This window comes from Dipteris shenzhenensis, chromosome 24 (assembly GCF_047967505.1).
Source record: "Dipteris shenzhenensis isolate YYH24624 ecotype China chromosome 24, Dip_SZ_1.0, whole genome shotgun sequence".
Taxonomy (NCBI): Eukaryota; Viridiplantae; Streptophyta; class Polypodiopsida; order Gleicheniales; family Dipteridaceae; genus Dipteris; species Dipteris shenzhenensis.
Window position 1 is genome coordinate 15,981,152 of NC_141619.1, and position 72,089 is coordinate 16,053,240.

General features: G+C 41.3%; 2 protein-coding genes across 3 annotated transcripts; both read right to left on the reverse strand.

Moving 5' to 3' along the window:
* Positions 1-5,710: 5,710 nt before the first annotated feature.
* On the reverse strand, positions 5,711-32,213 carry LOC147886278 (pyrimidine d). Of its 2 annotated transcripts, none has more exons than XM_087395589.1 (11): positions 31,757-32,213; positions 31,465-31,547; positions 30,836-31,159; positions 18,119-18,377; positions 17,906-17,986; positions 17,706-17,813; positions 17,547-17,576; positions 9,282-9,419; positions 9,130-9,167; positions 8,916-8,966; positions 5,711-6,262 (listed from the first exon to the last, which is right to left on the reverse strand). In XM_087395589.1, exons 1-10 carry the CDS (start codon positions 31,907-31,909, stop codon positions 8,930-8,932), a joined length of 1,251 nt encoding a protein of 416 aa, XP_087251715.1. In that variant the 5' UTR covers positions 31,910-32,213; the 3' UTR covers positions 5,711-6,262; positions 8,916-8,929. The 2 variants fall into 2 exon arrangements, with proteins under 2 accessions (XP_087251715.1, XP_087251714.1); XM_087395588.1 differs by having other exon boundaries at positions 8,916-9,015.
* A 34,509-nt stretch (positions 32,214-66,722) lies between these two features.
* Positions 66,723-68,678, reverse strand: LOC147886279 (pentatricopeptide repeat-containing protein At3g02330, mitochondrial-like). The gene has a single exon (XM_087395079.1). The coding sequence runs from the start codon at positions 68,676-68,678 to the stop codon at positions 66,723-66,725; it is 1,956 nt and encodes a 651-aa protein (XP_087251205.1).
* Positions 68,679-72,089: the final 3,411 nt, after the last annotated feature.

Genomic DNA, 72,089 nt, shown 5'->3' on the forward strand with positions numbered 1-72,089 from the left:
ATCTTGATATGGAAGAAGGAGATACGGTACATAGCCATTTGATGAAGGTCAAGGTGGTGAGGGATCAGCTGGTAGCGGTTGGTCAGAAGACAGACTCATGCCATTTGGCCTTGATGGTATTGAGGAGACTGCCTCGGAGTTTCAAAAGCTTTGTTACAACTGTGACAGCAGGACAGAGGACCAAACCTCTGACATTTGAGGAGTTGGGTCCGTTACTCCTACAGGAGGAAGCTCGGGAGAAGCTCTACAACAAGGACAAAGGCGACAAGGCGATGCTGGCGAAGGATTCCGCTGGCAAAGGAAAGGGCAAGCCTAATGGTGGCAAGTCCAAGAAAGACGACTCTGACGACGAGGGGACTTCGAAGAGGAATCATAAGAAGAAGTGCTTCTACTGTGATACGCTAGGACATTTTGCAAAGGACTGCAAAAAGAAAAAGGCGGATCTGAAAAACAAAAAGGAGTCTGACTCAGATTCAGAGGGAGAGGCCAAAGCAAATGTGGTAATCAAGGAGTTGTTCCTGGTGACATCACCGAGTGTTACCGAGGTCAAATATGTTGATTCAGAAATCACAGTGAGGATGTCTAACATAGAGATGTGGGTCGACGAGGAGTCAGATGCCTTGGTGAAGGTGAAGGACAGCATGGAGCGCTTGGTACCTTCTAGGTGTGTGGCTGTCGACACTGACACGAGGGTAAATTCCATGGAAGGCCCTGGGGTCTCATGGTCCGATGGATGCTGGAGTAGTTCAGAAGGGGAGAGTACAGGATTACACAAGCGCTTGGTGGGTGCCTCAATGAGAGTTTGCTTTCATAGCAAACATTCAAGCAGTACAACAGTCTGGTATGTATTTGATATTCTGCATTTTAGCCTTTATAGCATGTTGTGGAGAGACTCTGCTCTTCATTTGTCTCAAGTGATAAGAGATTGGAAGGAATTGGCCTTCTTCGAAGGCAGAAGGGGAAGTATTGGTGCTTTTTCAAATCTCGGACGCAGATTGCTAGAAGGTGATGGACAAAGAGTACTGAAGCCAGAAGAGTACCTGCTTGAGAACTCAGTGAGAGTTCATGGTCCAGGTTATCTGGAAATATTCATTGGTTGCAGACCTTGCCACAGGAAGGACGGGTTGAAACAGACCCTCAGAGCATGGTGCCTAGAAGACTCCAGGTTGTTCACTCATTATGAGGAGGACCACTGGAAGATCGTGACGGCTGCATTGCTCGAGTTCAGAGGCGGGAATGTGACTGAAGGAGGTGGTACCAGGAGGTGCTACCAAAGATGGACCTGCATATCAGGATGGTGTGCGGAAGCGAAACCAGACCTGGTGGAGCAGGAACCACTGGATGAAAAGCCAGGAAAAGATTTCGACACCAAAAAGTTCCAGAGGACTACGACTAGGGAGTTACTGGAGCATCGTCATCGACGCGTTGGCATTGGGCCGAGATGTGTTAGTGAGAGGGGGTGTTGGAAAGGTCACCTCCCCATCTGTAAGCCCCCATATGAGGAGAGCATGGGGGGGTGAACCTGTTGGGATATCTCAAGGTGTATGCCTCAGGCACACCTTGGTTTCTATGTGTGAGTGCTAGAAGCACAGTTAGGTGCCCATAAGCACAGTTAGGTGGTGGAAAGCCACATAGGATGATTGAGAGAATCTAGGAGCAGATTGAGGAGATGATTGTGGAGCTCTGAAGTCATCAGTGATGTCAGTGAGCATGTCAGAGGTGCCTACATAAGGACCTCACTCTTCTTCATTCCATAATGCAAGTATTCTGAATTTGTGTCCACTCTACTCTTTCCTTTCAGTTTACCAACATGGTATCAGAGCCATTTGATCCCCCTTGATCCATTTCTACCACATCATCATCTTCTTCTCCATCTTCTTCTTCACCATCTCTTCCTCTTCTTCCCAAAATTTGCTTAAGCCTGTTCTCCTCAGTTTCTCTACCATTCTCCATGCCCTTCTTGCTGGAGATCCACCTCGAAGGGGCGAACCCCTGGCTGAAAGGAATTGAAGAATCACGGGCTCGTTTCGTTGCCATTTCACGCAGTTCGTCGACCTTTCTTCTTGGGTTTTCTCTCAGCATGCTCCATGCTTCTCTAATTCCTTTCAGAGGGAGCTTGTCCATACCTAGAGCTATCCTGTGCTGAAATCTGAGCAGCAATGGCTGCATATTCAAGCTGAAAACAGAGAAAAACCAGTCAAAAATGGAGAGAGAAGGTATGGCGCCCTGACGTGATTTTGCGCCCTTTCTCCTCAGTGGACCTTCTGTGGTATATAAGCTCTCTTTTACCTCAGAAACCCCCTTTTTCTTTGCTCTGAAGAGTGAGATACAAGCCCTCCAAGTTCAGTCTTTTGATTTTTACAGTTTTGACAAGTTTTTGAAGATGATGCTACATAAAATGCTACTCTAGCATTGCTGAGTTTTTGAAGTTTTCAATAACATCAGTACAACTATGGCTTCAGCTTTGCTTTGAGTTGCTATACCTGTTTTTGATAGGAAAGCTTTCATTTTTAGCCACCTCTGTGAAGCATATAAGTGAAAGCATCATTGATTGAAACTTGGACACAAGACTTTGCTACATTAAATGCTTATATTCCGAAGCTTTTCAGTTGTTATTCTAGCCTTGTAAGAGAGAAGACACTGCCCAATACCTGGGTTAGACCCTCTCATGGCTTGCTTATGCAAAATATGTGAAAAGCCAAAACATAAAGCAATGTCTTGTTATGCTACAAAGGAAGAAAATGCCAACATGGCTTCCTTGTTGAAGATTGCCAAGATAATGGTTGCCAAAAAGGAAGCAACTTCAAAGACAGAAAATGCCAATCTACTTTCAGTTGATGTGCCTCCACAAGATGAGGCATCCTTTGAAGATTATGCATTTTAAAACATCTCTATGTATGCTCCAGATCTCTCTTTATGTTGAGTCAAGGTACTCAGCCTGGATAGTCCTCCAAAATGAATGAAATAAACTATTGTGTTTTGTGTGTTTTGTAAACACCTCTGGTCACCTTATGATGTAGGCCATGTGTATGTGTTTTGCTCCATGGTACCTCCTGCAGACATTGTGTGCATGTACATGCAGGGAGATAACCATAGGAAGGTCTTTTTGTATCCCTTTTGTTTACCTTACACCCATGGGAACCCTTGCTAGCTTGAGATCCTAGCCATTGATAGATCCATGACCACCATGAGATGGCATGAGACACCTTGTGCTAGCTGTATCCTTGAAATAGCCTGAGGCATTCCCTTGAGGGGGGGTTTGTTGGGATATCTCAAGGTGTATGCCTCAGGTACACTTTGGTTTCTATGTGTGAGTGCTAGAAGCACAGTTAGGTGGTGGAAAGCCACATAGGATGATTGAGAGAATCTAGGAGCAGATTGAGGAGATGATTGTGGAGCTCTGAAGTCATCAGTGATGTCAGGGAGCATGTTAGAGGTGCCTACATAAGGACCTCACTCTTCTTCATTCCATAATGCAAGTATTCTGAATTTGTGTCCACTCTACTCTTTCCTTTCAGTTTACCAACAGAACCTAGGGTTTGAGGGTCTGATTGGATGTCATGTGGACAAGAGCCAGAAGGGATTGAGTGATAAGATGGGGCTGCCACATGGACAGCATCTTGGCTGTCATGTGCGCAGCACATCTAGAGCTATTGTGGGCAAGAATCAAAGAGATGGAGGGTACCTGGAGCTAGGATGGATCTGCAGCAGCAAAAGGCGAAGCAGTAGCCAGCACAAGGAACCCGGAATAAAAAGCGAACACATGGCGCCAACATCTACACGGTGTACGGCTCTGTACGGAACTGGGAGAGGGCCTGGCAGAGGCGCAAGATGTGCAGGCGCAGAGGTGGAGCAACAAATGTGGCTGTCAATGGGCAGAAGGCATGCCTTATATAGGCTGGACCCTGCCTTGAATGGAGGGCCAAAGGCCCTAGAAGTTTGGGCCAAAAGCCCTGGGTTGTGAGCCCTTATAGGGCTGGACCAGCCACAGACTGGTCGGCCAGTCTGCTGCAGGTTGGTCGGTATTTTTACCAGCCCTTGGGGCCCTATAAAAGGAGGTCCTTGAGGCCTCACTTCTTATCACTTGGAGCAGCAGATCAGCCACTTGTGGGTCTCTATCCAAAAGGAGACGAGAGCTGTAGAGCTGCAGACCTAGCTCAAAGTGCTGCCCACCTAGGCTGGTGCAAAGACAGCAAGGTGGAAGGGATCTGGACGGAAAGTCTACAGAAGCTCGAGGTGGAGCACGCGGGCTCGAGTCTAGAGATAGCCAGCAGATAGGAGGAGGACCTTGTGGTAAAGATAAGAGGACCACATCATTGGTGGGACTCTGGATCTGTCTATTTTGTATTGTGTCCATAGTTGTGGACGGAAATATATATTTTGGTGGTTTCTCTATCTGGTTGGTTCATTGTCTATTGATGAGTCTGCACACCTATTGTATGCACATAAGTAAAGAAGTTTGTGATTCCACACCCACACCACACTGTGTGAGCTCCTGGGCATTACTATAAGTCTTCCGCTGCGTGTACCCTCTGTTGGGTTTTTTCTAACACCACGCACGCACCCCCCTCTGCCCCAAAACACACGCATTAAAATAGATATTGACAATTGCAATTGACTAGAATACTTGGTTTCAATTAAACAAAATAGATAAACATTTGAGAGAGCACTTTATATAATTGAGATGTTTTTGTTTTTGATGTCTCAAACTTGATAACGTCATTAAGATTTCAGGGGAAAAGTTTGGAATGGGTTTTAATTTATACACCAGCTCCAAATGTTGAGAAGACTGAACTTACATTTTAAGTGCCATATAAATTTCTGTCACAAAGAATCGTGCCTCATAAAAGGTGATTGGCACATGTCACGTCAATTATTACAAGGCTATAATAAGATAGCCTAAGGCTTTATTGCATCTTTCATTGCAGAGGTGATGTGAAAATCTTCATCAAGATCCTTCTTGTAATGTGTAGGCATGATGGATAACTTAGACTCGCACTCGCAATCTTTCACATGCTTTTAAGTAACTTCACATTAAAAAAAAGGCACATGCACATTTAATTTGGTAGAGCGATTAGTACCGTTACAAGATCCGTGACTCACGCGCGTCTCTTAGTCAAACCTGTCCACAACCATCCAAATGACAACAATCAAAACATCTAGGAAGACAGCCCAAGGTCTGAGAAGTACAGAGGTTAGGATGTGGATTTACATGTACCTACAGCTCTGCAGTAAATGCATTGACAAAATTACTGTAATTTGATCAGGTCTTTAAAAACAAAAGAATGGAACTCAATCAGCTAATCGGTAAAACGTTAAGGATATGCCTAGCCTATGCTTCCACCAAAAAGACATTAACTCTGTTCGGACTATTCTACACTTCCACTAAAAGAAATAAGTATTCCCCATGCGAAACTCATAATAGGATTTGCTCATTTAAATTTCTCACCATCATTCACTGTGCCACTCCTAAACAAAAAGCCGTTACAAGACTCCCGTACAGGTTTACATTTCAACGACAAATATATGTGCCATGTGGTATCATGATTAATTTATTTGACGAGCCATGATTTCTTTTTTATGGCAGAGGCAGCTTAGCTGTCCCAATAGCAAAAGGAAATGCTTTTTTACAGAACATTCACTCCATACATTGAACAACTAAATTATTGACAAGCAGAGTACAACCTCAAATAAAAATGATGCACTCTTATTCAACGCTAAAATAGTCACGTATAATAGTAAAATGTATCCAAGAAATTGACAAAATCTTTTCTATATGGGCTCATGCCATCTCCAACCGTACAAGACGCAAAAGCATCCAACAATGACACATTTTTTATAAACTCCCTCATATAGAATGGGAAAGAATGTTCGAAGTTCTCCACGACTTTTTACATGCCAAAGGGCACCATCCATATCATTGCAATGCTTGGACCTAAAGCCTTCCTAATACCCTACAAAACTGTCTTATACTTCTGCCCAAAACTTTCCGCCAAGTATAAAGAAGTTGAATAATTCAAAAGTGATCAGACTCTCGATTTTCAACAAGTAACATCGATACAGTCAGAGATATTAGACTCCAAGGCTCACCAACAGCACCAACCACACACATACCAGAGAGCCTTGCAGCCACCTTGTTAAAGCTCTTTTCATATAAAATGACAACTTCTGTCATTGAAATCAAAGCTCAACGACAGTCAGCACCAACAGCATCATGGAGAGATTTGAATCCATCTCGTTCCAAGCAGGCAGCTAACTCATCCTGCACAAAACCATGAGACATACAATTCTTCAACTTGTAATCATAACCAAAGTCAAAAAATTTGCCATTCGCTACTACTGAACATCTATTGTAAAGGCACAACACAGCAGTGGCATCACAGCAATTCTTATGTTGCAATCGTAGGGGAGTATTGAATGTCCACCCCCCATTGCATTAGCTGATGCAGGCACGCCTTAAGACTATCTAAGTTACATTGCACCACACACAGCAGAGAAGCACGAGGAGGGAGTGGGGGCTTTTGCGTGATACCCCTAAATTTGTTTTTGATGTCCAAAAGCCCTCTCTTCTTTACACACGGCATTGGTGCTCTAAATGCCCTATAAACAATGTGAGAGAGAAAAGAAAGAAGAAATATTTATTAACATCTTAGAAAACAGCCAAGGGCAGAGCCTAAGTGGTTATCACTAAAAACTACGAAGTACAAAGTACAGATTTAGAGTTGATGTGTGGTGCCAGTTTATGAGGTTTATCACTAAAAACTACGAAGTACAAAGTACAGATTTAGAGTTGATGTGTAAAGCCAATTTTTTGGGGTTTCTGTTATGGTGGGGATCGATACAACCAGCTTTTCTGCCTCCAGATGCATCCTTTCAATGATAAGAGAATGTAGAGGTGGGTTGGGGGGGAGGCTTGATGCGTTGAAAGTCACAGCTTGAAACGGGTACTCGAGGCATGGGTTAGCTAGGCCCAAGCTTTAATCCAGGTTCTACTTTGACACCAAGACCTGCAAAACAACCACGGATTAGGAAGACCATACAAGGGGAGCTGGCAAGCTCACCTTCCAGCCATTGATCCAATATAGAGGATCACCCTCCGAGCATGAGGTTAGCCAAGCACCCTGCCGCATCCATGACCGTAACCCCAATGAATCCACAAATCCAGATGTTCAGCCAGATTGCGCATAGGCCTGCTCAAGGTCCCGGTATCCCAAGGAGTCCATCCCAAGGGATCCTCTACTTGAGAACACACCTCTTATATACAGACTTACCCAGGGATTTCCTTATCTTAAGGGCACCAATATACCAAGTATAATAATTGATCCCTTTAAAGGCTCCAACACTTGGACCTAGCCCCATCATTAATGCCAGATCATGCTATGACCTTGGGGTCATACATTTCTCCTACCACAAAACAACCTATAACAGGGCTAGGAAATCAAGAAATTGCTGCTGCAGAAATGCGACAGTCCCCCACGCGTTGTCATCCCTATGTCTCTCCTTCAATCTAATAAGAAGCTCAGGGACCCCACCCTATTTCTCAGAGGTCTTTCTCTGTAACCGAGAGCTGCTTCTAATTCACGAGGGATATAAACCAACAGATCTTGTAATCAGACAAGCTCCTCGGCTGAAACTAAGTTATCAGCCTCACCTATTTTTCCTTTTAGGTGACTTACATGGAAAACCGGATGTGCCTTTACCTCATGTGGTAATTCTAAGTCATCGTCGATTACGCGGATGACATTGAAAGATGCACAATAACGAGCTGGCAGCTTATAAACTTAACCCGTTTGTAATGCTCCAGAATCTTTTGGGATTTCGAGCTAAACAAACTGGCCCTCTAAAGAAACTCGAGGCAAGTGCTTCTGGTTTGCATAAAACTGGTCTCTATCTTGAGCTGTGCGACGGTTTTCCTTCGCAAACTGAAACATACCCTACTACAATTGCAGAAAAGCAGGAGTTTCTCATACCTTTATGCTTTGCGGACCAACAGTCCACAGAGCCTTAGGCTGATAGTCATACATGAAAACAAATTGACTTAGCTTAGTGGCTGTATGTTTACTCAATCACACTACTAACGTCGTCATCACGAACAATGTGTTTTGTGGGTGGGGACTGCCTCATTTCGTTCATATGCTCAATTTAGAAGAGGTCGATCAGCAGCCCAACCAGCCATTAAAAATTAACCAGTCAAATTACATGCAAGTCCAAACTCAACAACCACCTTCTTGTGGAGCCCTTTTAACTCCTTCACTTGAATATCTTTTTCGTCCTTGAAGCCAATCCCTCCCTTGCTTCACCTGGGGAGGCAAAAGCCTTTCTATGGTCAATAAAGATTGGACTAACGAAAGATGCAAGCAATCTCTAGAATTTTGCCTGTGACAATTTTTAATTATTTGACATTTTCTCTTAAATTCAACAGTTTGAAACATTCTACTTACGAATTGCTTAAATATTTCTCTGGGTATGTATTGAGGAAATGGCTAGAAAAAACCTAGTGAGTATGCATGTTTTGGCATTGGGATTCCTAGGGAGTAACTCCTCCAAGGTGTGTTAGCTGCTTCTAAGGTCTTGCTTCTGCTACTTCTTGTCTCTTAGACCTGACTATCCTCACAAAAAAAGGCTTCTCACAACTTTTGTGCCTAGTTTTGTCCTAAGAGAGTTTTATGATGGGCAACTCCAACTGATAATAGAGATTCTTAAAATCGTTATGATGAGTATTTTTCCTCTAAGAAGGTTTCAGTTTTTCTGGTTCTACAAAGACATGGATAATAAAGTTGTATTTAACCACAAATCGCATATTTCCAAAAGAAGAAGGTATGGGATGATGGAAACATATATTAGATTTTCAAAAGACAAGATTTCGTTCCTAGGCTTGGCCCGCAAACCTCGTGGAGGAGGAGTTCGTGTTTTACCTTCAATCGAGGAACTACAGCTGGACCTTCATACGCAAAGCCTGTATACAACTGCACGAGAGATGCACCCGCTCTTATTTTCAAATAGGCATCTTCACCACTGTCGCAGGATATATACCACATAAAAAGAGCAAAGAAGAGACTTCAGCTCAAAACAATACTTTCTATAACATTAACAAACAGGCCAGATAATCAAATCATTCAAATTCATTACCTGCTTATGCCTCCACAGCCAACAAGAGGAATCTTTCCCTAATGAGGACATCAAACAATCAGCTTTACAATATCAACATCTCTGAGGTAATCCGAAAGCAATGCGAATATAGCAAATGTAGGCGCCATCAATAAGCATTTCCTAGTACATACCCGTGTAAGACGGTACATATCCCGCAAAACCTCTGTTGACAACTTAAAAAGAGGTTTACCACTTAGACCACCCATTTCCTCGGCATGTGGAACACCTAACACAGAGTCTGGTCTTGACGTAGTCGTGTTGGATATAACCTACAATACCAATCAACAAAGGATTGAAACATTCATCAAGCCAAACTCACCCCCATGCCCATTAAAGAAAATATTATGGAGCCATCGTTAAGAGGAATTAGAATATGCCTTGGACAATCGCACCAAGACTATTGCTATGATTTTTCATCTAACATTGAAGAAGTACTCAAACTTTAAAGCCCTACATTGGGACAAATAGGGATTCATGCCTCATTTGGTGAAAGTGTTTGCCAAGTTGGTGAGTAAAGTTTCTCATGTCATAGAAGCAAAATCCGATTTTTCTTACCTTTCCACTTCACCAAATAACTATACCTGTCTTTGACATCAAGAGTTCTTTCTGACTCATGTGGAAGCACTGGATATTCAATTAGATCTATGAGAAGTTCTTCACCTTCATGCAATCGCGTCTATAAATGACTAACATGTAATACTAGACACACTCTACATCCGTCGAGTAAGGCTAACTTATAAGCAAGCTCACCAATCCTTTGAAGTATTGTGCAGGACCACGGACCACAATACCTTGGAGACAGACCTTGGATTCTCTCTCTATGAGGATTCGCATAACTTTTAGCTCTATCTTGAGCTTTCCTAATACTTCCTTGGGCAACACCTGACGCATGTATCTAGATGAATCCAAGAACATGCCCAAACTCATCCTCTAAAAACACAACTAGAGCAATCTCAATCTCATAATAGTCACTCATAATATTGAAACCATAAACTCCATCACGCATAGCAAGGACTAGCTACTATGACATCACCACTGACGTCATCAACGCCCAACAGTGGGTGTAGACCATAGTATAAACATATGCTCTCGCACATACAAATCCACACACCCACACATACTTGAGGATCTATCGATACAAAGGTCTTCGTATTGCATTTTTATCGGCACTCCAGAGGTGAATGGAAAACTCAGCCATGACAAGGTCATTTACCCTCATCAAAAGGATTTTTATTTCCCTGTAGTTGATTTAGGTCTATTTACTGCTATGTGATCTTCAACATTTGAAACACAGTTGATCGTTCAATACTTCAAGAGGTAACACATAAACCTCTTATCGATAGAGGCTTTTTGTATTATGTTAAGACTTGAAGGCCTGAACTTGTCTATTGTTGCATTTCTACGAACTTCTACTTCGTGGTCATCTTTAAGACCAGGAGTGACACCGTAATCCTATGAAACTCAATGAGGTGTTCTAACTCAAAAATGGCCTCAAAATACCTAGTAACATATTGATTCAATAAGACCTTCCATGCCTCCAAGGATTTTTCTCGATCATTTTTTGGAACAAACTCCTAGAAGAAATTTTTCGAATTCCAACTGAAACCAGCCTCAACAACGCAAAGGGTGGTAGGATCCGCTTAATTACAGCATACACAGGAAATCGACAAAATATTATGCACCACAGATTAAATCACAAGGGAGCTAGAGCGCTCCAACACATGTACAAGGACACTTATTGGCCCCAAACATTGGCGCCCCTTGCGGTATTTATTTAACATTCATTTGAAGCCAAGCAGCGGATTACAAAGGTCTCTAGGAAGCTGCGCCACAGGCAAACCAACACCCGCAGACTCCCCATCCAGCCCACCCTGTAATTTCCTACTTAACTCCAAATGGTGAAATGGCATCCAATTACTAGACAACCCTGTGTCCTCAGCCAACCAAAGCATGCAACAGAGACACCAAAAGCATCCATTGTCTGTGCCACACCTGCAATTGCACAACCAAGTGCCCAACCAACCAAACACGGCTGAACAACTGCAAGACAAGCCCTCAACAACCAAACTCTAGTGCAATCAATCAACAAAGCACTTCCAAACAAGTTGCCTCAATCTATAGCCTCTCTGGCCACTGCCTAGTAGCATAAATCGACCTTTCTTCGCGAGGAAAGAAACCCAAACGCAATAACTAGCAAGCAATCAATCAGGAAACGGCAAAAGTAGGCAAAAAGCAAGCCTTCTTCTTCCCAGTATCCATAGAAGATAGGTCACCGGGGCTGGAAAACCCTAGATCTTGCATAGAAAAGCTGATTCTGCTCTAGCACAGTCCCAAAAGAAGCCTAGAAGAGAACACCCACACCTAGAATCAGCAGCAACACCCACAAGCTCCCCAGAATCGAATCGCAAGTTCCCTGCAGAGCCTGGACAGCCTGGAAAGCAAATCGCAATCTCCAACGGTAGTCTGGACAAGTCGCAATCACCTGGAAGCACCCTAGCACAGGTCGCAACCACCTGGAACAGCCCAGGAGACCTTTAGATCAAATCGCAATCTGAAGAAGACACCCTTGCAGAAATCATAATCTGCAACAAGCTCCTGGATCAGGTGCGATTTCTTCTTGCAGGCTCAGATGCACTGGAACTGGCCCTGACTGATGGCAATTCCCCCTGGCAGGCTCTGGATGCACCTCGCAGATGGCGATTTGGCTTTGGCAGCACCTAGCAAGCTTTGGCAGCTCGCAATTGATGATCCAGCCCCCCTGGGACTGATTTTGGCCTTCTGCCCCCAAAAACAGAGCGCTCTGCTCTTTTTGGAGTCCTGTGCTAAAATTAGCAATTTTTAATTACACCACTCTTTTGACCCCCTGTTGCACACTTTGGCCCTAGGAATTAATTGCCTAGTAACTGGGCGCACATTCACAATTCCCAACGGCCCACTAGGGAATTTTAATTCCCCATGGCCGAACCCTCGCACCCCAAAGGCTCAAGACAGTCACACACAAATTACGAGAGTCGCATAATTTCACCTCCTCGTGACACCAACCATGTACTAGGGGCTTGCTTGCTATAATGCACAAGTTTATCCACCACCTGTAAGCTTTGTTGCCCAAAGACAAACATCTTTAATTACTTGGAAGCTCATGAGAGATAGATTTCAATTTATGAAATCCTCCCACTTGTAGAGAACGAATAAAAGTATCCTTATCTTTCTCCTCTCCATTAAAAATTAATGGTTTCATTGACTCTTTAAGGCACTACTCCAACTAGTCAAGATGACAGGCATACTACTAGGTTACAAACGATGCAAGAGTCAATCTTAACAAGCTTGAGCTTCAAAAAACTTATTCAATAACAAAATTATAGTAAGTCAACTAAGTAAGTAATTTTCTTGTCCAAAGACTTAAATTTTAAGCTCAAGCTGGCAGAATTTACATAGAGCATACCATAGAAGCCTTAGGAGGCACAAGACAATCGGTGAAATTGCCCAACAAAAAATAGTTAGACACATAAAAACCTTTTAATAGAATCATACATCGGTGGAACAATCATATAATGGATGATTGGCGAAGATTGACTCCTAAACATGATGCGGAAGGGAACTAGTGGGCACATGAACAAAAATTAGACATCAAGGCATGAATACATTCTCAACTGACAATCTTCAACCCCAAAGATGCTTGGTAGTGCACACGTAGATATCTATCAGCACACAAATAGTTCATCTTTCAGATAGTTGCAACCATAGAAATGCCCATTAGTGCCCGCACAAATATGGGTTGGCACAAAGACAAGTCATTTGTCAACAAATAAACTATTGAAGATGCCCGTTGATGCACGTACAAAAAATTTCCGTCATGTATGCTAATAATAGTGTTGTGTAGCATTGCCTCTAGGGGGGTAGTAGGGTTAAAGTGACTCTAAGGCCTAGTAATACGGTAATACCTACAATTAAACATGGCATTCACATGCTATCTTGTAGGCTGGTTGCCAAGCAACAGATTGTCATCTTAGATGCTTGCCTAGGCACTATTGGTAGAGCTTCATGATAGGTTGCAAGAGCGTCTCACAACAAAAGTGTGAATACTAATACTAGGCTGAGTGTAGGCAGACCTTACAAATCTAGAGTGAAATCGATATCTTAGTTTCAAGGTCTTACAGATAATATCTTTATATCTTTTTGTGTTTGTGTGGGCTTGTGAAATCAAAACATATCCAGATTATGAATTGCATGTATACGAATTCCTTTTTGGATATACATATTTGCCTTCCAATTCCCTTACTACACACCTTTTCATGAATTTTCTAACTTATACCCTTACACAAAGCAATCCCCTTGTCTTTACAAGTACCCCCAAACATATTACAAGTACCCCCAAACATATTACACGCATTGATACCTTGACCTTTCGTTCTAAATTTGGAGTATTCAATCCAAGACTCATAAAACAAATATCCAAGTCACTTATCGACTAAGCATGGGAATTAAAATAGCTTACATAAACTTATTGGGAAAATATTTCATTGCAAATTTGCAATTGAACAATCGAATATACTTTGCTGTAAAGTAGATCATATACAATTTTTAGCTATTTCGTCAGCTGACTCTTTCTCTAGCCTTAAGGTCTTTGTAGATTTGCCCGCTTGTGTTAATTAATACATCTGAACCAGTATCAGTCAGTTTCATGACTTAACCTGTTCCAGACCTAGATAACATTAAGCCTGGATCAATCGTTTAAAGCCATGACATTATGTTCGAAATTCTGACCTCAAAAAAAAAAAAAGGTGAATGCATTTAACAACAGAAAAAATCAACACAAGAAGGGTCATTCCTATCCTTCAAGCGCATGAGATCCACATTCCATAAGATACACCTCAGAGAGAAGATTAATGCTGAGAATCACATCCTTTGACAGTTCTGTTCAGTATTCCACATATTCTCATCACTGGTGCATCCGTTTGGCCATCATAGATATCACTCATGGTCAGCAGGATGATATCACAAATCAAGACAACAAAAAATCTTGAAAATACTAGTATGTGTTTTATAAAGCACAGTCTGATCCACTAACCAGTGGACATTGATGATAGCAAAGGAGTAGAATGAGGTAAACCAGCACAGATCAAATGACTACAAAGACGAAGAGCAGTTCATCAGCAAGGTGTCAGCAGAAAGTAGTTAGTATATGATAATCCATTACGGATAGTACCACACATAGTCTAAAAGTCATAAGACATTGAAACATCCAGTCTTGTCAAATACATTCCTACTCCTACAACTGAGATTCAAAATAAGGGCATACGCTGAGCGGAAAATTTATCTTCTTATGGCTTGGCTTCTCACTACTGTAGGACTGGTAAAATCTATGGATGCACCTCAAAGAGAAGTTCATTGCTAAGAAGCACATCCTTGTTGTTAGTGTGCAATCAGGTTTTGCATACATTATCGTCACTCATCAGACCATAGTCATGAGACGTCGCCCAAAGTGTGCAGTCGTGTGAAAAATCAAAGGCGGCAAAAAAAAACGTTCAAGCCGAGGCAATTGTAACATGACAGTGGCACTTGCTGGCAAGGCCATAGCTGGGAGACCACAACAGACCACACATACCGACAGCTATCAGCACTCCAACACAGGTTTATGCCACCACAGCAGCCTCACTTTGCCCACCCCCACTTAGGCTTGTCATCTCTACAGGCTCACAGATGATCACCACAATGCCACCAGCACCCATCCTCTTCATGAGCTCAAATAGTTCTCTCTTTGTATCGAGTCGCTATGATTATGGGATTTTTTTGTATCCGTCTTAGGTGTTGATGCCCACTTAGAGGCTCCACTACTCAGCCTATTGTGTCAAGTTCTTATAGTCTCATAGACCCTTTTGATCTTCCGAATACCTTTAATAAACTCTCTCTGCCTCCCTGCCGCTCTCCCTCCCTCCATAGCCCATCGGATATAAAGGTCGAGTAGACCACGCCCTCCGCCATAGCGAGAGGTGGCTCGACGGATGCAAATTTGCAAATTGCAGCCCCTCAGAGAGCCGCCACAGCACGAGGTTTTTTATTTTGAGTTTCAGTTTTGAGTTTTGAGCTTGAGCTCTTAGCAATCAGAAAGGGCCCTAGCACACCCTTTGCTGTAGACCACAAAGGCTTGTATGAGTTTCTTCTTTTTGTCACAAAGGCCCATGAGGCCTTCCGAGAATGTTAATATATCTTTCTTTCTTTCTTTCTCACAATGACCATGCAGCCAAGGCACGACTTACACGAGGGCAGGGAGCTATGGCTCAGCTAGAGCGACACTGCTTTCAGGCACACTTCCAAGACTCCTTGACGAAAGGGGTGGCTATATGATACACTTGTGAGGCCGACGACAATGTATGCAGCACCCTTCTATGGAGTGATCTATGTGCAACTTATTGAGAGGCTCCGAGAGATTATGGGATCCAGGATGATTTGGAGTAAGCCCTCAATTCCCAATCAGATCATACAAGCAGAGTTTGCCGAGCACCACTCAAAATTAATGCCACCTTTCAGACAATGACTTATCTTCACAAGGTTTGGGCCTTAACTAGTTGGAGATTGTCAAGGTTTGCACTAGAGTCATCTAGATGACTAGCCACGAAAGGGGCCTGATACACACACATATCTAGATCGTTTGCCAGTCTGGGTATTCGGATGGACCGCCTCCCTCCCTTCTCCACGTGATCAACATACGGTTGGATCTACTCCAACTCTATTAATCACCAAGTTCTAGTTCTACCGCGGCCACTTCTTGAGAGTATCAAAGGATAAAATGATTACCAAACCCCACGATCTGGAGGTTAGACAAGTCTCACACGCATTGAGGATTGCCATCGAACAAATGCAGGTCTCATCCCATGAGCTGAGGGATACAAGGAGAGCCAAGAGAGCACTGGATATGCAAGTCGTGCACGCGGGCGGAGGTGGAGACAAAGGAGCATTTTCTATGTAATTGCCCAGCTTACTGTGAGATCAGAGAGGCACAGTTTTGGACCTTTCTCGACTGATTCACTTCCATGACCACGTCTGCATTGGTCTGTATCTGATAGAGGTGCGGCAACACAGAGAGACCATATTGCAGTAGGTTAGATGACAAGAGGCAACAGTACCACAGGAGACAGAGATAGATCGAGCTCAATGAGAATGTCACATATTTCTATGCATTAGGCAGCCTCAAGACATAGCGAAGTAGAGGATGAGATACAGTTGACATGAGGGCAGCATGGATCTATGGGAAGAGATGATGCAAAGCAGTAGAGCCAAAAACACAGAGACCACGCACGATATAGACGTTAACCAGAGCACGCACAATGAAGTTCAGCCCTTCCCAGACATACTTAAAGGGCACCATCTGAGCCGAGGAGTCACTCGGACCCACCAAATACAGAGATTACGGAGACCACACCCCCCGCCACAACAAGAGAGAACCCGACAAGCACACATACGAGATATCTTCACAACTATTTTAAGTACTAGTTTTGACTCGCATGGTTGCCCTCGTTCAATGTACGAAACGTTTCATACGTTCCGTTCTGCTCCGTACGGTCCCCCTTTTTTTTTCTTTTTCTTTTTTTTTTTGTGTGGGGTGTTTTTGTGCGTTCGTTTGTTTTGGATGACTCGTTTTGTTATTGGTGGTGGTTCTGCCAAACTGATTTTGGGCCTCCCAAATGGCAAGGTTCCATATAAACCCCCTCTCTCCTCACTATGATCTCACACTAAGCATCTACCTCCGACTCTAAGTCTCGACTCTCCCTTCTCCATCTCCAACAAGTGCCGAGGCTCAAGCTGCATCAAGCATCTTCATCTTTCTCCTCTTTATCTCCATCAAGCACCTATATTACATGTTTGTACAAGATTTAAAGCTTGTACAAGCACCTACTCCAAAACTCTAAAATCTTTGTCCTTTTTTTTGGGTATCGAACGTACCATCAGACGTACGCCTAAGATTTTTTAGTTCATTTAGTACCGCACTAATATCAAACGGTACGCATCGAACGTGATCGTATGTGTCAACCATGGTTTTGAGTTTTGAGTTTTTTGGGTTTTTTTAGCGTAGCACTCGGCAAGGTCCCTAGTGAGCGCTTTGCTTTGGCCCACTGTGGCTTATATGAGTTACCCTTGGATAGTACTTTGTCTCATAGGCCCGCAAGGCATTCATAAGATGTTAATCTCTCTCTCTCTCTCTCTCTCTCTCTCTCTCTCTCTCTCTCTCACACACACACATACACAAACACACACATGCACACAATGTTCAAATCTTCTCGTTATGGGTTAGTTATGAATGTTAACAGGCTGCCTTAAGAGATTTTAAGAAGTAGCAATCACCAAAATCATACTATTTTCCAATATGTCCTGGCACAGTAGAGAAGTTTTGGACGTACCAGACCATCCAACCGCAAAGCGAGGGCCACCTGCAACAATGATGTAAACATGTATCATATAAACATAATTTTTCTTATCAAATCATGCCAATCAAAGAGGGAAGTACGTCAATCATAAGTCAACTGAAAACCATCTGGCATGTAGGAGCAGAGGAATACCGCAGCTATATCAGCCAGGTCCTGCTTGGACAAATCTGGGGCTATCTTTACCAGCAAAGGAGGTGGACCTCCATCTCCCCATTGCATTTCATCTCTTGCAGCCAGGACCTGCCAAACCAAATCTCATTCCAAATCCATGCTCATCTTCTTCTTATAATAATTAACACACTGAAGAAAATTGCAAACGAGGAGTGACGCACCTTCTTAATTAAATCTTTCAGCTGCTTCCTCCCTTGCAGTTTCCTCAACCCTGGAGTATTTGGAGAAGAGACGTTGATGACCTGCAGACAGAAAAAATAAGCTGGAAATAAACAGCAGATGAACCAGAGGCCAATTACAACCAGAGCTGCTTCTTGTAGCTTGCAAAGACCTTCAACATAGAACCAAAATAATAATAAATGCAAGCAATATACCAAATAATCAGCATACTGAGAAAGACTGTGCACGCCCTGGACATAATCAGCAGCTGCATCCTCTGTGCTTTTGTTCTTTCCTAGATTCACTCCCAAAAGACCAGGACCAGCCTTGCTACCAGTTTTAACCTGATCTCCTTGCACCCACGATGCTGGAGGCACTGATTCAGCAAGTCTACGCTTGCCATGCTGAGCTCCAAGCCGCTTAGCAACAGCCATAATGCCTTCGCTATTGAAACCATATCGATTGATTATAGCCCTGGTAGGACAGAATCCAGCATAAGTAACTAATGAGAATGGAACTTGCCAAAACAAAGGACTGAAACTCCATAGTTCCGATGTTCAATCTCTCTTAGAGGGCAGCACCAAGGGAAAAAAAGTACGAGCATGCTAAATTCAGAAAACTCAAGGCATGCACATATATAGACAAACTCAAGACACTTCTTGTATTTAAAAGCACACGGACATAAGATGGTTACTTCTAGGTTTCAACAATTATCACACTAAGTTTAATATCATATTATGAAACATTCCCTATCGACAATAGAGGAAAAGAGATTAAACATCCACAACCTACAACTTCATCGCTACCCATCCTTGTTTTCCAAATTCCAAGGCAACCTCATCGCTACAAATTGATAACCTAACCATCTTGTTTTCCAAATTCTCACCAACCAAATAAAAGATAAATGAGGAAGTTACAGAGAATAAGAAGAGATGCAGAAGGAAACAATAAGCAATGGTTATAGTGTAAACACATGCACACAAGAAAATCTAATGTCCACTGGAGATTCAAGTACAAGCATGGCTTCAATGCTTACAACTCTACATGTTGTGTAATATGATCATTTTTCCTGGTTTGCTGAAGTCTAACAACCTTGTTAAAGGTCATAATCAATTACTACTAGGCCTCACATTTATGATATAAATTTCCTTTAGACCATTCCATGGATCTCCTCTAGGGATTGTCGACAACTTTCTTAAAGCTCCTTCGCATGTCTAGCATGAGACCAAGGCCATTAGGAAGGCACAAACCAAACAATCATCATAAACTCAGTTTGTAATAAAGGCCACATTTGGAACAAGTTAGTGGGACTAAGTTGGCTAGGGATTGTACGGCATCTTAAGGAAAAGTATTAGACGAGACTATGTAAGCCCAGCGGCCTCACGTTTGATTTGAAACTCACTCCTCATCTATTCTAGATCTTTTGTTTTCTCTCCAACTATCATGTGCCGTAACCACACTCCCTTTCTTCTATCCAGGAGCTTCACCATCAACGTACATTCCTTCTAGTTGGGCATATTGAACTCCCACTCAAGCCAATTAGGACTTTCATTTCACAAAAGTAACAAGTGCATGTACATAGCAAATCTTAGTATATGTAGGGCAATCATGCCAAGCGATGGCTAGTTGTCCCGCAAGCACACTTATTCCAACCTGCACCTCTCGCACAAATTCAAAGCACACTAGATGGGCATATTTGTCATGTGCATGGTGTACCTAGGGTTGGATAGCAAGTGAACGTGGGACGCCTGGGTTAGATAGGGGCCTATGGATGAGTCGAGCTATAGCCCACGTGCTTAGGGGTGATCAGAGATCGAAGCGTCTGCGCTATGATTCTGGTTGGATTGAGGACGAGATTCTAGGTCAATGATAGGGTTAGATCCTGCGGGGTCGTGTCATTTGGTATCAGAGCCGCCCTTTCACGACAAGTAGAGAGGTGAAGTAGCGCAGGAGATTTCCAAGTACGGTTCTCATATCTGCGTAGGATTTTCCATATTCTCTTCTGTTCAAGACGAACATATGGGGTTGGCAGTTGCGCTGGTAACTAGTGAAATCGTTGGATTTCTTTGACTAGTTGGGATTCCTCTGTGGCTCGCCTTTAGAGAAGGAATTTGACGCTGGATTATTGTATGAGAATTTGGAATCATTGATCAGATTGTTGTTTGAGGAAGGTACCTAACGTAGGAGATTCGATGAGCTTGATGGATGATGCGATTGCATGAGCGCTAGGTAAGCTCTTGCGATCGGGATAATAAAAGGGGAGGATTAGGCCGTATAGGATTGGAGAAGCCGGGTGCGATTATCCAAGCCTGGATTGGGCTTATGAATTGGGACGATGGAGAAATTCACTGCTGATTGTTGCGGGCTGTGATGCTTTTCTGATGATCTACCACAGCATAGCTTTGATTTCCTTGTTTGGGCTAAACGCAAGGATTGGGTACGAAAAGCAACATTTTCCAACAATAACTGCACGGTGCAAATCTTGTCCAAACGCCCTGTTTTGATCTTCTCTATTTGATGCGCCAGGAGCGCCTTTCTTCTTCGAGGTATTAGCGCAACAGCATGGGCATGCGTGGACTACTGCGTAGGAGATGGGCGAGGTGAGCCTAGCGTTTAGGGAACCGTGACCTTTGAGATCATCGCTCAATGCTTCACTATTTTTTTTTATTCGGTCAAGAATACAAAAGCAGCGCTGTTTTTGGCAGCATGCTTTTGGAAAAGTGTGAATGAGCTTTTCCTAAAAGGCCTTGTGTTTTTTGATTCAAAGCATTAGGCTTTTGGGATTCTCACCTTTATATGACTCCCCCCCTTGCTCTATTTACCCCGCTTTCCCCTTCACCCTCTTCGTTATCTTTCCTCATTTGTTGCTCCACACCTGGTTCGCTATTCCTATGGAAGGCCATCAAAGCAATCAAACTCCATCGCTGGACTACTTCTTTATTGAGATGGAGGACGAGGCTACATCAGAGATTATTCCTCGTAGACCTCATGACTTGCTACGAGAGATGGATTCCTTGATGGATGAACTCTGGACAGCTCTTCACTACTATAAAACCCCTCAGTACTAGAAATATATTCACGAAGGCTCGTGCTATTCTAAATGTAGACAGCTTGTTTTAGAGTCTTTGTACCGCCTCCGAGTTATTGAGAAGCGATGAAGAGGTTGAAACCCTTAGTTTTGACCGACACCCAATTATTTTTGACTCGACTGGATCTTTTGAACCACTCGTGGTTCAAGAAGCTCCTCAGTGATAGGGTTAGATCCTGCGGGGTCGTGTCAATATTTGTCACTAATGATAAGATAGATCCCGCTTAGCAAGAGCCAATGGCTTGCATACGAGAGGACCCACTAAAGCTATGAAACTGCCATCTGGCTTTGTCATGCACACTCTTGTTGACACAAGGGCCGAAGTCATGGATGACTTCATTAGAAATGCTTCAAAACAAGATCTGGGATCAAGCTAAATCATTGAAGGACAAGGCTCAATAGATTGGCCTAGAGTGGATTGGAGAGGTGATATACCCAAATACAAGATATCGGCAAGCGACCCATTCCTTTTCTAAGCAACAAAACAAAAAGGATGGGAATGATGCGTACTTAATGTCTCCTAGAAGAGGCAAGTACCAGTTTTTACGAATCCATGGAAGAGACCAAGAGAGCTCGGATTAGCAAGCAACATGCTCCCATGTTGGTCAACGAGTGCAAATGGTAATTAAAGCCAACTCCATTATCTACGCCTATAGTAGAGAGCCTACTTTTTGCATGCTCTTTTGAGCTTATGGGGGCACTTGGTAACCCTCTTGATGACATCTCATACGACAGGGCAAGAGACGTAAGGGGACCACCAAGGTATTGTAATCGCTAGCCATGATCATCGAGCAATCATGGTAAGTGGGTGTTCCCCTGCCTATTAAGAAGCTTTGCCACCATTAATGACTCCCATGGGGGACAAGGCATGGTTCATCGAAAGGTAAACCCAATGATGGGGATGGAAACAAGCTCAAGCATGCAAATTTCATGGATAAATTTAGAATGCAATGTCTTAGTGTTGAAAAATATACATTGATGCTCCCATTTACTTCTAGTGATATCCAGAGGATGCAACAAACCTCCAACCTTTAGACGTTCGATCTTATTCAATTGACACTCTTAGCATTTTACCACATAACCAGTAATTTTGGCTTCATCTTATATATATCCAGATGAAGATGAAACCAAGAACATGCCCAAACTCATCCTTTAAAAACACAACATAGTGCAGCTTCAATCTCATGATAGTCACTAAATAGCTACTATGACATCCCCCCATTGACGTCATCAACGCCCAACATTGGGCATAGACCATAATATAAACATATGCTCACATACAAATCCACACACACACACACACACACTTGAGCATCCATTTATACAAAGTCTTCATACTGAGTTTCTGTCAGCACTCCAGAGGTGAAGGGCGGACTCAACCATGACGAAGGCTAGCACTAAAGGAGAAGGCTAATCAAAAAGTAGTCCAAAACCTCTTCATTCAAGCTACAACTACTTGTGAACACTAAACGATTTCATTTTAGTCTCTCCCAGATGAGCATCCAAATCAAGCTGAAAGGGCAACACACCACTTAAGATAGAAAGAATTATCACAGTACCAATAGGCCGCAACATGGACGAAAACTTCACAAGGTGAAATTTGCATATCCACTAATATCTAGGTCACTAAAGCGTCCATTTTACTAAAGCATCCTTCATCTTAGGCCACTAAAGCATCCATTTTACTAAAACATTAGCATCCATAAGTTCGCCAGTAAAGAGTCCATAAGTTCATCTCAGGCCAATAAAGCGTCCATTTAACTAAATTATAAGCATCCAAAAGCATCCATAATCAGTAATTCTAGCCTTTGTCTTAGGCCAGTAAAGTGTCCGTAACTTTGATGAATTTTGGATGCCCTGCAATTGGAGTGTCATGACATTCATATAGGATCCTCCCCCTAGGCATGGGTCCCTTAAGTTTTTGAATGCTTTGCCATTATTCACCCCGATGGTGGACAACGTCGTGATGCATACATCGATGGTAACCCCATGATGGGGATGGACACCCACCCAAACATGCAAATTTCATGGATAAAATTAGAGTGTGATCACCTAGAGCTGAAACGCATACATTGATGCTTCCATTTTCTTCTAGGGATATCTAGAGGATGCAACAAATCTCCAAACTTTAGGCGTTTCATCTACTTCCCTAAATAGTGCTGGGATTTTACCACATAATCAGTTCTTTTGGCCCTCATCTTACGCCAGTCAAGTGTCCATTTGACTAAATCACAAGTTCGCCTAGAATCGAGGTGTCATGACATTCATGTAGGATTCTCCTCCTAATCTCGACGTCATCAAGAAAGCAAACCTTCCAATTTCGGAACAGCAAGCCATTCTAAATGAACTAACCACCCGCTACCAGAGTAATGGTATAATCACCGAGTCCTAGTCTACACATGTTGTAGAGCTGTGCAGAAGGATTCGGCTGTTGCAGTACAGACTGCACGGGTTCCTAAGCTGAGTGCAACATGTACAGATTATAGGCTACTTGTAACCGGCCTTCGAAACCCCAAAGGGCAATAAACCACAACTAACTTTGATTACACCGTCAATTACAGCCACTTAGCATCCATTTAAACACACCACATCAGATAGCATAAAAGAAAGTACACGTGAGGCTAGAATGCCCCTGCTCAATGATCACACAACGACACTAATTGGCCCCAAACACTTGGCGCCCCTTGCAGTATTTCTTTATTCTTCTTTAGTGAAAAGTAATAGCAAAATTACCACCAAGGCGCACCCTGAACTGTTCCCACTGGCTATCACTGCTCACCGGCTCACACTAAGCACACACTGCATCAAACTGGCAAACCATGCATCCCAACCACTACAGCAAGGCATAGGCATCCTCTAACCTCAACAACCTAGTATCGACCTGGGGTCACCCTCTGTAACTACGTGATTGCAACAAACCCAGGGAATCCCGTAGAGAATCTCAAATAGAAAAACTACAGAGAAATCCCACAATGAAAAGAAAGAGAAACTGGGCTGGAATTCTGAGATTATCTTGTTGGTCATCACCCTCTCTGATGTTGTGCTCCTCTTTAAAGCCCTTTGATGCTATGTCTTCCTCCTGCTCAGAGATGGTCACTGACCTCTCACGGTGTGACATGCTTGCTAAGATTGATGGCTATAGCAACAATTGCAATAAGAGTGTCCTTCACCCAACACTACCAAGGCTCACCTCTATCGGAAGATGGTGACAATCCCGGCAATGGAACCACTAAAACCGGCCTTCAATAAACAAAAGGGCAATGATCTTCTTCTACTCAGTCATAAACTTCATAAATGGCCACAATGCAAGCTTCAATCACTTCAATCACTTAGCACAACTTAGAAACAAACTTCAAAAATAACAAAGGTGAGGCTAGAATGCTCCTGCTTAGTACACAGTGCACCCACTGGCTCCAAATGCCTTGGCACCTTTACAGTATTTATTTAATGCTTCTGAATAGAAATGCTTTACAACAGGGGTTCAACCCTACACTGTTTAAATCCTCTACTTGTCTTCAAGGCATCTAATCCAAGTGCGTCACTAGAATTCCCACTGGCAAGGCATACTTAGGCATCCACTTTTGATATGACCCAACTGAGAGGCATTCAGGCATCCAAACCACTGGCAAACTGAGCTCAAGGCAACCTCAAGGCTATCACATGCATCCACACTGTCCTTAAGCCTACCACAGGAACACCCTTGCCTCTAGGTGCTTGCTAGAACCTGTAGGAGTCCTAAAAGGACAGCAAACACTCAAAGCATCGGCAATCTTATTCACCCTTCCAGTACGTAATCTCCATGTCACGGGGGCGTGAAATTCTAAGTACTTCAATGTGCTACGAGACTGTGACAAATTTGGCTTTACAAGTCCAAGTGAGGGCTTAATAATGTGAATTTAAATGTGGCATGGTACCAATTAAACAGTGGTTTGATGGAAATGATGACATGGCACGGTCACCCTGCCATGTGGCAACTTCAGTGGCCACCCTAGAGGGCCAAGTGGTTTGGCCTCTCCCAAAACCACTCTAGGCCACTCTAGAGCATTCAAGAGGTGGTTTTTGACTTTCCTAATTGGGTTTGGTTATTTCTAGTGTTTTAGAGGCTTCTCTTCCAAGAACTGGAATTTCTTCATGCTTTTGCAACCCTCACACAGCTGAAAGACGAATTTTGCCTCCTCGACCCTTCCTCTTGCTGGGCGCCTACTTTTTGCTGCATTTGGAGCATTCCTTGTTGTTGGTCGACTGGTTTTTCTCAGTTTTGGGGCACTTTCTGGCAATGAAATCCTCCCAAAAGCTGCTCAACGCATTCCTCTCTGAAGCACGCTTCATTTGAGCCCAAGATCTCCAACTTCTTCGCGACAGAAGTGTTTCAATTTGGCTTTTTCGACTGAATTCTTGCTGGTCGACTCTTGTGAATGCTCCCTCTTCATGTATTTGCACTTCTCTCTCGCTGAGAATGCAAATGGACATTGGCTACAGCATCCTTTTCATGTTTGAAGATTTGATTCAAGCTTTCAGTGCTTGGTGAGTGGTATTTTGGTTATTGCCCGCAGCCCTTTCTTTGGCTCACAGGTACCCTTGCAGTGTCACAATGGTCACTCTGTGATCAGGTACTGTGCTGGTTTTTCTCTCTTGGTGCTTTGGTGGGCACTATTGGTTGCCTATGGATGCCACTCAGTGAGTGCAGCTAGGGTGTAGAGTGTTTATGCATCTGGACATCTATTGGAATGCACTCAGAGACAAGAATGCCTTTGGTATATGCCTATGGATTAAGTGCACTTATGTGATGGTATTGGATGTCTAAAAGCCTTGTGAAGGCTTAGTGAATCAAACTGTGGTTTCAGTGTTGCAAGGAAGGTCTCCCAGATGAACTTGTAAAAGATTCACTGTGAAATATAAAGAAATACCGAAAGGGGTGCCACAGGATTTGAGGCCAATCGTGTGCACTTGTGCATGCTTTGCTGAGTAAGGGCATTCTAGCCTCCATCAATTTCAGTCATTTCTTTTATTATCAAATGGGTGAATGTTTAACAATGGTGATGCAATGAATAATGGCTGTAATAAATGCTATGTGAGCTGTAATTAAGTGCAAAAGTCGTTAAAATTTGGTTTCACTGCGCTCTGAGTGTTTGGAGGCCGGTTACAGTGGTTCCATTGCTGGGATCCACACTCTTCCTCGAGAGGTGGGCCTTGGTAGCTTGCTGCACTTTTTGACAGCTGAATAGTACAGCCACTATAATGGTGATCATTCATGAACAAGAGAGCTCCCTAACTCCTCAAAGGAGAAGGCAGGCACACCTTGAACAAGCCAGTGTATAGTCACATGGAGTACATCAAATGCCCGAGCAGGCCACACATGAAGGACAACTCAGCTCAACACTGTTAGCAATTCTAGTAGTGATTCAGAGGATGCTACAATGTTGAATGCACAACTTGCAAGTGAGGTTACTACTTTGAATCAATTGGCTCAAAACTTGGCTCATGCAGTTCAAAGTGGTTCCATGACCCAATTAATTGAGAATGCAAAGACAGCCAATGCTTGGATGCAAGAGAAGAATTTGGGTTTCAAGGATAGCAAGAAAGAGGACAACAAACAAGATGCCAAGCATCAAGAAAGAAAGGACAATAAACCGGAAGGTAATAGGTTCGGCAAAAAACCGTTTAAAAGGCCAGGAAAAGCCCAATTCAAAGCTGGTCAAAGGCGTGGACAGCCTAACAAACAGCCCCATTCGAGGTTATCTAAAGAAGAGAGAAAGTCTCTCATTGAGCAAAACAAATGCTTCATATGCAAGGAAGAGGGACACTGCTCTTATGATTGCCCATCCAAGAAGAGGGATAGATCACAGGATGACAAGAATGATGACAAACAAGCTGATCCGAAAGCCAAAAGAGCCAAAGTCGCTGCAGGTCTTCTTCCATATGTGATTGGGGGTTTGCCACATGTACATAATGAGGAAGAAAGAAAAGGACAGAAATGTACAAAGCATGGGGCAAAATTAGAAATCAAGATTGTTTGTTTCTCTCATCATGACATGTTTTTCTTTGATTCTCGAGCAAAGGCAAATCTCATAACTCCTGATATGGAAAGAACGCTTGGCATCAAGCCTAAGGAAATGGGGTTATCTGGCATGTGTAACACGGCCAACCCTGAACTCAACACACCCGTCACTCCTATCATTGGCAAGTTGAGGATGCATATCCAAGGATATCAGGATGCAGAGGACTTTTACATTATGCCTTTGCCAGAGTGTGATGCTTTGCTTGGGATGCCTTGGATGTACAAGGTGGGGACAGATGTGCAGATGAGAAACAAAAATATCTTTTTCACTGTACTTGAAGTAACGTTGATAGGGGAATCCATCCATGTAGTCAGCTTCTTGTATTTCTAATGTAATGAAACATTATATTTCAGCGTACTTGATCTTTGTTAAAGACAACGAACCAATTGAGGAAGGCTGTACTCTTTCTAATTTGGATAAAGAGAGAGCTGATTTTATTTCAAATTTTCAAGATTGTTTCTTTGATGCATTACCTAAACAATTACCTCCCAAAAGACCCGAGGATGGATCATTTTCTTGGTTGGCATGTAGCTTCATTTTCTTAGTCATATAGTGTCAAAGAATGGAGTCAGGGTGGATCCTGCAAAAGTTGAGGCTATAAAAACTTGGCAAATCTTGAAGAATCTGCATGAAGTCAAAAGCTTCCTTGGATTGTGTTCTTATTACAGGAGGTTTATAAAGTACTTAGCAGAAATTGCTTCTCCCTTGCATGCTTTGCAAAAGAAAGTGGGGACCAAAGGAAAATGAAGAGTTGAAGCAAAAATTGTGCTCTAAACCAGCTTTGATGCAAGATGGCAAAGTGGTTGCATATGAAAGTAGAGTTCTCAAAGATGCTGAAATGCATTTGCAAACATATGAGAAGGAAATCTTAGCAGTAATACATGCTTTGACCACATGGAAACATTATCTTCTTGGAGCTGATTTTTATGTACAGACAGATCATCAGTCACTTGCATATTTTCTCACACAAAGAAAGTTATCTAAAAAGCACATGAGACGGGCAAACTTTCTCTCAATGTTTCATTTTCAAATTGTTCATGTGCCAGGTAATAAAAATGTAGTGGCTGATGCACTTTCCAGGAAACCACAGCCTGATGCACTTTCCAAGAAACCCTATCTTCAAATATCATGGAATGCCTGAATCCATAATCAATGACAGAGCTCCAAGGATGACCAGCCTCTTTTGGAGAGGGCTGTTTAAAAACATGGGCACTACGCTGAATTTTCCATCATCCTTCCACCCTGTGTCTGATGGAGAATTAGAGGAAGAGAACTCCACTATTCTAGACATGATGAAATGTTGTTTCATATCAGAAAAACAAATGGGAACATTATTTACCTTTGCTAGAATATGTTTACAATAATACAGTGCATTTATCCGTGCATTTATCCGCAGGTAAAGCACCTTTTTGAGAAAGTTGAAGGTGCCAAGAAGGTACCTCCCATTTTGCATAGAAAAGAAAAGATCTTCGAAGCTGACCGCTTTGTCAAAAGCCTCGATGAGGCTTATAAGAAGATCAAATATGCCTTGCAAAGGAGCCAGTACAAGCAGTAAAAGGCTACAGACAAGCATTGCACGCACTTGGTATTCAAAGAGGGTGATTGGGTTTTGCTGCGTTTTCATAGGGCAAGGCTGAAAAATAAGAGAGACAAAGAAAGGTTTTACATAAAGTTGAGCATGCACTACTATGGACCTTTTCAGGTTTTGCAAAAGATCAATGAGGTAGTTTACAAGCTGAAACTACCTCCGCATTGAAAATACATAATGCCTTTCATGTGAGCTTGTTGAAGCCATTTCACGGGAATATGCCCGAGGATTTACCTGATGAGAAACAACCTGAAGTAAAAGAAATGGATGAAATTATGGTTCCAGGGCACATTCTGGCGCACACAGAAAAAAAAATCAAGTGTAGAGTTATCCGTCGCTACATGGTGAAATTCAGGAATTACCCACCAATTCATGCAAAGTGGATGGAAGAAGATTCACCTAGGATATTGCAGCTTTACCTTGAGGCTTCTCAGCTAGAGCCGACTGCGGTCCGAGCTCCTACAGGTGGTTCAACAGAGCGAGCGTCTAGAGCATTTCTTGGTGTTCGAGAGGGGGGTAGCACCTTCGCTCCCTCAGGACATACGGGCTCCCAATGATTTTAAAAAGTCGCTTGGTGACCCAACATGTTTCACCAGCGGTACTAAGCTAACAGTATTTCTACCTTGGGACTTCATGACTGATGCATCTTGATCGTTGATGATCACATGGATCCTTGATCGTTGATGATCATGTGGGTTCTTAGCAATGTATATGGATGGATTCTAGACACTCCTAGCCATATCTTCACTGTATTGGTATACTATAGCTGCAGCTCTCTTGTATACTTTTTGATGATATATTTCATATACCTTTGTAAGACTAGAATAAGTCCAATCATACAAATTTAGAAATTTTGTTGTTCTAAAGATCAAAAATCTACAAAGAAAATAAAAGAGAAAATGAAAGAGAAGAAAAAAGGTAAACAAAAACTTTTATGAAAAGCAAAAGGAAGACATACTTAGCAAGCAAAGCAACACTTATGTCGTCATCAGTGTCCAAGCATAAGCAGCTATACTTTTTGATGATATATTTCATGCTCACTCTGTGTTTTGGGGCAGCAAATTGCAATTTGTTGTTTCAAGAGGGGGTATGTCACAGGGACGTAAAATTCTAAGCACTTCAATGTGCTACGAGACTGTGACAAATTTAGCTTTACAAGTCCAAGTGTAATGTGAATTTAAATGTGACATGGTACCTAGCACATAAGTGTAATTCATCCCTAGGCCCAAAGGCATTCAAAGGAATTAAAGTGCACCATTCCTAAACCAACTCACAAACAATTTTCACCTACAAACACATATAGGCTCATAACAGGATGTCTTACTTTTTTCTTGAAATATAATTCTACTAAGAAAAAAAGATCGGCACAGTTACTTAGGCGAGACTTTATATGACATGAGCTGGATTTATACCAACTTGGACCACGAATTACATATGTGCGCTCCGAGGACATGATTCCACCCCAAGAAGCATACATAAGAATACTTGCTCCCCTTAAGCCATGAGAAAGAGCCAGAGCGCTTAAATCCAAAGTGAGGCCTGAGAACGTCCACCCTATATATACTTTTGTAAGACTAGAATAAGTCCAATCATACAAATTTAGATTTTTTGCTGTTCTAAAGACCAAAAAAGTAAGGCCTGAGAACGTCCACCCTACCCCAAATTCTCTTGCTGGCTGGTGAAGCCCCACACCATGCGACTTTATGCTAAATGAAAAGAGTTTACTAACTCACTCTAATCTCTCCCTACAACTTACTATCTCTTATAGAATTCCCCATGAGCTTGCTTGAAATCACTAGGGACTCCCAATTTCTGAGTCCTTTCCTCTATCACACGCTTTCTGCAGTAAGGCTTCCAGGACAGCAGACAATTAAAATTGAAAAGTCATGGAATTCTCTGTCATAACTGTTTCCAAACCTAAAGATGACAGGAATCCCTCTCGAACATCTATATCCAAGCCATCAAGTTCTCAGCACAAAGCGAAAGAAAAGAACCAGAAACAGGATGCAAGCCACAAGTGAAGTTCTCCATGCACACAAGTGATACAAACCACAACTGAAGTTCCCCATGCACACAATATCAAAGGCAATTATCCTGCACAATCCCTACAGAGACTAAGTTTGTGAGAAACCACAAATTCAAACTCCTAAGAGAGGCATGCAGTGAGAAGAAGTTCAGAAGCAACATACATGCTTACCCCTGCTCCGGTAGTCTGAAAACACGAGGCCTTGGATTCCCATCTTGAGGAAGGGGGGTCACAGTTCCCACCTCCACAAATCCAAAGCCAATTCCAAGTAACCCATCCACAGCTTCAGCATTCTTATCAAACCCAGCCGCAAGGCCTATAGGATTTGAGAATGTCCTCCCCCATACTTCCACCTCAAGAATGGGGGGATCCGGTCTGGTTTCTTTGGGAGCCAAACCATAAGCTGATGCCCGTATGGCTAGCCTATGCGCATCCTCTGCATCTAGCAATCTGAAAAGTGGATTCAGGTACTTTGAAGCTTCAAACGACAATGCACTGCACACACATCCAAATACAGACAATTTATCAGTACTGTAGACACCAAATGCTTGATAGGACAACTGCCCATTGAATACCAGAAGCAAGTATCTGTAACTTTCTACAAACTAACCAGCCTCAAACACAATATCCCATCATAAAGCATAGACTGCAAGAAGCAAAATTAGCTTCGAGAATTGAGGGTTCAATTTTTAAAAGTTTCTAAAAAGAGCAGAAGAAAAGGAAGTGTGTTACTTACAAACACGCAAACTAAATAATGAAAATATGAAAAACGAAAGCGTCCTCGCATACTATGAATATACCTTATGGTCGCTTCGTCTCTAGTGCCTACATAAGCACCTGCTGCTATAAACGACCCGAGCACTGTTCCGGTCAAGACGCGCCTCTGGCAAGGTTTATAATTGATATGTGTAAGTCAGAATACCAGTAGCCGACATTACGAGGAAACCATCAAACCTTAGAAGACAAATCGTCCGCAAAAGCGAGCGAATGAAAAGTATATACAAACAATTCTATTCCATGCTTTTCGCAGAACACCCCGATCAAAAGCGAAATGAGCGATATAAGTGGATCGAAAGATTCAAATAAGCATACCCAAGTAAGCCGAGAGCGGGGATGGGAACGAGGAGCGGCAGAGTGAGCTACCGCTTGGGAATCGGTGGACAGGGATCGGCAAGAGGGCTGCAAAGGCTGTCTAAGGGCAGGAAAGCAACGAGGGTGGAGGCGGGCTGTGCGAGCCCAAGCCATGGTGTTGGTCTCCAATCAAGGAAGGCTGAGCTGCGACGATCGGAATTCTGGAGCTCTGAAAGGAACGAAGCATGCACAATCTGCAACAATTTGTGTGAAAATGAGGTCGAACTGGAACTGGAGCTTTTACGTAGAAGAAGAAGAAGAAGATCGGAGTTGTATTTTTACATGGTTAGGTTTGCTTGTTGAGTCTGGGTAGCCCTAGAAATTAACTTTGGTCTTCCGGATTACCTCGGCTCCCATTGCTCATTCGCTTCTATCCTAGAGACACAAGGTGAATTTCATTCATGTCGCCTGCCTGAGATGGTGCGCACTAATTGGAAGCTCTGCAAGAGAAGAAGAAGAGGAGAGAGAGAGAGAGAGAGAGAGAGAGAGAGAGAGAAAGGGGGAGAAACAGAAGGGGAGGGGAAGGAGAGGACGTGGAATATCGGAATTTTTTTAAAAGCCCTACAAACTGATTTCGCTTCTCCAAGCAGGGCCATCGTTACTTAGGCTTCCACGTAACACATGGCAAGCCAACAAGCCAGTACAAATACTCGTGAGCATCTCCCTTAGAGGGACGAGTTGATTTGGGAAGAGGACGAGTTGATTTGGGAAGCAGGAGGAGAGAGACAGAGAGTTGATCCCATGACCAAGCACCATGGCATGGCATAATAAACCGAGACAAAGGGAAGGTCAGGTGCTAACTTTGTGAGGAGGAGGCACATGTGAAAACAAAAAGCGACTTGTAACCAAAGCATGTTAAGCTCTTTAAGAACAACAATGAAAGAAGAAAGTGGACCCAAACATGGAGTGTCAAGCCACCTTGACCATAGGTGAGCCAGAGAATGAGGAAGACATGAGCAAGAGTACAATGGACAAGAAGGTATGGGAATCATACAGTACTTAAAGAGGCATTGGAAGAACTTAAGGGCATAAAGGTTAGTCTAAGCATTGAGCATCTAGTGTAGTTTCCCCCTTACTGTTGAGATTCTTTTTAATGAAAATATCAATGAGCCCATGCAAACACTATCAACTAGCATGGTCGATACATTGGCTAGTATGCCTATTACCCAAACCCTATTGGTAGATTAGGATATACCGATCATCTCTATACGACTCAAGTATGCCTATTACCCAAACCCCATTGGTAGATTAGGATATACCGATCATCTCTATACAACTCAAGAATACCACTATTTGAGAAGCTATTTTATATGGAGGTTCAAAGTAACATGATTTCCATAGAGTTAATGATTTGGAGGTTCAAAATTACATGATTTCCATAGAGTTATTGTATATGGACATTCAAAGTAACATGATTTCCATAGAGTTATTGTATATGGAGATTCAAAGTAACATGATTTCCATAGAGCTTATGAAGAAACTATGACTAAAGCAATTGAAACCTTCCCCTTCTAAGTGCCCTTTCATTGTGGATGGTGGATCAATGAATAGTTATTCCCTAAGGCATGCTCCAAGTTATATGCCTCGATGTTGATGGACTATACTATACAATCAATCTGTTTGTACTAGCTATGGACGAGAATGCTTATCCCCTTCTGCTTGTTGGCAGGTCATGGTTAAAGAAGTGCAAGGTCCTAAGTGAATGCGGAGTTGAGATGGATCAAGATACTTGACTAGTAGTCACTATCTAGGCATAGATTGATTCCCCAAGAATGGAAACTCACCTCATGAACATTAATATTATCCTCGTGGATGAGATTGCTTGATTCCAAGTAGCAACTAAGCTAAAGGAGGTTCAATAAGCGAGCAAGATCACCAAGCAAAATGCATTCTACTCCACTCGTTTCCTCAAATATCAAAAGGGTGAGTGAGAGATTAAGGAAATCCTGAGCATTGTTGTGCTATGACTAAGAGCTGAGGTGATTCTTGCACTAAGAATTGAATCTAGGAACTAAGGAGACCCTGGATTAAAATTAGTAGATTCAAAAGTATAGACCACACAGAGCTAAGAGTGATGAAGCTCACTCAATATCAAATCAGTGATGCCATGATCACTAGTAATCCTCCACACCACCTCTACACTTTCTTGTCTCAACCTCGCAACCCTTTTGAGAATAGAATTGTGAAGCAATACATTTTAGCAAGGCAATGATTATTTGTATTGTGACAGAAAGCCTTATAATAATCGTAAAGTGAGTGATGGTCAAATCTATGAATAAAAATTGCTCGTCTCAAATGCCTATGATCACCTCGTTGAATACAACAGGCCACTTGTGATTCTACAAATCCAACTGCACCTAGAGGGAGACCAAGTATAATACTCATGGTTATGTGAGTCCACTTACCCTCAGGGATTGGCAATGGCTAGAGAATACTTGTTGGTTTACAATTAAGCTCTATGTTCTAGTGACATGGTTTTGCATCCTTGGGCAAACTTGTAAACATCCTTCCATAGTCCCTTCCATATAAAACACTAATTTTATTTTTCATAGGCCTTGAATAGACCAATATGACCAAACATGAGAGTTGAATTCATCTTCTGCATGACCATAGTAACATATAGATAGAGTTCTCCACAAGGAAAATCTTCCCTATGTACTATAATAAGCCATTAGACAACTTGTAATTGGGATGGTCCTCACAAGCATGATTTTGTAGGTCTTAGAAAATGATAGTAGCCTTTAAATCTAACATATATTCTTCATGGATCCCATGGATCCACTCCTTATAAACTTTAATAATAGAGCTTAAGGTTATATACCCATATCCTAGATAGAGAATTAACCACAATATTATCCTTCCCAACTTTTTACTCAATGCCAAAATCATAGTTTTGTATGATAGAAAGTAACCCCTTTTTCTTGGGAGAGAGGTTAGCTTGGGACAATAAATATTTAAGGGTTCTATGATCAATTCTCATCTTGAAATGGCTGCCATACCTCTCTCCTAGTCATATATGTGAAAAGTGAGCTCCTTGGCATCCAACCTCCTACTCTCATAGCCAACTACTCCATGGGCTACTTTAGGACTACATTAATGTCTCTCCCACTAGCATCTGCCTCAATAGTGAAGGGTAAGGAGACATTAGGGCATACAAATATGGGTGCTAAGGAGAGGGAAACCTTCAATTGTTGAAATCTCTTTTCTACCTCTGATGTCCATACAAAGGGTCTTTCTTTAGCAAGCCAGTGAGAGGAGAAGCTATCTTGGCAAAGTGCCTAATTAACCTCATATAAAAGGAGGCAAGGCCAAGAAATCCTGTCAGCTAAGTGGCATCTATAGGTTGTGGCCATTCCATAATGCATTTCACCTTGTTGGGATCAATCCTAATTCCTTTGCTGCCCACAATGTGACCCAAATATTCCACTTCATTAGCCATGAAGGTACACTTGCTTAGCTTGGCATAGAGCTAGTGGGTTCTCAAAACCTCCAAAATCTACTTCACATGAGAGAGATAGTCTTCCTTTGACTTGTTGTAGATGAGAATATCATCAAAGAATACCAAGGAATAGAGGTAAGGTTGTAAGATTTTGTTCATAAAGGCCTAAAAAGTAGCTGGGGCATTGGTGAGGCCAAATGCCATCACCCTAAGCTGATACAATCCCCTTTTAGTTCTAAAGGTTTTCTTAGGCTCATCCTCCTCCCTCATCCTAATCTAATTATACCCTAACATGAGTTCTATTTTGGTGAAGAACTTGGCTCCCTTCAATTCATCTAGGAGATCATCAAGCCTAGGAATAGGGAATCTATTCTTAATGGCCATTTTGTTGAGATCCCTATAGTCTAGCCACCTCCTCCCTCTCCACTCTTGACACCTGTAGGGGGGTTTGTAGTAGACTGGTTTGGAACAAGGTTCAAGAGTGATGGAGTGGTTGATGTCTCTTTAAGGTGGGAGATGATGTGGTACATTAACAAACACATTTGAATATTGATGTAATAGCTCTTTCATCTCTTGGGGTGGAATCATGGTACAATGGCACCAAACAGTGAGGTCCAAGACATTACTATTTAAACTTGCAATAGTTGAAAACCACCAAAACTTAGAAATATTAAGAAAATCGAAAAGCATACTCCCACTCTCTTGAAACTGTTTCTATAGAAACTGTCCTTGCTAGCTCCTCTCTCTCTCTCTCTCTCTCTCTCTCTCTCTCTAGTAGAGGCTTGTGTTTTTCTTGTGATAGAGACAAGCAGCCAAGGCTCATACATGTGTCAACTGTAACAACTCCATGCTACATGAAGCAGGGAGATTCATGGAACGCCCTTGATATTGGGTTCTTGGATTTTTTCATGGTCTCTTGTGCTAGTGTCGCTTTGCAGGGTATTTTAATCTTGCCCTCAAATCGATGCTCCTCTCTAGAAATTTGCTAGGGAGTTTGGATTGGCTGCTACTTGGACCAAATGGCTTGTAGCATCTCTAGTCAATGAAGAGTCTTTGAGTTGAGTACCAAATAACTTTCGGAAGAAGAATATTCTTAGCAAATTGATCTTATATGCTGCCTATACTACAATCCACCTTATCAATTTTGTAATCACTTTTTTCACTTAAAAATTAGAGCTTCAAGCCTCCTGTTTGTCACTTCTACTAACAATTCTAGCGGCTTGCTAGAAGACACTGGTAGTGCGGAGCCTGTCATCGGTACTTTTGTTGAGATTATTGTACTCAAGGGGGTGAGGCCAATGAGGACCAAGGCAATTAGGAATAAAGCAAAAAGTATAGAGAGGCAGACCACTGTGAAGGCTAGAGCCATTGCCCCCAGAGGATGTAGACCCAGCCCGTAAACCACAGACATGAGAACTTTGGTAGATATTTGGTTTCATCATCCTCCGATTGTAGATCCAAGCAAATCACCATAAGGGAATATGAGGCCAAGAGGAAAAGAAAGCAATACAAGATAGCCAGATTAAAGAAATTAATTATGCAGAAACGGAATGGGCAACTTAACGATCAACACCAATAACAGATAAGTAATTTTTTATGGAGACATCTAGGATGGGGATACTCTTACCATAAAGGACATATTTAATCGTTGTTCTCTCATCCATCCCTGAGGACAAAGCTCAAGCCCATGAAGCGATTGTGCATAGAGTTCAGAATAGCCTGAGCATGGTGAAACAACCAAAGTCTTCCAATGAGTGTTTTATCAAACGGTCTAGCATGGTTATGTTAATGAATGTAGGGTCAAGTGAGCTACCTCAGTTTAGTGTTCATGCACCATCAAAAGCATTAAACATTCATTAGAGGAAGTTCTATGCAGTGCAAAGAAGGCTTACTAGATTTGCATGTGATTCATTGCCTTTGGATACACGTCGAATGAAGGGCTAGATTAGCTCAATCACAATAGAGGTTTAGGAGCTTGTATTTTCTTTTTGGACTGCCCAAACTCGTGTCTTGAAAAATAAAAAGGATATCTTGCAAAAGCATAGGCTTGAAATCATATGTGAATCATCTAGTACATCTACTTGAAACACCTCAAGTTATCTCTTCATGCCTATCATCTTGGCACTACCTCATCTTCTATTTCAAATTTATTCTTTTATTTGTAGACCACATACTAGCTTGTTGCACAGTACTTAGGTGGATTCATGCTACGAGTTGCATAATAGTAGCTGACTGCAAGGTTCTTAGATTGACTAGCTACTAACTAGCTTTCTTAAAACTAGATTGTTGCATAGTAGTATACAAGTTAGGCCTCTGCAAACTAGATAGCTACAAAGCAGTTGTCACAGTTCTAGCCTGCACCAAATTAGGTAGCTCTAAACCACAAACTAGCTATCCACAATCTAGCTCGTTGCAAATTAGCTATCTGCAAACGAGCTTTCTCTTACATAGGTCTTTGCAATTTAGGTTGCTGGTAGCTGGTTATGTACAACCTAGCTAGCCGCAAACTAGCCATCTACAAACTAGGTGCTTGCTAACTAGTAACTAGCTACTTAAAAACTAGCTATATACAAATGCAAAGTAGTTATTAATAAGTAGTTAGATGTCTCCTAACTAGCTACTTACAAATTAGCTACATGAAAACTAGCTATATACAAATGCACAGTAGCTACATTCAAATGCAAAGTAGCTATATACAAATGCAAAGTAACTAGATATCTCTTAACTAGCTACATGAAGACTAGCTATATACAAATGCAAAGTAGCTATTCGTAAACTAGGTTCGTCCAACTAGCTAGATCCAAACTTCAAACTAGCTCTCTACAAACTAGCTAGCTCCAAACTACCTATTGGGGCACTAGCTAACTGCAAACTAAGTCCAAACAAGTATGCAATTAGCTAGCTCCAAGCTAGCTATCTGCAAACTAGCTAGCTCCAAACAACCTATCCGGGCATTAGCTAACTGCAAACTAAGTCCAAACTAGTATGTCATTAGCTAGCTCCAAACTACCTACCTATAAAGTTGCTAGCTCCAAACTACTTATCTGGGCAGCTACCTAGCTATAAACTAGGTCCTAAGTAGCTAGCTACTTGCAAACTAGCTAACTTCAAACAAGCTAGTTGGAAACTAGTGAATTGCATTTTGTTATGCTGAATACTAGTTGGGTAGCTAGACCTATCAATAAGATAGTGCAAAAATATATGAATGGGGCCCATATATTTTAAGCAGAACTATTTATCTATGATGTCTAGAAAACCATCTTCTCATATGCAATGTTCGAATGGTTGATTGAATCATTTGCAAGTTCCCTATATATTCAGCTCATTTTTAAACCCTTTTTGTAGTCCTTCTGTTACAAATGATGAAAGAAGTAAGATGGGTTTGTCAGGAGGCCAGATATTTCAATATTCTCCCAAAGGATCTGCTCATTTAAACGGACACATAACGTCATTTGTAATGTTGATCTCGTTCCATAGGATCTGTTTGACATGAGAAATTGAATGAGATCAACATGGAAAGTGGATTGCAAACAATGTTCAAGTCTTCAAAATTCTTTTTGCCCAAATTTTTGTCCAAATTGGACCACATCTTTTCTTCTCAAATTGCCCAAATTTCTCCCAAATGTTTGCCCAAGTTTCTACCCAAATTGCCTAAATTTACATCGGAAGTTGAGGAGCGATTGGAATCATAGCGCATTTGCTAGGACTTGATGAAGTGCATTTTCCATCATCATTTAGTGGATGACATGTGACATGGTGTGGTTTGGTCAGCTATGAATAATTTACTCAAAGAGCATTGCCTTGCCATTGTAATTAGTCCACCTTAAATAATGCATCTTTTGTTGTTATCATGTGACATAGCATTGAAAAGAGAGGAAGAGTAGTTTTGGATCCTCTTTCAAATAGATGATCATTATACCAGCCATGTTTCGGGGATGTAGTCATGCAACTGAAGATGGTTACTACAAAGATCATCCTTCTGGAAGATGATTCAAACCTTGTCACTCTCTCTCTCGCTATGTGACATGATAGCTATGATTATAGCCAATAAGTATGGAATTTTACATTTTGGCTAAAGAACCATCTAGTTTCTTTGTAAAAAAGATGACTAAGTGCTGGACCCAGTCTTGTTTTAGCTTCCTACTCAGCAAAACAAATGTGCAGAGTGGAAGGGATCGATTCTTGCCACATTTAACCCCCAAGATTGTGGATAGGAATTGTGCTACTTCCTTGAGGTGATGGTCAAGGATTGTGCGAAGCAATATGCCATCTCTATCAGTGTGCCCTTAGTGAGGAGAGATTGTACTTTGAGAAACTTTGCATCAGCAGGCCGTTTAGGGTATTTGGTACCTTGTGTTGGCAGTGAGAAAGCCCTTTGAATGACTATACTATCGAGGATAATGTTTAGTGGGCTCTGATGTACAGTGATTGTACCGTACTTGCTAACCTTTGCATTGCTGGAGTGGTAAGAATGGAGAAAGTCCTTGATGTATGTGGTCATTGTAGGACTGTCCTCTAAGGAATTTAGGCTCTCATGCAAACTGCCTAGACCCCTTTGCTCTAAGTAAGATGTTGCTTCCAAGGAAAGAGCATAAGTCGATGTGGGTGGCCAAACAAGTTCCAGTAACTGGGCCCCGTCAGTGGCTGTGTAGGCCGGTGACTAGGGTGGTATTTGTTCTTCTTGGTCTTGCACTGAATCCTCTTCAGAGCTATCGCTCTGGAGCACGAATGGTTGTGGTCGCCATGGTTGAGAGGATGTAGATGGCTACGAACTCTAGAGGGGGTCTCGTGGTTGAGGCAGTGGGCTCTTTCTGCACATCCTCTTTAGTGGCAGCATCTTTTTTGAACCTGCATCCATGTGCATGTGGTGTATCGTTGATCATTAGATTGGTTGGCATGCCAATATGACCTTTCTGTGTGTGTGTGAGAGAGATCTTATTCTTATACATGCTTTGAGAGTGTGGAATAAAAGTGTATGGTACAATTATTCATGCAATCATCTATGTGTCTAAGCAAAAGCAGGTGAGTGCACGTGACCTAGTAGCTAGGTATGGACTAACTATATGCTTTTTTTTGTTGCTGGGATTTTCATAGGGCAGCTAGAACTCAGGCATCACTTCTGAGCCCTAGGTTAAAATCGATTGATGCTACCATTATGTGCGAAGACGTACATATGCAAGTGAGTGCTCGTGATACAATCTAATCCTAACTAAGAAAGATTTGGTTTCCCAAATCTTCGTTTTTATCGAGGATGGCTTGTGTGTTGATGTAGTAGCGCTTCAATCGGCTCCTGTTTATTGTTGTGTTGAGTTGGACTCCATCCAATGTTTCTAGCAATACAGCTCTGATGGGAATCATATTTTGTACTCAATAGGGTCCTCGACCTAGATACTTCAGTTTCCCCTTGTGTACTTTGGCATTGTATAATAGGACTAAGTCGCCGTCCTTGATGTCTTTAGCTTTAAAATTTCTCTCAAACCATGCCTTTCTTCTGCGTTTTTTTGTTGTCATGGCATGGTAGGTGACTAGTCTTGTTTTTGTATGCTTCTCCAATTGATAGAGTCTTTCTTTCAAGGATTCTTGGTCTCCCATGTGTTCCTATACTGCTATGCGTAGGCTTGGTATTACAAATTCTAGTGGGACCACATCTTTAAGGCTATATACCAATTAAAAAGGTGTGATCCCTATACTGACCTTGAGTGTGGTTCTGTATGCCCATAAGGCTGCATTCAATTTCTCTACCCAATCAGAATATTGTGGTTCTACTACCTTGGTGAGGATAATGCATATTATTTTGTTGGTGGATTTAGCCTATCCATTCCCTTGGGGGTTAGTAGGGTGTGCTTTTTCTATGGATTATCATGAAGCCAGACAAGAGTTCTTGGATTACCTCATTAACAAAATGGGTGCCTCTATCCGACACAATTTCAATGGGGCATCCGAATCGGGTGATCACATTTTCATATAAGAATCTTACTGTGCTTTTGGCATCTGTCTTTCTGACTGCTTTAGCTTCAGTCCATTTTGTAAAGTAATCAGTGGCCACAATGATGTAGTGCGCCTGTGTTCCTTTTGTTGTTGGATGTATGGGACCCACATAGTCAATCCCCTATTTTTCAAATGGTTTTTGTGCAACAACTATTGTTAGGGGATTGAAGTCTTTGTGTTGTGGTTTAGTAGTCCATTAGCATACATCACAGCCTTTTACATATTCATAGGCATCTGCCCACAATGTTGGCCACTAGTAGCCTACGAGGAGAACTTTTCTTGCTATGGCTTCCCCTTGGAAGTGTCTTGTTGCAATGCCTTCATGGACTTCACTCAGGATTGGCATGATCTCATGAGGCATTACACATCGTCTTAATATCTATTCCTTGCCCATCTTGTACAGTTGTCCTACAATGAGTTGATTGGGTGCAACCTTTAGAATCAATTTTCTAGCATCTACTGCTTTTATTTCAGGGGGTGGTCTTCCTACCATCAAGTGCCCAATGATATCTCCACACCACTCTGGAATAGCATTTATTTGAAATATTGTGGCATCTAGTAAGTCATCTTCTACTCCAGTGGCTTCTTCTCCTGACTTGACACAAGACATGTGATTGACAATGTAGTGTTGGGCACCTTTGCGAACCATTATTTTGAAGTTGAATTCTTAAAGCAAGAGGAGCCATCTAGTTATTCTTCCTGTTATACACGGACGGTTCACAAGATAAAGCAATGCGTGATGGTCAGTGTAGAAGACAAAATCATTTGCTAGTAGATAGTACCAAAATTTCTTTACACTATACACTATTGCTAGGGCTTCTCTTTCTGTGGTGGTCTAGTTGATCTTTGCATCATTGAGTTGTTGACTGGCAAAGTAGAATGGGTAGTCTTTCTTATGTTCACCAGGTTGACAAAGCACACTCCCAATTGCATACTTGGATCTATCAGTATGAACATGAAAATCAATATCCCAATTGGGAGATATAAGGATGGGTATTGTGATTAGGTGCCACTTTAAAAGCTCAAAGGCTTGGTCGCACTCTTCGGTCCATAAGAATTCCACTAATAATTTGTAAAGTGGTCTAGCTATCATGGCATACCGCAATATAAATCTTTTATAATAGCTAGCATGTCCCATAAAGACCTGTACATCTTTGGAATTTGTAGAAGGAGGCAATTCCATGATGATTTTGATTTTATCCATGTCAGTTACAATCCCATGTTGAGAGATGATGTGTCCCAAAACAACTCCATGGGTGACCATGAACTGGGGAGATGCCATATACCCTGTATTTAATTAGTACTGCTTCAAGACATTTGAAGTGGTCTTGTTTGTTTGAATGGATGCACAAATCATCCAAGAACACCTGTAAAAACTTATTCAAAAATGACTTAAAAGCTGTGAATATGACTCGCTGGAATGTAGCCGGGGCATTACAAAGGCCGAATGGCATGACTCTATATGTAAAAATACCCCATTCTGTAGCAAATGTTGTTTTTGATTGGTCTTTAGGAGCGATTTGCACTTGGTTATAGCCATTCAAGCCATCCAAGAAGCTATATATTTTTGAACCTGTCACCTTTTCCAACACTATTTCTGCTAAGGGTAGGGGATAGTGATCCCTAATTGTGGCAGCATTCACATTTTTTAAGTTTACGCATATTCTAAGCTACTTGTTGCGTTTAGGCACAATGACGATGGGTGAAACCCAATCAGTGTGCTCTATCTCATAGATGAATTCGGCATCTAGTAGTTTTTCTAGCTCATCATAAACCATGGTGCCATATTTAGGATTTGTGCGATAAGGTCCACATACCTTAGGGTGAGCACCCTCCCTTATAGGTATCGTGTATACTGCCACGTCTGGTGAAATTCCTTTCATCTCTTTATATGACCATGCTAGGCAGTCATGGTATTCCATTAGGAGTGCTTTGAGTTTGGTTTCATCTTCTTGTCGAATCTGTTTCCCAATGAAAACCAGTTTTTCTTCCTCCCCTTCAAGGGCAAGGTTTATTGTGCATCTTTTTGCCGGTCCCTCATAGATTGGAGTTTCTCCAATGCTATCGGTTTCTTGAACTTCAGATTCTCTTAGTGGTCTTGGCATTGCTATTGGTGCATTGCCACTTGTGTAATTCTTGAAGTATTCTGGCACTTCTCGAAGATCGGCCTCTAATGGTGTTGAACTAGCCTGAAATGTGCCATATAGACTGGGTGGCATAGTTTCATTTACCAATTAAGTACTATAGAATCATCATACTAGCTACATGGGCACCATTTATATCAGCAGTATCGCGAGAGCTCATCACCGTCTGTTATTCTCCAACATCAAGCTAGCCAAATGATCCAAATGTTAGAACTAGTCACTAGCTTGGCCAAGGAAGAATATGCAAGAGAATTGGACAGACAGACTGCATCAGAAATCGAAGACCGATTCCAGGAAATCGCCATAGAGGTCAAGGCACTTCGGGCGTAGATAGATGAGAAGGAAGTAGAAGAAGTGCGCATGAACCAAGCTCTTCAAGCTCAAGAGAAGGCAGTGAGGGATGTGACCTCCAACCTCCACTTAAGTCAAACACAGCTGAGAGCAGTAGTATAAGCAACGGCAATCCTATAGACCTACTATAACTCCTTGACATCTGCACATGCTCAACAGACAAAGGTAAAGGCACAAGCTCGACTCACTCTAATTCACAAAGAAGAAGAGCTCTAGGATTGCAAAGACAAGCTTGAAGACATGCAACAATCTTTGGTAGTATGTGCCTTCAGCATTGACGAGCTTACAAGAAAATGCAGAATCTTAAAAGAGCAACTTGCTACTGCTCAAGAGGCCAGTACTTCAAAAGCACAAGTCTTGGACCAATGGTCCAATGCCACTGAAGACATTCCTCAACAGGCAAAGGTCACCTTGCAAATGAGAAAGCTTAAGGAGGCATATACAACCATCTACCATCAATACAAAGAAAAAATGAATGAGATGCACTCCCAAAAGATAATCATCTCCAAGCTTGAACTGCTAGTGCATAATAATGATGCATTGGAAGACAACACCAATGAAACCCCACTGCAATGCACAACAGTGGTGTACCAAGAGCTTGTGGCTACTCTACAAGTGGAAGATCACCTCAATGCATGCGTGCTTATCCAATGGAAGCAACTCCAAATCAGGATCATATCTGCTCATCCAACAATCAAATGGGAATGTTTCATTAGGACCAAAACCCTGCGCATAATTTGCCAAGACTTGTCCGAAGATGAGAAAAATATCTTCTGCTTGTATACACATGCCAGGTTTATAGCACTCAGGACGAATGCTTTCATTGCATATGTATGTCTCATAAGTAGTCCTCCCCTCAGGGTTATTGCAGGTTTGTTGCCATTGCTACAAAGGCTATCCCTATTATTTGCAAGGCACGACATAACCAATATCCCACCCATGCAGCTGATGATCCCATCGCACTAGCAAAAAGAAGTGTCGGAAGATGATAGGGCCTATCTCACATCCAACTTCCCATATTTAACCACGATTTCTGCCAACATCATAACCTCACTTACCCTTGCTGCTACCACCCTCTTAACCTTCCCCGAGCTCCATCCTAACATCTATCCCCTCTATCGTCTCTTTGCGCATGCCTCTTACCATTTTCAACTAACCCAACAGTCACAAACTTACAAGCCCCTCACACCTAGCTTCTTCCCCTCCCTTGCTAATTCTACCCTTGAGGATTACCAAGCTGCTCAAGATATTTGCCTAGTTCTTCCCCTTCTCCCCTCTGCTCCCCCTTCCGCAACTAACACTCTGCCATATTTCTCCCCCATGTCCCTAGATTCTCTCCCTATCCCGTCATTAGCTCCGACACTACTTGTGCTTCCATTAGCAAAAAATGACACAGTATTTGATTTTGAATATCAGGATTTGGATAATCCAATTCATACTCCCATGCCAAGTCCCAATGATGGGTATGAATTTGATGAGGTACCACTTCCCAGTAACCCCATCAAAGAATTTTAGAGCAAATATCATAATATGAAAACTCGAGGTGAATAATTCCTCGATAGCTTTCATACCAACCTTCGTCAGCGTCAAATTTGTGAAGGTTAGATTAGCAAGTTGGATCCACAACCTGATTGGTGCTGTCCCAAGCTCTTTGATGTAATCTTCCTGAAGGAGTACCTAGAGTACCTACGTGTACCTCCATGTCTCAGAACCCATCCTAAGTTCTATGCAATTCGACGGCGTAAAAAATGAGAAGCCAACACACACAATTTGGTTGAAGATCGAACCATTAATTGGCCAATGATCGAACCATACCAAGGCACAATGGTCCGAGCACTTCAGCAGCATGAGCAAATAATGCGCAGTAGCATTGATCGCTTCCTTCACCTAAGTGCTATAGTCTGTAAAACATTGGAATTCATTCTGGAGGTCCCATGTTACCTCGATTCCCATTTGCCTCCACTCAGTTTCAATCCCAATGAACGGGTCGATGCTCATATTACAAGCGGACTCTATCAAAGAGTGATCTTCTTGGAAGCACGCCACATATCTTTGTTCAAGAAAATGGTAGATACATGCTACCTGGAAACTGAGCAAAAATTGTATGGTGCCAAGGCTTTACAGTAGAATCAACTGGCATGACACAAGTTCCATAGCCATTGGATTAAAGGCATGGTAACCCAGGTACGTGCTTGTCGCAATAAGCCATAACCCAAGGACGGGTAATAAAATAGATCCGAGATTATGTTGTCTCTGTGCTAACATGGACTTAGGTAGCACAGAATGTGTGTATAGAGTAGCGGCAAAGCTCCGCTTGTACTTGCATAAGGCTAAAAATACTCCCTCTTAGAAATCCAACTTACATGTTCTACATGCAAGTTCTACATGCGAGTTCTACATGCAAGTTCTATATGCAACTTCTACATGCGAGTTCTATATGCAACTCCTACATGCGAGTTCTATATGCAACTCCTACATGCGAGTTCTACATGCAACTCCTACATGCGACTTCTATATGCAAGTTCTACATATAGAGCGAGAATGCGTTACAATTCCTACATGCAGAAAGAGAAGCTCTCCAACTTGTATAAATACCCCATAATGGAATGAAGTTATACTTTGATATTCTAAGCAATTGTCTCAAGTGTCCATGCTTCCTTGCACTCCACGTTCAAAAGCATGTCCTAACCTTGCAACTTCTCCTCCCATCTCCTTCAACCTTGCAACCCATCCTCTCCCTCTTCCTCTCCTCCTTCCTCCTCCCTCTTCCTCCTCCCTCCCTCCCTCCTCCTCCTCCTTTCTCCTTCTCCTCCTCCTCTCTCCTCCTCCCTTCTCCTCCTCTTGCTCTCTCCTCCTCCCTTCTCCTCCTCCCTCCTCCTCCTCCTCCTCCTCCTCCTCTTCCCTCCTCTCTCTTCTTTCCTCCATGCTCTTACACCTTCTTCCTCTCCCACCCCTATGCTCCCCCTAAAGCCTTAGTTTCTCAACCCTTAATCTTCATGATCTACAAGGGAGATGAGTTCTCCACCATGTACTTTACTTTAAACCTTGGAACCTCTTCTAAACTTTGGAGCTTCCTTCTAAACTTTAGAACCTCTCTCTAAACCTTGGAACCTCTATCTAAACCTTGGACCTCCTTCTAAACCTTGGAACTTCTTCTAACCTTGGAACCTCTTCTAAACCCTGGAACCTCCTCCTAACCCTTAAACTCCTCCTAAACCTTGCAATCCCCAATGAAGACGAAAGTCTTCATTACCTCAGCCATGATGATACACGTTCCTTTTACACATGCATGCACTATGTTTGCTTACCACTTTTAAGCCTACGTCTCTCAATGGAACATGACTCGAGGTCCTAAGCTAGACATATACTACAAACAACAACCTTGATATATCTGTAGGTGACAAAAAGCCTTGGAACCCTGCATACTGAGAATACCGTGCTCTTCCTACTGAAGCCATAAGAAAGAGCCAATAGCGTTCTAAACTCATGGAGGCAACCATGCCCCATCCTTCCCTCGTGCCTCTAGGGAAGTCGAGACACAATAACAAGACCATGCAACAATACTTAAATGAGAAGTCAATGGGCAATAATTATAGTAATACGTAAATGTGGTCATATGCCCATATATGTGAAGCTTCTATATGGTTATATATATAGTTTAAGTTATCTCCATAAGGTCACATGTCCATTTCTTAAATTCATATGTTCACGTATGGTCGAGCTCTTAAGCTTCGAATGAGCAAGACATCAAGCAAGTAGAGCATGGGCAACAATTGCAATAACTCGAGGAATGTGGCATGATTGGCCCATGTATGTGAAGTTCACATGTTAACGTAATTTAAGTTTCCATATGTTTATATATATAGTTTAAGGTATCTCCAGATGGTCACATATCATTTCTTACATTCATATCATGTTCATATATGGTTGAGCTCTTAAGCATAAGCATAAGACTCCAAACATGTGTAAACCTAAGAACAAGCAAATAAGCACATAATAAACGAGCAAGCCATGAAGCAAGTAGAGCATAAGCATCCGAACACGTATAAACCTAAGAACAAGAATATAGAGCATTGGAGCACAATTCAACATAAGCTAATGTACGTAGAACAAACATGCGGAAACACTTGATCTCTTAAGCTTAAGGACATATGCCTCTATAAGGACATGTGTCTCTATTCCTTTGAATTAAAGAGTAAGAACATGCGACTAGCACATAGCAATGTGTGTACAACATGCGGACATTAATGAGCATAACATTAAGCATAAGGACATATGCCTCTATTCTTTTGACATAACATTATGCATAAGCACATATGCCTCTATTCATTAAGCATAAGGACATAACATTAAGCATAATTCAACATAAGATTGCTCACACGTGAGTAAGGCCATAAGCACATAAATAATGAGCATATCATCAAGAGAGTAGAGCACAAGCATTCGAACACATGAATACGTACAACATAAGCCAATGTACGTACAACATGCGAACATTAATGAGCATAACATTAAGCATAAGGACATATGCCTCTATTCCTTTGAACTAAGAGTAAGAACATGTGACTAAGGCCATAAGCACATAAGAATGAGTAGTATATTAAGCCAATTCAACACAAGCCAATGTACATACAACATGCGGACATTAATGAGCATAACATTAAGCATAAGGACATATGCCTCTATTCTTTTGACATAACATTATGCATAAGGACATATGCCTCTAGTCATTAAGCATAAGGACATAACATTAAGCACAATTCAACCACAATTCAACATAAGATTGCTCACATAAGACTAAGGCCAAAAGCACTTAAAGAATAAGCATATCATCAAGAGAGCACAAGCATCCGAACACATGAATATGTACAACACAAGGCAATGTACATACAACATGCGGACATTAATGAGCATAACATTAAGCATAAGGACACATGCCTCTATTCTTTTGACACAACATTATGAATAAGGACATATGCCTCTATTCATTAAGCATAAGGACATAACATTAAGCACAATTCAACATAAGATTGCTCACATGTGAGTAAGGCCATAACCACTTAAAGAATGAGCATATCATCAAGAGAGTAGAGCACAAGCATCCAAACACATGAATACACTTTATCTCTTAAGCATAAGGAGAAATGCTTATATTATTTTGAACTTATAAGCCCATAAGCACATAAGAATGAGCATAACATTAAGCAAATGGAGCATAACTTAAAACATTGGAACATTAGTTAACCTAAGAATAAGCAAATAGAGCATTAGCATTGGAGCACATATCCAATGTACGTACGAACATGCGGATACACTTTATCTATTAAGCATAATGACATAAGCCTCTATTCTTTTGAACCAAAGAGTTGAGGTCATGGTTTGGACACTTCTCAAAATGAGCTTTGAACCTTCAAAATCACTCTCTAATCTGGAACATCAAAGCTATAAATATTTTTGAACTTTGTCTTCTTTATGGGGTGGCGTCGTCTCGACTCTTCAGAGCATGCATAAATGCCAAAAGAATGGATCAAATGAGCATAAGCAATTCAATTGTGCATCAATATTCAAAGTAGAAAAACACATGTCTCCAATTACAACTTAGTTCATCTCTTCGAGGGAGCACCTGTCTCTACACTGTGATCACCAGCTCAATTGCATGGCCTCAAACGAGCGAGGATTTCCTCATCACATGGGACACGTGCCTGCAACTGTATGTTTGCTAAGTCTCCTAGCATGTGCAATCCAAAATGCTCATCTTGGACGAATGTATCAATTGCATGTGATGTTGCGTCATCCTCTTCCCCGTTAGACATGTCCGCATGTGTCTCCTCCTCCTTTTGGAGGAGGCACTAGAGTGGCCCGAGACTGAGGTGGGACTGGAGGATGAGGAGCCTCGTGTCCTAAAGAGGGGAGGATACATGCACGCATCATCTCCTTAATGCACTGGTCATGGGCTACCTGATTGGGTCCTGAAATTGAAATCAATGATGAATAAGCAAAGTGTTCATAACAACACGAGTAAAAATATGTAATATATTAGAACGTAGAAACTATAAAAACATACCATGGGCCACACCAAAAGCCTCCTGCAACACCTGCTTCATGGTGTCACCCAATCTTGTAGCTGCTAACTCGAGGTCAATAGCCCCGTAGGGACCTACAAATGTAACTTGTGATAGTACGAAATGAGTTGAAGGCATGTCAATGGGTGAATGAGTAATGAAAAGTGATGGACCTACGACGACTCATCGACTACATGTCTCTTTCCCTTCACGTCACGTGGAATTGGGGAAGTAAGGTCCACATGCAAGGACGTTTTGCCCTTGCAGTCTGGATGTGTCTCTGGATCAATGTGGATGGTAGGCCATCCTAATGCTATATGAACACCGAAAAAGAACATTAATTAGAACCCTTGTGGATGAGTCGTACACCAAACAAAGCAAGATTACTAGACACATACCATGAACACGAGGCATGCATGAAGGCGATGATGGGGGTGGCCATGCATTTCCTCCACCTGGTTTACGGGAGGTGGAGGACGTGGTAGAGTGTTAGGTGTAGCGATAGGAGGTGGTCGGAAGTGACCCCTTCTTACTTGTGCGGCACAAAGATATGATGTGGGAGGTAGTCCATGATCGCGCATGCAATGGGCACCAGTCCTCCATTTGCTTCCAAAAACCTTTGGGAACTCAGGGGGTTTGTGGCAATCTAGTTTAAGACAAATCCACATTGTGCCACTTGATCGAAGCCTTCGCTCCTCAAACTAAATTTTGACACGAGGAAACTAACATAATGAATCTACAAGTATTAATTTTTATAGGAGGAAACTAACATAATGAGTCTACAGGGTATTGAGCAACAAATTCTTAATACAAGCAAGTAAGAAGAGAGAATTACGTGTGTGAAAGCTTAAGCAAAGACTAAAAGGGTTCTTTACAAAGAACGAGATGCAAAACTCACTTCTTCCCCATGCCGCATAAGTTTACAGCTTGTTTGTTCCCCATGCCGCATAAGTTTACAGACTAGCGAGATGAATCTTGCCATGATTACAATGCAAAGGAATGGGGAAATAAATCTTGACAGGGCCTTCTGTGTAAGTAGAAGCTGTTTTAAACGCGACCCTAAACTGGATGTGCTTGGTTGCTTGACGGTTTTCACGTGGTTTCTACTCCTCCAAGCCTGAGAGGCCTCTCGCCCTCCATGCCTCAACACCTCTACCTGTCGTCGTGGGTTTCGACCTCTTTGTCTCAGCACAAGCCTGTTCATCAGCAGGCTTGGGCAGACGATCCTTGCAGGTACGACATATAAGCTGCAACCTTGGAGCCCCTTGGCTCCTTCGGCATCTTCAAAGTCACGACACGAATGCTCCTCAACAACTTGAAGCACTTTCTGTACCTCTCAGCGCTTCTGCTTCTCCCCATCACCGCAATCTACTTCGCCGCCGTTACCAAGCCCAATTATGAGCAAGTATTAAGTACACTCTCCTCACGGAAGTCTGGCCTCTACAACTCTCCTCACGGATGCCTGGCGCCCACGGCGGCTCTCCCTTCCAGGGCCCGCCGGCGCCCCGCACTGGCGTCTGACGTGTCTGATCGTCCAGCAAACGTCTGAGGCCTGATCCCCCCAGTGGTGTCTGATCGTCCAGCTCCACGGCTGATTGTTGAGCACTGAGTCGAGGCTGTGGAGTGCCTTATGTCTGCAGGCTGTGTGAAGGACTCTGCAGCAGGTGATGCTGGATGTGAGGAGCCGATGGAGTCCGCGTCCGTTGCTTTGTTGGAAGAGTTGTCTTGCTTGGATTTGCACCCTGCCCACCGTAGTGACTCAAAACAGACAATTTATTTGCTTCATCTGCGACTGCGAGCTAGATGAATGCTTGTACTTCCTCTCTTTCCTCGAGCTGGCCTTGATGTAATACGCCTCCGTTGCAAACGGATATATGGAAATAAACGTATAAAGCAATCGAGAAGGTGCGCACAGACTTCACTTACGAAGGAGAAGGTGCCCATCACTTACCTACAACGGAGGCCTCACGAACGACGGAAGTCTTGCTAAGCTTCTGGCGGACGCTTCACGGCTTCTGACAGAGCACCCTGCGAGATGCCTTCACGATGAAAGTGAAGGTTGGATTCAAAAATGGAGCGTGTGCCAGAGCATTTACTACGCTTTGGCAGCTTGCATGCGAGGGCATGCCAACTAGAGCTCGCCATGCATGGATATGCATGCACTGTGCATGCAAGGCTCATTTTCCAGCCGCTGGAATACCGTAGGACCCATGCAGCCTCTCCTTGCCTTCGATGGCGGGGCCGTGCGGCGTTGGTTGTGCCAGCGTGTGCATGGGACAAAAGGAAGACCGCTACATCTACCGAGCTGGAGACTTTGGGATTGACCAACGTGGCACTGCAGGTAGTGCCTACTACGAAGCAGTTTTGTCTAACAAACCTTAGCACGCTGAGACAGTTGATTCTCGTGGAATGCGGAGGATTGAAGGTGATAAGCCTTGATTTGTCTTTGTGCGGTTTGGAAGTGTTGCGCTTGAAACAATTGAAAGATTTGGTGGCTGTTCATGGGCATGGGGAGCACGTCGCTAGCAAGCATTCAGATGGTGGCGCTCCCGATGACAGAAGTAGAGTACCACGCAGCAAGTTTGGCTTCATACAAGCCTGTTTGCATCAGACAGTTTTTGGCGAATTTGGGCCACACATAGGATGATCCTTCATCAATCAATTGTGATAGCGAGAATTGCATCACTATAGCACAATCTAGTGTTCCATAATGGCAGGAAGCATATTGAGGTGGATTGTCATTGCGTATTGCGAGGATGGCATGGTGGAGCTTGTTTGTTGTTTACCAAAGAGAATGTAGCTGATCTCTTCGAAAGCAATTTCTTAGAGATGTAGGTATAAGCTCACAGCCAGGCAATGAGGCGCCTATGAGCCCCATTATGGGACATTTAGCCTGCTTGGGGAGATCTTGTATGGTGTTATTATGCGGCACCTGGGGAGGTAGGGGATCTTTTTGGATTGATTATCAGGGCTGGTACATCAGTAGCTACAAGAGGCTGCAATACAACAGTCCCCCAATGGTCTCGGGAATCACCCTGTAGTGGGCCATTTTATAGGGAGTCAGCCATCGGGTTGGCTGGTCGGCCGATTGACCACGAGGAGTTTTTTGATTGAGCTTGCCAGCTCCGGTGAGTTCCTTTCCAATATAGAAACACACTTAGCATATGCAGTAGCAATGGATTTACGCAAGATAGTGATAGGTTTTGAGTTGATAGCCAGACCGCGACAATGTTACCTTGTGAGTGTTGTTTGTTACAGAACCCAGATCTTTAGCAGCTCCTATAGCATTGGACCCAGATGGAAACGCCTACATGAGGAGTAATGCTATCTGGAAAGTGTGCAGTGATGGCAGCAATGCAACCATGTTCTGCCAAATTTTACTATTCGGCGTGCAGATGATGAGACAGAGGTTCCCGTTCCAGACACAAGGGGAGAATGACATGGAAGTATATAAGCCTCTCCACCCTAGCCTCTCTAGCGCACCTTTCCCCCACTTCAGTGCCTACCTAAACCTCTCCCTAAGGTGCATGGAGCAGGAATTATGGGGTAGCAGTGGTTCCTCCACCTCATTGGAGAATGTTCATTCCTAGGTTCACTATTTTGTTGCTGCGATATATTCATAGGTCAGTCTACTATCTTCTCTGAGATGTTTGTTCCCAGGTTTACTATTTTTTTCTGCATATATTAGTAGGTCAGTTTTTTGTGTTTTCTCTAAGTCATTTTCAGAAACTGAACTTGAAATCCTACTGTGAATGTTTGTTCTCAGGTTCACTATTTGTTCTGCAATGTCACTTAATGTGTCTTCTCTGAGTCGTTTTCAAAAGTTGAACTTTTGCAGTGCATGTTGTGTGAAATTCTATTCTGGGCAAGTCTTTCTCTCTTGTTTTCTCAAGACTGCCCTCCCTATTCTTGGGCCATTGGCTGAGAAGAGAGGAGTAGAAAGTAGCTCTTCTCCATAGTTTTCTGCTGCAAGTGTGAGATTCGTATACCAGCGGCAGTTGGTTGGTAAGCTTTGGCAGTGTTTTGTGTAGTTGTAGTCCAGAGTTGGAGATGCCTCTGTAAAGTATTCACTTTTGGCTGTATTCCCTACTTTATTTTCCAGATCTGAGATTTCTACTTTGTGCACTTTGCATTGCCGGACTGGAGGACTTGTGAGATAGCTACCATCCATATTCCACTGCGGCGAGGTCTGGCTTTATGTTGATGTCATCTACTCTGACGTATGGACTCTAAAGTAGCGATTCCTTCAATTCTCATATGCTTAAAATGGAATTTGTGAAGATGAAGGCACATTTTGCAGAAGATCCTAAAGACTTTCAAGATGGTCTATTTATACATGAGATTCATGCCCTGTGACATGGGACGTGGGACGTGGGAATTGTGAAACCAAGCTGTCTCCAACAGATGTTCACCAAGACTTCACAAACTTGATATGGATAGTTGAACAACCGCTCCAAACCTAAGGAGAATGACTAAAAAGATTCTGTTTAATTATTACTGCTGATTGGAGGGAATGAAAATACCCTCAGCAAGGGGTAACGACAATAGTATGTGAAAATCATTTGGAACAGGCATGTTATCAAATTCAAGCCAAATTGATAGAATATAGGGCTGCATTAACTTGTTAATCAATTGGACGTGTGATGATGTAACCCTTGAAGGATGAAAGGACGTGTGATGATGTAACCCTTGAAGGATGAAAGGACCCAAATGCTAATGAATCAACTGGTACCCCCATGAGCCAAAAGTTTGGAAACGGGGCATATGAAAGCCATCATTGGCACGAGTACAACTTTAATTAAAGTCCGAAATATGACGGTGGATCCAATGTTGTTATGGATGGCAAACTGAGATGCTCTATGTGAAGATTTCTTATGTAAAATGATAAAACTATGTCACCATGGCAACACCATTGAAAAGCCACTCAATATTGCATTGATTGACATACAAAGTGACAAGGAGAAATAAAAAATGGAGTTAATAGAAAATATTGAATCTCTCAATCTTGAGCAAAAGATTGCATTCGAGGTCATTGTCAATGCTGTGAAATCAAATGATGCTAGAGTTTACTTTTTAGATGGCTCAAGAGGAACTGAAAAAACATTCCTTTACAATTGCTTACTTTCAAAATTTTGATCAAATGGATTGATTTGTTTAGCAATTGCATCTTCAAGACTTGCCTCTTTGCTCTTGCCAGGTGATCGAACATTACTTTTACAATTGAATGAAACTTGAACATGATATATATCAAATCATTAAAAAAAAATACAATTGATCTCTTTGTCATCTCTGATTTTATGGCATGAATGTGTATAATTCACCAAATATGCATTTACCTATTCCCATTTTAAATTACCTTTACAATTGAATGAAACATCTATGTGCAATATAGCAGTTAATAGCAATCTAGCAAGACTGATATCTTGTATATCTCTCATTTTATGAGATGAAGCACCTATGACACAAATATGCATTTGATACATTAGATAGAACATTGCAAGACATTCTAAAAAGCAACAAGATTTTTGGAAATAAGGTAGTTCTTTTGGGAGGTGATTTTTGATAAATATTTCTGGTGGTTCATAAAGGGTCAAGGGAGGATGTTGTGAAAGCTTCATCGGTGAGATCATATATCTGGGACCATATTAAAATCTTACAATTGAAACATGATGTAATGGGATATGATCATGAATCATATGAATTTTTTTGTTCTTGGCTATTAAATGTGGGTGAAGGATCAATTTAAAATGAGGAAAACCCAACAACCAAACTTCCAACTTCAATGATTCTCAACTCTATGAACATTTGTGACATTGTGGATTGGACATATGATTCATTATCACATATTGAATATACTTCAAGTTATTTCAAAGAAAGAGCTATCCTTGCACCAATAAATCATCATGATGTTGATAGCATCAATGAAGTCTATGTCTAAAATGATTAGTGACACAAAAAATTATCTTAGTGCGGATTGCATTCTTGATAGCAAATCAACTATTCATGATACTCTATACTCAATTGAGTTCCTTGATTCTTTGAAATTTGGTACACTTTCCTGATCATAACCTTGCATTAAAGAAAGATGTTCCAGTTATGCTTTTAAGAAACATAAACCCAACTTTTGGTCTAGGTAATGGGACAAGACTTCTTTGTAAAGTTTTTCATCGTTGAGTTATTGAGGCAAATATCCTAACAGGATCACGTGCTGGCAAAATAATTTTTTGTCCAAGAATCTCACTGTCCATAAACAATCCAAATTTGCCATCCAGTCAATTCAACTTATTACATACGCAATTTCCCGTATCTCTCCTTTCTCCCTTGAGATGTGAATGCAAAGAAGGCAATTTCCAATAAAAATTGCATTTTCAATGACCATACATAAATCACAAGGACCAAAAAAAAAAAAGTAGGATTGTATCTGTGCAATCTAGTCTTCTCTCACAGACAACTAAATGTTGCTCTTTCACGTGCATCATCTCCAAATAATATCAAAGTTGTTATCTATGAAGATCAAATTGAACAATCGAAAGGAACATTGATAAGTTATACAACAACAAACATTGTATATAAAGAAGTAATTATTCAAAATTGAAAAAAGGTAAAATATTACTATACATTTGTTACATGAATATATAAAGATACTATCTATTAAAAGTATATATAATTTAATTAATTTTCAAAAATTTGGGTATATTAAAAAAATTCAATATGTAAATGAATATTGAAGAAATGTCTCATCTACATGAGGACACAAGTTTGATTTCATCACATGTTTCAAACATGAAAATAAAAAAATTACAACAAGATCAATGAGAAAGAGAAAAATGGTAAATCTATAACTTAAATGACTCTTAATTTAAAAAAATATAATATGAGATTATATTATATTATTTTTTAAATGTTTAGTCATTATAAAAAATAAAAAGTATATAATTTAATATAGTAACATAGTAATACTTTTGATACTTTTAGAAGTTCTAATATTTAATTATTTATGATTAAAAATAGCCGATATCAAATATTCAAATAGAAGAAGAAGCAGAACCAAGTTCAATGATTTGTGCTCAACAAAAGAGAGAAAATGATTCATAAAAAAATATTGCAAGAAGAAAAAAGATATCTCTAAGAAGTGGTGCTTATAAAATGATCATGGAACATCAAACAACCTTGAAAGAGTATATTGTAAATAAAAACCATTCTCTACAAAATGACATGATAAAGAATCAAGAAAAGGTACAATATTACTATAAATATCTTTCATGAATGTAAAAATTTAATATTTATTGAAAACATTTATAGTTTAAGTTATATTCAAAAAATTTGGTATATTCCAAAATACATTTTTCAATATGCAGATGGATACTGAAGAATTATCTCATCTATGTGAGGACACAAGTTTGATTTTATCACATGTGTCCAAAAAAAATCTATATCCACAAGGGGAGAATGACATGAATGATATACATCAAGAAAGTAAAATATTGGAAAAAATAACAAATGAGGATTCAACGATTCCAAATAAGGTCCTCAAGACAAGTGGTGAAAATCTAAAAATTACAAAAAGATCAATGAGAAAGACTAAGATGGTAACTCTATAATTTCCATGGCTCTTCTATAATATGAGATTCTATTTTAATAATTATGAATATTGTCATTATAAAATTAATAAGTATATAAGTTATTTTTTGGATCATTTTATGAGTTCTAATATTTAAATTTTCATGATTCAAAAATCCAATATCACATATTCAAATGGAAGAAGTAGGACCAAGTTCAATCTTATGTGCTCAAAAAAATAGAGAAAATGATTCATAGAAAATATTGCAAAAAGAAACAATCTATCTCTGATAAGTGAGGATTACAAAATGATCATGGAACATCAAACGACCTTAAGAGAGTATCTTGAAAATAAAGACAAATCTCTACAAAATGACATATTAAAGAATCAAGAAACATTCTTAGCAACCTTAAACCAAAAAGCAGAGTTGAGTATAGAACAAGATTTCTACAACATTCAGTGATGATTTCCTTGCTAGAGGAACATCTCCAAAAAAAAAAAGAAACTACAAGTCAACAAATGGAGCAATAGATAATGACATTGGTCAACATAGTGGGTAAGCATGAGTCTCAACTTTTGAAACAAGATCAGATTGATTCAATATAGTAGCTTGACATCAAGCTAAATTTAAGCTTAAATAGATTCTTAGGGCTCCTAAATAGAGCTAGAAATGTAATAGCAAACATAGGTCTACCAAATTTAAAAAAAACTAAAAACATATTAGAGATTCATAGTATATTTTAACTACTATAAAAATATTTCATATATAGCTAAATAGATGCTATATTTTATATATGTCAAAATTTAAATATTGTTATGTACAACACTTTCAATTTACATATGCTTTAGAAAATTCTACATTTTATAAACATATATAAAAATATGTATTTGAAATATAATTTCCAGACTTTAAAAAATTTTTAAATCATTATTGAAATTTTAGATAATAAGTTTTTGATTAAAAAATATGTATTAAATGCATTTGTAAAGCACATTTTTATTAATTTCTTATGGTTCTTTCTAAATTATAGGTTTTACATGATGTTGAGGACAATCAATAAGTCACATTTTCATAATGAAAGGAGACCTTTGTCAAAATTGCAATGATCATTGATATCGATTACACAAAATATCAATGAAAGATTCCTCTTAGCATATGGATTTAGAGAAATCTAGGAAGATATTACATTTTGTAAATCTATACATTTATGCATAACATAGATTTAAAGTTAGAAGAGAAGATATGTTATCATGTACAAAATTATGGAAAACGATATGATTTACATATTATAGAACCTAAATCCTTACCAAAATTTTGGGAAGAAAAGAAATACAACATTGGTGTAACACATGTTACAATTTTATATAAAAAATAGAAATTTCAAATTGATTATCAGCTTTAAATATGTCTCCTCGAGGACTTCATTGATGGATTATCAAAAAACTATTTCAAATGGAAAGAAAAAAGATATCAAAAGAAAGAGGACAACATCCTATGCCAAAATAAAAGAACAAGTTCAAAATCTACATATTGAAGCAGTTATGTATTCAACAACATGCTACAATCTTCATCGACAAGGAAAACAAATAAGGAAGAAAATGAAGAAGTTCAAGAAACAATCAAGAAACTAATTTCATACTTCAACAGTCGAATCAATGACTGGGAAACTCAAATTGATGAAATTTTGTGTAAATAAAATAAATAACTCACTAAGAAATATAGTTAGGAAATATATTATGCATAGACATTTAATTTTTAAAATTCTAAGAAAATCATATAACATAAACTATGTACATGGAATACATTTTAGTCAAGAAGACATAATCATTGAAATTTATATCGATATCAATATTGGTTGATGAACATAGTGCTTATATTTAAAATAAGTTTATTTTTACACATATATATCATAAATGTCAATAAAATGAAATCATTGTCATACTACTAGATTATTAATAACACATGAAACATTTGGTTGAGAGAGAGAGAGAAAGAGAGAGAGAGAGAGAGAGAGAGAGAGAGAGAGAGACAGAGAGAGAGAGAGTTATATTCTTCATTAGTAGAGATAATTTTTATTTGAAAAATCAGGAATAATGAAAAGATATTCAAAAACAGCAAGCAGGTTGGCCTATTTAGGTACCTCAACAGCTCAAATATAAAATGAGACAGGAAAAATTGGGGATCTGCAAGACAAGGTTGACGAGCTTGAGAATCAAGCTCGTTTTATAAGCTATGTTAGTTCAAGATTTAAAATAAATTCAAAGAAATTGCATGAAAAAATTCTTAATTATATGAAGCAAGTCAATGCTTACGACGAAGTGATCGAAGAACAAAATGTTAAACTAAATGATATTAAGAATATGATTACCGAGTTGACAAAATGAAATAATGGTTTTATGTTTTATTTATTAAAAAAAAAGAAAATATCATTTACTTGGGAGGAATTTGTCATTTTCTTATCAAATGTATTTAAAACAATAAATCTAATCATTTTAATTTATTTTGGAAAAAGGTTTTGATTATCAATTCTTTAAAACTATGTGGCTATATCTCAAATGTTTTGATGATAAAATGATCCACCCTATCTTTAATATATTGTGGCCTAAAACAATTTAAACAAATTACCAAAAATGATAAGGAAAAGAGGACTACCAAGTTAAAGCCCTAGGAAGGGAATGAAAAATTATGATCTAATGTTGAAGAATAAATTTTAATGTATTTTGTAAAGAACAGTTAAAAACATTTACATAAAACTCTAGGGCAACATTATACTACAACTCAATAGCCAAAGGTACTTTAAATTTCTATTGTTTTTTAATTATTTGAGTGCCATGAGAGAAAAAATCTCAATCCTATTTATTAAAAACTAATCATTCTTAAATTAAATAAAATCTTCAATAATAGTTTTGAAATTAATTGCTATCTTTAATATTTTATAAATTTAGATAAATTAAATAATATGAGATTTGTTAAGTTTGGTACTTTAAGTTCAATAGCTATTTCAAATAATAAATAGGAAATCATTGCTCCATGGCTTGCCACGGGATTCCCACTAGTAGAGAATTAAGCACAAATGTAGGACACTCTTGACACGGCAATTGGGAATTTATTAATTTTGCACTACAACATTACAAATGAAGCATTGCAGTTCAGCATTTAAAGGGGAGAAACAACTCATAAGGACATGGTAAGGAGTTGGTATCTACCCTCTCGAGTGGCAACATCAGCCTTGCGTTTCCTAGTCTTCTTCTTTCCTCATCTTCATCCTCTGCTTCAGTGTTTTGGTTCTTTGCCATTTACAAAGTCAAGCTTGATGCCATGGACCCTACCAGTAGATATGTAGATACAAAACCACGAAGAAAATTTCTTCCTTTAGACACCACATTTTTGTGTGGAGCTAACTTGGGAGAATTGATTGTCTGAAAGTAAAGGAGCTACTTGCTTATGAATGCACATTCCATACAAAGCATTGAAAGTTTTAATTGACAACTTAAGCCATACTTGCAAAAAAATTTCCAGTTGATGGAGATTTAAGTTTAACATCTTCTTCAGACACATGCACACTTGTGAACTCGAGAGAAAGGTTTGTTAGTATTGTTTAGAGGGGTGACAGCTAAGTAACTAACAACACTTGAATAGGTAATTACGTAGCTAGCCAGAAACTAATAGTTGATTGGTAACAAGTAGTTGGATACTGGCTAGTAGATACTTGGCAAGTAGATGATGGTTGGTATGTATAGCTAGGTGTAAACTAGTGGAGTTGGCTAGTAAGCCATAGGTAATAACGACGAGTAGGGAGGTAAGGAGTAGTTACATGGTGACTAGTAACTAATTGGTGGTTTGGAAGTAGTATCTAAGTTAAGTAGTAGCTAGCTAGAAGCTAGTAACTAGCCGATAACTAGGTAGCTAGTTAGTAAGTAGTACATGGCTGCTAAGTAGTAGCTAGGTGGTAGTTAGTATGTAGGTGGTAACTAGTAGCTAGCTAGTAAGCAATAAATAGATGCTAAGTAAGCAGCAGTAGTTAGCTAGTAAGCAATAGCTAGCTACTAACTGGAAAGTAGTAGGTAGCTAGTAAGCATTAGCTGGCTAGTAAACAGTAACTAGCTAGTAAGCAGTGGCTAGTAACGAGCCGGTAAGTAGTAGCTAGCTATAACTAGCTTGTGACTAGGTAGCTATAGTAAGCAGTACTTCGTTTCCAAGTAGTAGCTAGGTGGTAATAACTAGGAGCTAGCTAGTAAAAGCAGTAGCTAGCTGATAACTAGTAAGTGGTAGCTAGCTAAGAAGTAGTAGCAAAGCTAGTAGGAAGTAACTAGCTGGCAACTAATACGTACCTAAGTAGTACCTAGCTGGCAAATAGTACTTGCTTGATAACTAATGCTAGGTGGTACCTAGCCCCTAGCTAGTAGCTAGTAACTACTACCTAGCATCTACTAGCTACCCAACTAGCAGCCACTTTGTCCTAGGAGTAATGTCCAAGTACTTCAAACTGACTAGTTAATGTTGATTAACGAAGCAAATTACAAGTGCAAGTCAAACAATCCATACAAAGAAATCCAAGTGAAACCACATAATGCTTATTCTTAGGTATTTTGTTGCACCCAGGTGGGGTGAACCCTATGATTTGTGCCCTTGTAGCATCCAATATTATATATTGTCAGGTGCTAATTCATCAACCCTAGAATATGGCCAAAAGTCTACCCCACTACCATGTTGAATGCTAGTTCTTGCCCGTGAAGTCAAATTTGTCCCTTCGGACACCCTCTACTGGTCAGGACCATCTCCATCCTTGGAGCATCCATTCGCAATACGCCCGCCACCTTCATAATTTGTTATCCAAATCCTTTTTCTTCTCAGATTTTTTGATTGATTCCTGCACAAACTCTGACCATTGACCATGCCACAGGGAGCACCATTTCACTACTATGGGCATATCGCTTGCCATACTCATAGACAAATTCCCTTGCAAATGCAAGGCATACTTCGTTGTTGATGGGCCTTTCTTGATACACTTTGTAGTGGAGTGAGAGCATGTCTTTGTACCTATCTTCGCGCACCATTCTATATTCAATAGGCCCTGTCCCCTTTCGGAACTCCTTGAAAACAGAGAGCCACAGCTCATCCGAGACATCTAGGGATGATGAGTGGTAGGGGTTCACACCACTCAAGCTGAGGCCATACTCAGCATTAAAGTCCTCCTTTGTTTTGCAAAATCGCTTCTGTTGTAGATTTTCAAAATGCGGTGTGTGGAACTTGGACATGGCTATCATACAACACAAGAAAAGACGTAGTTCAACCTTAAGTGAGCTGATTAACAGCTAAGGAAACCGGGGAAACAAAATATAAAGGCAACAAGACAAAATTCATGTGCTGAAACCTTCAATGTAGAATCTGACATAGCCCTGAAAACATATGTAAGCTTTCAGAAGCGGTTGCCAACCTGACCCAACAGGGATAATGCGTGGAGGAGTACTGATCAGGGAGAAAGTGTCGCCAGATATTCAATGTTGGAGAGTTCTTGAAGAAAGCAGACACAGAGGTGGGAGAAAGAGAAAGCTCGATGTCCACGAAGAGGAAGCTCTCATGTGAGTAGGCATAAAGTCATGTCCGGCATGCACACCCACATAGTTCAATTCCTAAATTAAATTGCATGGGCTCGACTTTCAGTTACGATTAATTTTTTTTTTCCCTAGTTTGAACTTTGAATTACTAGTGCCAACCACTAGCCACACCCACTATTTAGCTAAAAAAGTGGTCCACCTTAACATGCATACACCCCTTGGTCCTCAATCAAGACCTCCTTTGTGTCCTCAGACTTGGATAGATGACGCTCCTCCCTGCTCCCTCTCCTCTCCCCGGTACAGTCTTCTTTTTTTGCATGTGACTCACAGTGCCAGAGGGCATAAAGTGCAAAAACATTCCTAAGGTCTCTTGCCAACTTTCTAGAAGAAAAGACAGCCAACTTAGGTGCCTCATAGCCCTTCAAAAATATCTCCTTACCTTTACGGAGAATCTCATATACATGTGGCTGAACTCCATGGTAATCTCACCACTAGGATTTTGGCCTGACACATCAGCTGCTATAATTGGATGCAATCCATGAATGAACCTGAGCAGCCTATCATCAATCCTGTGGACAAATAAAGATAGCTTCCATAACCTTTTGATATAGTTTCTGACTGAAACCTCCCGAGTTAGTTCATACCATTCACATACCAACGTATCTTTGGCCACGGGGGATACAAAGGTCTGGAACATTTGCTCTTTGAAACTCTACCAAGTGTGGATAGGAGTGCCCTCTTGCTGGAGGTTTCTCCGTTACGTGTGGGCATAATCCTCCAAGTGGAGAACAACACACCTAATCCTGCTTTGCTCACTCTTAGGATATAGAATAAAATAGTCCATTTGCTCAACATACCTCCAACTCATTGGGGGTGCATGTGTCACCCTTGGACTTACACAAAATAATCTTGTATTTGACATCCTTGTATGGATGGGTGGGTCCCTAGGTTTAACTGCTTGCAAATTTTGTTGAAAAGACATGGCTGACCTGAGATGAGCTGGCAATGTCTTGTACTCTCTGACAAGGACATCCACTTCTGTTTGATCATTTCTCCTTGGTGGCCCCTTACTTCTATGATCAGTGACACCATTAGTATAGAAGGCCTTCCTGGCTGATGACATGAAACCAGTAGGATCCCCTCGAGGTTAAGCAAGATGGACATCATCATCATCTGAATCGTCTTCTCTGACTTCCAAACATTGCTTCTGTTCAGTGTTGGCAGAGGAAAGGTAGTTCCTAAGTCCTATACAGTGTTTCTAGACAGCTCGCCTAAACAGCCAACAAACAGTGCTTTCTACAGAGAATTTGCTAGTAGAATCTGTTCAAACAGTGTTTCTAAGTTTCCATATTGAGCAGACATGCTTTGACAGATCATATACCAGTCGAATAATGCCTCCTAATAAGTATTCCAATCAATTAAGAAAGCAACCAATTGGAAATTGTTGCTGGAATGGATTTAGATCCCATTCCTAAAACGGAAATTGTTGCTGATGCTAATAGATCTGGGGGTGTGGCTATTTTTGGCATGGGATCAACTGAGGGAGATCAAATTGAAGGAGGGGATCCTAATAAAGTTAGCACTATGGAGGGTCCTTCACGTATGCCCATTTCCCAAGGTTTGGATGAGGATGGTATTGGACCATTGAATCCCATAGTGCAGGCGCTAAAAGAAATTACCTTGGAGATCAAGGCCAATGGGATGAGATGCAGAATTCTTTTGCTACTATGCCCAGGAGACTTGACCAGCTCAGGAAAAGTCAAGTGCAAGAAGGGCTTCTAGTGTCTGAATAGTAAATTGTAACTCTCTAGGGCAGTAGATTCACTGCCCTGAACAGTATATTGTAACTGTCTAGGGCAGTTAATCGAAGGCTCAAATCTTCATCCCAATGTTCAATTTAGGTTTATATAGCATAGAATAGAACCAATAAGGGAAAACTTGGAAGCCCCAAATTTCAGTGCAACCATAACTATAGAAAGCCAGCAATGCACCTGCTGGAACCAATTTCGGAGTATCTGAAGGGGCAATGACCTCTGATGGACCTCAAACTTGGTGCAAAGCTTGCAGCAGCTGAGGCAACTCAGATTATGCAGGAGTGAGAAGCCCCAAATTAGAGGGTAGTTAAAAACCTGATTTAGTACCTGCTAGAATAGATTTCAAGGCAACTCAGGAGTGAACGAACTCTGATCAGTCTCAAACTTGGTAAAGGGGTGTAGTGAGCTGGGGGAAATCCAAATATGCAGGAAAGTTACCACTTGGTGCAGTAAAATCGTAGCAGAATCAATAAAACTGGTAGTGCCCATAAAACCTGAGTAATGTTGACTCACACTGCGGAATTTCCAGAAATTTCTTGAGGGCTATTGATTTTCTGATCAAGATGAGCACAATGATAAAAGAATCATGCTGATCTGACCACTTTGGAATTGACCTAGTCTAGGGCTGCCACGTGTTGAGACAGGTGGCTGCAACAGAAATTTGAATATAGGTAGGGCCTGGCCTCAAGATGATATGCTCCAAATTTCAAACCAAAATGATATGATTTACCATACAAAAGTCCCTGATAAGGGCTCTGATACCAATGTAACTAAGCTAGCAACCGCCTAGTTAAATCTACCCTAATATATAGGTACAGCTTGCGGGAATGATAGTAGCAACGAGTAGAATAATAGGACAGCAAGTAATCATGTACATAATCATCAAAAAGTACCTTAAATCTACCCTGGCTGTTGGCATGTGGCTTTGGCTCCTGTAGTTATTGGAGCTTCTTTTAGTAATTGTGTTGTCACTTTTTATGGGTGTGATGGTAATCAAATTGGTAGTGTTGGTTTTAATGGTTCTTTTCCTCAGAATCTGATATCACTGTGTGTTTCCAGAGCTAATATTGCTGGTAAATTACAGCTCAATAGGAGCTGTTGGCCCACATGGTTAACATCTGAAAAACAGGTAGCCTTTCCTGAGTTCACTTTTTATCATGATGCCACACGTTGCCACCAGAAAAGTATATGATTGGAACCAATATAGGTTGTTTCAAAATTGGATTTAAGTACTCCTAGGTTCCACATACAGGATATTGGTACTGCAAGAGTGCCTCACGTGGGTGTGAGATTTATGATTTTGTAAAGAGTTTTGAATTGAAGTACTTCGTACAGATGTGGACAAGTATATCACAAATTCTCGCCACGTCAATAGAGGAAACTGGATCAGCCTGTTTGTGCAGCCATTAAAAATTTCTAAAAAGGAAGAACACCTGCACTTGGCTCCCTAATCGTCATGGAACCTGATTCTTCCCCAGATCATATAAGGCAACCATCTCCCAAAGTAGTAACTCTCTGGACTCACTTTTCGACATAATTCTCCCATGCTCAATGCAGGATCATCTTTGGGATCGTTGTTGGTCTAGGAGTGGTGGTCCCATCAATATATTCCCATCTTTCTTGCAAGATGAGAATAGGATTGACTTGCCATTTTGCAATAGCCAACCACAACTCTCGTAAGGACAGCAGACTTCATTGCGGGACAGATCACAAGGGGACGGACACTGTAGTCAGATAAAATCCACTGTTGTCTCCATGATAACATCTTCATTGTGAATGCGACCACATCTCTACAAATAAGATTTCATGGTCCTATCTTCACTGCTTACGATCTCCTCTGGTGCATTGATTAGGGCACAAGTGACATCTAGACTTTCACTTTGCCCACAAGGTGCATTTTCAGTTTAATCATCACTCCCTCAATTTGGAAAAGATATTTTTCAGCTCTGTGTAAAATGTTTTTTCTTTCGGAGTTTTTGCACTGCAAAGTATGCACCATTCCACCAAGATCAATCCCACCCTCTCTGTCCTTGCTTCATCCATTCCATTACCTCAATTCGATCGTACTCCTCCTCCATGTGAGCATCAGCATATATGTTTGCCATCAAAACATATGCTGAAGAAAGTTTTTCATCTAATCTCACCACATTTTCAAAGGCATGCCTTCCAACCTCTACATTTGTCCAGTTTCGACAAGCCGCTAACACAGTCAGCCATATAACAAGATTAGGTTGGAAAGGCATCTTCTCCACTATCACAACTGCCTCTTCTACTTGGCCTGCACGACCAAGAAGATCAACCATGCAGATGTAGTGCTCAATCGTTGGGATAATGCCATACTGGCTGCTCATAGCCTTAAAGTACTCCTGGCCCTTGGCTACTAGACCCACATGACTGCATACAGTAAGAAGACTAAGAAATGTGACAGAGTCTGGTTGTATGCCTTCTTGCCTCATTCTCTCAAAATAATGAAATGTAAGTTCTTTTTCCCCCTGATGGGCATATCCTGCAAGCAATGCATTCCATCGTACAAGATCCCTTGTGGGAAGGGCATCAAACAACAGTTGCGCATCAAGCATGCTCCCACATTTAGCATACATATGAATGAGACAGTTTGCAACAATTGCAGTAGTCTGGAAACCAACACTGCTAATTTGGGAATGCAATTCCTTTCCAGTTTTGAAAGCTGCTGTGTTGCTACATGCTTTCAGGATGGCAATGAAGGTAAACATGTTTGGTGGTAGACCTTGCTCTTGCATTTGTGCATAAAGCCTAAAAGTCTCCACACTCTCTTCTTGCTCAGCATATCCCAGGATCATCGAACTCCACGTAACCACATTACGATGAGGCAATTCATCAAAGATGCACCGAGCATCCTCCATGCTCCCACATTTAGCATACATATGCAACAAAATGTTCCCCACAAATACATCGAACTCAAACCCACTCTTTACTATTTGAAAGTGGATAGCTCTACCTTTAGCCACCTGGCCTATTTTATTAAGTTTCCCTTCAATTTGCGTGCTCTGTTCCACCACTGTTCCCAGGCTACTGCAAGCCTTCAATACACCAACAAAGGTTCGATCATTTGGTTGGATCCCTTCCTTGTGCATCCATGCATACAATTGCAAAGCCAGAGCACTGTTTTCTTGCTCAGCATACCCCAGGATCATGCTTGTCCATGTAACCACATCACGACAAGGCAGTTCATCAAAGACACGCCGTGCATCCTCCATACACCCACATTTCGCATACATATCCACCAAGATGTTTCCCAGGAATAAATCCATATCCAAACCACTCTCTACCACTTGAGAATGGATGCCTCTACCTTTCGCCAGGCACCCTAGACAACTGCAAGCCTTCAATGCACCAAGGAATGTCCGATCATTCGGTTGGACACCTTCCTTGTGCATTCGTGCATACAATTCCAAAGCCCTTGGACTACCTTCTTGCTCAGCACAACTGAGGATCATGGTATTCCATGTTACCACGTCGCGATGAAGCAATTTGCCAAAAACATGCCAAGCATCCTCTAAGCTCCCACATTTGGCATACAAAGTCACCAAGGTAGTTCCTACATATGCATCTGACTCAAAGCCACTCTTTACTACTTGGGAATGTATTGCTCTACCTTTCCCCAAGCACGTTATTCTCACAAATTTTCCTTCCACTTGCTTGCCCTCTTCCAACTCTGCCAAGCTACAGCAAGCCTTCAATGCACCAAGGAAGGTTCGATCAGTTGGTTCCACACCTTCTTCGTGCATACGTGCATACAACTCCAAAGCCTGACGACCATCGTCCTGTTTGGCATACCCAAGGATTATGATATTCCATGACACCGCATTGCGCTTTGGCATACTGTCAAACACCTGACGAGCATTGAGCATGCTGCCACGCTTCACATACATATTCATCAAATTGTTGGTTTTGAACACGAGAAGCTCGTTTATAAACTTCTCCATAAAGGTATGCAGTTCCGTAATCTCCTTCATCTGAGGAGGAGATCATCAACTACACGAAAGGGGGGTGACTGCAGCCTCGAAAGCACAACTTGACTTGAATCCCATAAGGCAGCAGAGAGAACGAGGTCAGATAAACTAAAAACGAGGACAAAGAAGACCAATAAGCGAGTACAATTACCCGTGAGCACTGCCTTCAATTGGTTCTGTCCAAGGAAAACAATTGTTAAGATTAATGAATGATTAATTTCCAACACTTGTGATGAACTCGATAAATATTCGAATAACTTGTGAAGGGAAACTATAGATGTAAATTGGAAGGAAAGGAAAATAGAAAAAGCAAGTGAAGGTGAAGGAATATCAAGAAAGGTAGATGAGTGAAAGAGAGGAGAGAAAAGAGGTGAAAAGGTATGTGTGTGTGTGTGTGTGTGTGGTGGAAGGGCCATTAAATAAAAGTGGGGACGTGCCTATTTTGGCAAGAGTAATATAAATGTGGTGTCATACAAGAGACAAAGAGAGCCTCCATCTTTAGAGAGAATTACCTAACAAAAGACAAAAGCTTTAGGATAAAAGACAAACATTTAGGACCTCCACAAGCAAACAAAAACCTTAAACCTTGAACACATTAGAAGCCCTTAAACTTCTACTAACCCACACTTAAGCCTCATACTAACCATAATTTGCAAGGTCAAATTGACCAAATGAACTAACTTTAAAACTATGGCCCTGATTAGTAACTCACTAACCAAGTCATTCCTTAGGACCCTTGCAGGGCCAAAAAGTTCGAATGATTTGCAAACTGTGTGTGTGAGAGAGAGTGTGTGTTTAATAAAAAAGAAAGTGTGTGTGAGTGAGTGTGTGTGTCAGAGAGAAAGAACCAAAATAGTAGGGGGCCAGGTGGCAACAAAGTGTGTGGGACACTTTTTAATAAAAATATAACTAGAGCGCTGCCTGGAAGGCAGTGCTAACAAATCGGCTAAAACACGTTAAACAACAAAAACAAAAAAAATCGAGCCCAGCTGTTGAAAGTCTGGCGAAAACCACAGGATTGAAATGTCTTATGTGACTAGAGTCATTTGAAGGCCAAATGTAACTTCAATGCAACGTTGGTACATCCTGATTTTGGAGGTAGAGCCCATTTTCTCTCTCTAATGGGTCCCAATGGCTTCAATCTTCCTTGAGCAATCCAAAGCATTACACACCTTGATGCACAAGCCAATGAAACTCGCCAATTGTCACACACACAGAGCTCCTTCCACGTAGTCAGGATTGAATAAATGCCTTGAGCTAATTGTGAGCTCCAACCAATTGTGCATTGTTTGCTATGTGTGCACACCATCTTAGGAATGCACAACATATTTTTAGCATGCAAACTTCGCATCTAGTGTACGGGTGAGTGCCAATACTGGAGCAATTTCTTAAGTGATAGTAACATACATACATTCTTTGGCCTCAAACCCAAAATTAAAAGCCATAAAAAAATTGTTTTAATCTCATTAATGTTTCTTTAAAGCTTATTAGGTGGCAATTCCACTATAGATCCTTATGGTTTACAGCACCGTCAAATAAATTTGTAAGTCATGCTAATATAAGCTCGTCTCTAATATGCTCTGGCTCCCCAACTTGTTGTACCAGATGTGGTCATAGCATGTACTTTTAGCTTGTTGGAATTGAAAGCTAAGAGTATGTTTTTGCATCATCTTCCAATAAAAAGCTTGATATTTTTATGTTCATGTCTATGCTAAAATCTCTAAATATTAAAATGTGGACATCATTTGAAATCTTCACTGAGGTGTGATCAGTATATTGACTAAAACTTCTATGATGTGATTATGTTATAGTTTGGTTTTCCTTTGTGACTCTTGTGATCATGATTTCAATTCTTTCTTATTGTAGAGTATGAAAGCATTTATGCAAATTGTGTCTCTTATGCAAGTAAAGGACCTGATTGTATGAAAGTCTATAACAACTTTGACTTAGATTCTTGTAAGCAAATAACATCTAAGTTCATCAAGGTAGCAGTACCTTTGATTTCTAGCTTGTGTTGTTTGATCTTTTGACATGCTTATCTAGATTGTCTCGCATGTGATATTCGTATACTCTTGATTGAGTTTTTGTATTGCTCTTTACTTTTCAAAATAAATGCTCTATATTCTTTTCTATTTACACCATGTTCCACGGTTTTCGGTTACACTCCGCTTCCTGGGGCTCCCCAAGGAGTGTCGAGCCATCCTCCCTTCCATTGGTCGGGCATTTGGCACAGTGCTTGAGTCCCCACCACAGACGACCGCCTCCGTTCTAGCAGATGATGGAGTCCCCAGGATCAGAGTGGTGGTGGAGAGCCCGGAGTCCCTCCCAGAGTTGATCCTTCTCGAGACCTTGGAAGGGGGAACACTTCACCAGAGGGTGGAGATCTTTGGGTTACCACGCCAATGTCTTCGATGCAGACAGATGGGTCACCTCGCCAGAGATTGCCCTCGTGGCCTCCCTCGTGCACCTCCCCCCCCTCCTCCATAGAGTAGTAGGCAAAGTCAGCAAGCCTGTGTTCAGCGCCCTCTCAGGTAGGAGCAGTAGGAGTCTTAGACCCCATGGGTTACCCATTAGAAGGGAACTGGACACAAGTTAAAAAGAAAAAGCAACCAAGAAAGCATGCCCGCAAACGCCTTAGACAGAGGGCCAACTGCAAGGAGAGGGACAGGGTTGACTGAGAGGCCTCGAAAGAGGAACATCAAGAGCCACCTCCCTTAGCAGCAGGGGTCACTGCCCATCCCAGCCGATCCTCCATCTTTGGAAGTTCAGCCTCCACACCCACCCTTCCAGCAGTAGAGAGCCCCAGGAGCTCCAAATGCGACGATGGCGGAAGCTGCAGACACTAGCCCAACGAGGGTCGTGGAGGAGACAATCTAGAGCCCCGACGAGCCTGATCAGTAGGGGGCCTGAGGTCACCCTTTTCCCTCCTCCTGCCCCTCCCCCACCCCTTCGACCCCTCCCCCTCCTCCTCTTCACTTCCCCCTCCCCCTCCCCCTTGCAGCCCCCCCTTCTATGGTCATTCTCACCACCCATCCCCTACCCTCTGTCCCCCACATCCCTACCTCTCCCTCTCCTGCCGCTCTCCTCTCTGCTTCAGTAGCAGCTTCTTTCGCTTTGACAAGGTCACGCTCGTGGTCCTTCAGCCCCGAAAGGGGGGTTTGATCAGTGCAGTGGGATCTCAGACACACCTTGTTTGGAGGTTTCTAGTTGCCTCCACAAGGTTGGAGAAGTGGTCTTTGGAGGTGCTTGATGCTATTTTGGGTAATTAGTTAATGGTCATGATGGATGAGTGGATGGGACCACATGGACTAGATCTTTGGTATGCCCATGGTGCAGAGGTGAACTTTCAGTTACGCGCGAGGAGCCGGTGTGTGGTTTGGCGAC

Excerpts from the sequence above, each read along its gene's own strand:
- LOC147886279 (XM_087395079.1), bottom strand. The coding sequence starts at position 68,678 with ATGGAGAAGTTTATAAACGAGCTTCTCGTGTTCAAAACCAACAATTTG.
- LOC147886278 (XM_087395588.1), bottom strand. The coding sequence starts at position 31,909 with ATGGCTTGGGCTCGCACAGCCCGCCTCCACCCTCGTTGCTTTCCTGCC. Across the intron at positions 17,814-17,905 it reads TGAAAGATTTAATTAAGAAG|GTCCTGGCTGCAAGAGATGA; the intron begins GTGCGTCACTCC and ends TTGGTTTGGCAG. Across the intron at positions 17,577-17,705 it reads ACCTGGCTGATATAGCTGCG|GTGGCCCTCGCTTTGCGGTT; the intron begins GTATTCCTCTGC and ends TCATTGTTGCAG.